This window comes from Sorex fumeus, unplaced genomic scaffold, assembly GCF_029834395.1.
Source record: "Sorex fumeus unplaced genomic scaffold, SorFum_2.1 ptg000008l, whole genome shotgun sequence".
Classification (NCBI taxonomy): Eukaryota; Metazoa; Chordata; class Mammalia; order Eulipotyphla; family Soricidae; genus Sorex; species Sorex fumeus.
The window spans coordinates 6,046,285-6,118,373 of NW_026606065.1; the positions used below are offsets into that span (position 1 = coordinate 6,046,285).

Genomic DNA, 72,089 nt, shown 5'->3' on the forward strand with positions numbered 1-72,089 from the left:
AGCTCCCCGTGGTATATTCGATATGCCAAAAACAGTAACAAGTCTCACAATGGAGACGTTACTGGTGCCCACTCGAGCAAATCCATGAACAATGGGAGGACAGTGCTCCAGTGCATTGCGCATATATATATATGTATATATATATATGTGTGTGTGTATACATGTATATATATGCACACAAGGCTCAATCTGCAACAACATGTTAGTAATCTTTAAACACCGGCTTAATGGCTCCAGGTGAGATAGTGAGATACAATAATTTTCACACACTTTCCTCTAAGGAAATCTTTTTGGATCATTTTTAGTGGATTAGTCATAACAAGCAACACAAAATAAATATTTAGGATCTGCCTTTGAGGCAGGCTTGGGTGCTGGTGGGAAATTTTGATATAATGGCAGTGGGAAGGTGTAATGGTGGTGGGATTGGTGTTGAAATATTGAATGTAATGATTTATTGTAAACTTTATAGAAATAAAATTTTTAAAAATCACGGTGAAACTCCACCTCATACAAATAAGGATGTGTTTTTTTTTTAATTTATGCTGTCACTAACGTATAGGAAGCATGTCCTCTATGCACTGCCTTTAATAATGTAAAATGGCACCACCTCTATGGAAAATGCTCAAAAATATTTTAAAAATAAAAAAAATATTATCAGTTTTTACTGGAGGGGAGGGGGTGGTAAACAACTAAAATATCAGTGCTCTTTAAAACATGGACTAATTTCTTACTCATATCACAAACAAAGCTCAGAGGAAAGCTAAGCTCATTTTGAAGTTGTGGGAACACAGATGGATTGGGGGACTCTTGTCTTTAAAAGTGAGTTTTGGTTCATAGCAGCAGGAAAAGGAATGAGTATGTTAATATGTATATAGCACTGTAGCACTGTCCTCCCGTTGTTCATAGATTTGCTCGAGCGGGCACCAGTAATGTCTCCATTGTGCGACTTGTTGTTACTGTGTTTGGCATATCGAACACACCATGGGGAGCTTGCCAGACTCTGCCGTGTGGGCGGGATACTCTCAGTACCTTTCCGGGCTCTCCGAGAGGGACAGAAACATCGAACCCAGGTCGGCTGCGTGCAAGGCAAATGCCCTACCCGCTGTGTGTCGCTCCAGCCCAATAAACTTTAAAAATTGTGTTCAGCATAACAGCGCAAGTCACACTAGACAAGGAGTTTCAAAATATCAAATACTCATTTCTAGTTGAAGGCAGAGGTGGGAGGTGGGATGGGAAAAGTCGTATACTCATGTAATGGAATATTATTCAGCGTTGAAAATAAAGAACATCTGGCAACATGGAACAACATAGATGGAATTGAGTATACCACATGAAGTAAAAGAGGTTGTCACAAAAAGACAAATGTTATCAGTGGAGTGTATAAGGCAATAAAATTAATGAAATCAGAAAATAGAATGGTGGTTGCTAGGGGCTAAAAAGAGGAAGAAAGGATAAGTTGTTAATGGGTGTAGAGTCTCAGTTCCGCAACATGAAAAAGTTCTGGTACATTTATTTAAAGGGTACAGTGCTGATAGCCAATTCCATGTGGTTTTAAAAAAGCACACACTTTCTTTCGAGTTTTATTAGAAATACTAGGATATGTGCTCTATTTGCTGGAAAAAGAAGAGAAAGTTCAGAGGCACTTCACAGTCACATTTATGTGAGCATGTCTCATACTACAAAATTGTACATTTAATAATGGCTAAAACGTCAAGTTTTCAGTGGCGTGATTTTTGCCACAATAAAAAAAATCTGGTGCTCAGTAAAAATAAATGTTATTTTAGTTCACATTTAGAGGAAGCGAGTTTTACATAGCTATTCATAAAACTATTCAGCTTAGGGAAGAGCAAGTGTAATCCTATCCTAGACTCATAAAGTAAAGGTAAAATGACTAATTATTATAACAGTATCCTTTACCTGGCATAAAACATTTTCACAGTCCTTCTTGCATACAAAATGCAATCACATTCACTCCTTTTCCAGGAATAATAATTCAAAAGTCACAGTCATGGTATCATACTGAAAACCCAGGGCCCTGAGTTAGCATAGTTTTCTTTACACTATAAGGATATGATGCAGAAGTAGCCACTCTATTAGGTCATAGGTGTGTATCTTCTCTTCTTTCAGAGACCCACCGCAGCTCCCCCAAACACACATATACACACACACTCAAACACACACCATCACCACCACCAACAACAACAACAATAATAGCCACACACATGCTTCTGGAATATTTTATTGAAAGTCATAGAAAATTATAAAAATTAGAAACATGGCATTCACTGGCATGTTACGATTCTGATATTAAATTGAACAGAAGTTTTGGGAGCCCTACGCTGAACTTGGTAATGTTTCCTGGTGAGTTCCACAGAGAATTCTTTGGAGGGCTCCCCTATCTGTGAATCTCCAAGTTCCTTGCATTCTTCCACTGGGAGGACGCTCCTTTATCTCTTCCCTTCCCTTCCCTTCCCTTCCCTTCCCTTCCCTTCCCTTCCCTTCCCTTCCCTTCCCTTCCCTTCCCTTCCCTTCCTTTCCTTTCCCTTCTTTTCTTTACCTTTTTACAGCTGAAGTTAAATTTTTAACTGGATGGTGACTTTGGGTGCCTCAGATGACAAAGCCTGGTGAGAGGTCCAGAAACATCTCTGGAACTTTCGAGATCATTTATGAGTCCCTGGATCACAGCCAGTTAATGAGAACATTTGCTGCCAGGGGCAGTTCATGGGCGGGACTGCCAGGGTTCTGGAATAACAGGAAGATGGAGGGAGGTAGCGCATCCCTGACTCTGCCAGAGCTCAGAGATTTCAGTCATAAAATATGCATACTTGTTGTTACTGTGTCCAGATCAATTTCTGGACACAGTAACAACAAGTCTCACAATGGAGATGTTACTGGGCCCGCTCGAGCAAATCGATGAACAATGGGAAGACAGTGCTACCTACAGTGATAGTGCAATTTCTGGATGAGAATAGTCAGAGCAATGGAGTCCAGCTGTGAGCATGATGGAGATTGTGGAGTGTGGAGGTTTTTGGTTGTCAGTTCTCTGTTTGGAAGAGGGTGGGCTCATTAGCCCTCCCCGCCACCTCCCGGGGTGCCCCAGATCACTCAGCCTCGAGTGGAAGAACTCTCCCTTTCCAATGCCCTTTTTGAACTTATGAAAACAGGCCCTGAGGAATCTGTGTCTTAGATGTGGAGCAGCTGTCTTCGTCTATTTTTCTCTCTCTAATTCCTGTCTCTAGCTTGTAGGAAGCCCACTGGTTACTTAAGGATCAAATAGCCACAATCATTAACTTCATGTTTGAGCATCTTTCTGCAGTAAAGCTGTCTTACAAACTTCAACTTATTTACTTCTCACCTGCTCCAGTGTCTCTTTCTAGATATAATGCTTTGCCATAAGTCTGTACTCTTGGCCCCTGTGGCTATCTCTCCATCTTTCTCTCTCCCCCATGCTCTCCTCTCTGCTCCCTCCTTCTCTAATTATAGGGTCTTTGAGCCTAGCGGTGATAAAAATATCTTTGCTCTGAATCATTTGAAGTTATTTTGAGTCCTTTGGCCCAACTAAAAGGAATTTTGAGACCCCCATATCCTACCAGTATTCAATGATCCGTTCTACTTAAAATGATTTCAATAAATGTTTTTGCTCAATGTATTATCTTTGACTGTCAAAACTACTGAGAAGTAGTTGTCTTTTCAAAACTTGTGAGTTCTTTAGTCTGTAGATTCTGTAGTCTCTTCTATTTATCTTTACAAACTGACCAATTCTTCTCTGGACATACCACTTTCTCTAATATCTGATTTAATGCAGTTAATAACAACTAATTAAATAGTAGTAATTATATTTTAAACCTCTTCTCTAAAATTGAATGTGCTTCTCTTTACAATAGCTAGAATCTGGAAAAAACCTGAGGGCCCCAGAACAGATGACTGGTTAAAGAAACTTTGGTACATTTACACAATGGAGTACTATGTAGCTGTTAGAAAAGATGAAGTTATGAAATTTACATACAAGTGGTACTACATGGAAAGTATCATGTTAAGCGAAATTAGTCAGAAAGAGCAGAATAGACACAGAAAACTGCATTTATCTGGGGAACATAAAGCAACAAAACGGGAGACTAACACCCAGGAATGGCTGAGATTAGTACCAGGAATTTTGCTCCATGACTTGAAGGCCAGCCACACGTGTAGGTGAAAAGGAAGCTCAGATAGAGAAGAGAGCACCAAATAAAGGGTGTTGTGAGGACCCTCCCAGCGTGGAAGAAGCATGCTAAAAGTAGTCTATAGACCAAACATGATTGCCACTCAATGCCTCTCTTGCAAAACACAGTACCCAAAAGAAGATAGAGAGAACAGGGGGGAATGCCCTGCCACAGAGGCAGGGTGGGACGGGGGGATGGGGAGTGGGAGGGATGCTGGGACCCGTGGTGGTGGAGGATGGGCGCTGGTGGAGGGGTGGGTACTTGAACATTGTATAACTGAAACCCAAGCGCAAAAGTTTATAAGTCTGTAACTGTACCTCATGGTGTTTCACTAATAAAAAATAAATAAATAAAAATAAATAAATAAATTTAAAAACTAAATAAATAAATGAGTTTAGTTAATAAAAAAATTGAATGTGCTTTCATTCACTTTTGGCAACACTAGCATATTTTCCACCACCAGAATACATGCATTTCTATTTCTATGGTCGTTAGTAATTGTTTATTATTTCTGGCCAGTTATTAAAACAAAGCTACATATTTTAAGGTTAATTTTATTATTAAAGTAACACCACATTCTAAGGTTCTATGTGATTTCATAATATGACAGGTAATCCTGTGGTAGTAAAAATTTTCCCCAAATCAATAGTTTAAGTAAAATATTTGTCCCCCATATCCATCAGATGCTTCTTCACTAGTTACACAGGGACACACATAATTTCCTTCTCAACATCTGCTTCCATAATTATAGCTTCAGGGAGAAAAGCAGATACCCCTTAAATCTGAAAATATGTGGGACGGGACTAATAGCTCTTTGCCTCTGGTTTTAATTATAGAGAATAAAACCCACTGTAATATTGAAAGGTAGTGACACATTCAAAGATTCAATGGCTGATGGTACAGTTGGGAAGACTAATAACGCAGACAGACTCTTCAGAAATATATCCCAAACTCACATGCTGGACCAGACCATCAAAGAAGCTACTCCTCTTCTGCAATCAAAAATCCACTAGCGCCTCCTCCAGATGGAACCCGGGTGACCATGAGCCTCTACAAGCATAGCTCGAGTATGTGGGAACCAGGACTTTTACTCCAAACCACGCAATCACTTATGCAGCCACGCGACATCTCCCTATGTACAAAGTGATCAATGGAAAGTAAATCATCCAACGTTTCTCCCTGAAAATGAGGCTTAACTCTTATACAAACTACAACACCCAATAGGAGAGAGAGAACAAAAGGGAATGCCCTGCCACAGAGACAGGGTGGGTTGGGGGGCGGGGAGGAATACTGGGATCCGTGGTGGTGGGAAATGGTCACTGGTGGAGGGATGGGTATTCAAAATTAATTAATTAATTAATTAAAAATCCACTAACAAGGCCAAAGAAATAGTACAGGGATTATGTTGCTTTCCTTGCCCATGTTGACCCCAGTTTGATCCCTGCTAAACCACAGAGCACTACCACCAGAAGTGGTCCCTGAGTACAGAGTCTTGAGCACCATCAGGTTGTAGCCCAAACTCACCCCCCCAAAGTAAAACAAACAAACAAACAAACAAACAAATCCACTAGAGAAATTGGGGAGGTAGCATAGGAGTCAAATGCATTGCGTGCACATGACCCTCATTTTATTCTTCGAATGGGTACAGGAACAGCACTGTATCCCTGGAACTATCTGGTCTGATTGACTGATTGTCCCTGGGAATGGCTTTTGGGTCCCTGAGCACACTTCTCTCACCAACTCCAGCAAAAAAAAAAAAGACAGTTTCTCGAATCTATGAAAATAAAATTATTTCAGTGAGAAAGCCACCATCACATAAACATGGCATGTGGGATCTTTGTTAAAATTGTCGCAAGAAAGTACAGACAGCAAAAATGGCCGCTGTGGTGAAGTGTGGCTTCCTCTGAGTCTCATTTCCCAAATTTCACATCAATGCATCTAAATGACCACATTCAAACCACACCTAGCACCCTTGCCACAAGAGGCCGTGGGGCATGGATGTGGTGTCTACTGTATAGGGAAGCGCATGAATGAGGACAGAACTGAGCGGCAGCATACCTATCCTTTAACACACGGCAGCATGTCATAGAGTAGGGACGAGATACTGCAAGAACAATAATACTTTATCATTTTAATCACTCTCTACTTTAACTTTAAGATGTTTAAGAGCTCATAATCAGAAATTCGTGAAAAGCCGAAATGCTCCTGTGCTCTCTTTTTTAATTTATGGGCAATAAATATTCATCAAAGAAATGTGCTAATTAGTATGATGCGGGCCCATGTGTATTCCCATAGTTTATCAGGTTTAGCCTTCACATTCATTCTTTGAAGTAGTATGACTTAAGGGTATTCAGCAGCATGTCGCGGATACCCACCTTTAGTGATCCAATCATGCATGAAGTAAATTTTCATGCATGAAGTAAAAAAAGTAAATTTTTACATACCAATATGTAGGCTGTAGTGGGAAAATGCAGCATCAGTACAGACACTTAAATGCCTGTCTTTCTGCTCTTTAATCCTTACTTTGTAGTTCTCATCTTCATAGATGTAAGACAATTGTTCTACTTCCAGACTTTTCTAGTAACTTCCAAGATAAAAGAAAAGCAAAGGTAGAATGAAAATGACGGGCTGGTCCCCCTGTTCTGGTAGTGGTTACAATGTTACCTTACGCTTTCCACGCATCTCATCACCAGAATTGCAGCGCATTTCAGCCTCTCTCCACAGGGGAATTAGAAAACTAAGTTTTCATTTCAATTTGTCCAGACCAACTGGAAAATCCAGAATTCTATTATTAAGTAGTAACAGGAATATTTGGTGGGTAACGAGCAACATTTGCCACATATAAACATTGTTTTTATTTTGGAACAAGGAACCAGGATTCAAAGAGGTTAAGTAATATGACCAAAACTCAATAACTAGGGATTTTAATTCTAACATTATGACTGCAAATTCAGAGTTTGTGACAACCATTTTTGAAATAGAGTAAATGGGACTATTCAGAAAAGAAAAATAAACGCATGGCTAAAGATTTTGGAAAGCGGAAGTGGTAAAAGTAATGAGGAAGGGAGGGATAGATTGATATTTGCTGTACAGTTTTGTGTTTAAACAATAACAATGAAATGCTACTTTTAAAAGCCTTAACAGTTACACCATATTTTTCAGGCTAGCTTTCCATGCTGTGCAAAACATTTACTGCATTGCAGCTAGAATTTATTCTGGCCTGACAAAATTAATTGGATTTCTTCTAGTAACTCTTACCTAGTGCTTGAGAACTACAATAGTTATTAGTGAAGCTGATCTGGAAATCATTTTCAGTTGCTATCTGGTGTTTTCCATACTGACTCATTTCCCCAAAAGTTGAAAATCTTTTCTTTCATTGAGAAAAAAAAATGCTCTTATCTGTTCTAGAATGCTGGTTAGGAAGTTTAAAAAAAAATTCCCTAGGATTCTGAGATTTGAAGGAAATGCAGAAAACTTCAGCCAAGATCCCCAGCTTTGAGGGCACAGTGGGTTCACAGTTGCAATGGCAGCTGTTAGAAAAATAACTTGGAATAACAATCTAAGAGTTCTGCACCAACCTCTACTTTGTGTTTGGCATCTTGCTGTTGAGGCTTTTCCCCTAAAGACATGGCATATCCTTACTTTGTTGAGGACCTTCCCAAAGATCTTGAGGATTCCCCTTCCTTAACTTTTGACTGCTTGAACTTGGCTGCTTCGGGCACCAGACATGCTCGATCTAGTAGGAAGGAGTGACTTAACAAATGCAGCCCAATCCTTGGTTCTAGCCACTGAGCATGGCTAATTCACCCTTAAATAGTCCTTCGGGAACTACAAATAGCAAATTAATTACACTCCTGTGAGTTTAAGCAACAACAACAGGAACAAGGAGAGATAAATAACACAGAGATCGAACCTAAAAGGGATTAAGGGAAGGAGTGGTGAGTACAGCATATTTGGAGTAAAGAATCAGCTCACAGATTAAATTTGATTGAAGGCCAAGAAAAACAAAACATGGGTTCCACTTGCAAAATCACAGAATGCCCCCTCACTGTCAATGCAACTACCAGGCATGCTAGTACAATTACTGAAATAATGAAGTTTTTGTAAAAGATGTGACTTGATTGACTGTAGCAAGTTAGGTTTCCTTTAAGTATATGAAGACAGGAATTTAGTCTTGCCAATGGCTCGAGGATCTACCTAGAGTGCTCATCTGGGAAGATGGGAGGAGGCACTCTTCTGGGTATTTAGTTTTTAACCACCTTTCAAAGTCCTTGCCAAGAAGAGAAAGAAGAATGTGTAATAAGTGGGTAACACCAAACAAAACTGAAGAGATGGAGTACACGCACAAGGTGAAGGAAGTTTGTGTGTTGGTGGGAGGTTACTCAGAAATCAATTGTTTTGGGAGTGTGTGCAGAAATTAACCAAATTTTATAGATATGCATCTTTAGCATTTAAGTATGAGTATTCTTTAAATATTGGTTAAGAGCTACTCTAGTATTCTCAAACCCTAGGCTAAGAAGCACATGAAAACTCATTTGAAATGCATATTGCTAGGTCCAGACTTAAAAGATAGTTATTCAGCCAGGAAGTTGGGCTGGAGTCTGGAAATCTGCATTATTATCAGGCAGCTTCAATAATTTGAGATTTGTAGGTTTTTTTTTTAATTGAGTCACCATGAGATACACAGTTACAAAGCTGCTTATAATAAGATCTGTAGTTACAATTGCTGTGAAAGCTAAGGATGGTTTCCTCAAACAGTTAGCGTCAAATAAAATTAGAGATTAGACTGATACAAACACGAAGAAAAGTATTCTATCCTTACCTTTATTTGTTGTTTATAATACTCCTGAGTTCCTGCACCTTTAACCTATTTACTGGAGGAAAGTAATTAACTCCAATTACAGAGTTATTAGAAGAAACAGTATGTGGGTTTTAGATCTGACTTCTTCAGAAAATCGCTGCTACTTGGTATGAATGCCCATCTCCCTGAAATAAATGAGGGGTGCAAGTGATTTGCAAGTTATTGCAAGGAATCCTGGCCTTTCAAAAGTTCCTTTCAAACTTCAAAGATTACACACTCTCCTTAAAGATAAACTGATAGATTCCCAAAGATTAACAGAAGACAATAGGATTATGCTGTAGTTTTAAAGTTCTTGACCAAGAGATATCCTAAAAATACAAGGTAGCATGAACACACTATATATTATATGTGTGATTATGTGAGAGTGTCTGGGAAATGGAAATACTGAGTGTGGATTGCACTCAGGTATTTTCCATAATCTGCCTTTCTTTCTCTTTCTGTCTCTGTCTTCCACACCCCAAACCTCTCCTAGTTACCATCCTATCACCATTATTCGTTTTTTGCCCTGATGCTTAAGAAACGCTTGGATAAGTGCAAGATTTTGACACTCTCAATCCGAGTGAGTACGAGAAAGGAGAAATTTATTCACTAGCTATTTTTCTCAAATATAAATTCCCCTTAATTATCTATTGCCTGCTTTGGATAAATTAGTTTATACATGCTGTGAAGGCTGTATTGGGTCACATAACTGAAGTGGGGTTCCTGAAAAATCTTACAAAATTGTTAAAAATAATTTTTATGATTTATCATTAGTCATATTTGGGTCTCCCAAAGAAAGAACTATGCTTTTCTTTTAAAGAGTATCACATTTCACTCAAATGAGAGAAAGAATCCGGAGTTCCGACCTCCGTCAACGATCAAGAATCAGGGACGCTGTCTCGTTTGCCAAGGTGTCAAAAATCAGATGGGCTGGTCACGTAATGAGATTTAGAGACGACTGCTGGACTAGAGCCATTACCGACTGGATCCCACAGAACGTCAAAAGACCGCGTGGCCGCCCACCTACCAGATGGTCAGACTTCTTCATCAAGATCCTGAACGATCAGTTTGAGGCTCTTTGTGTTCCTAGAACAAACAGATGCCATTGGGCTACACTAGCACACGACAGGGACAAATGGAGATGTTACTGATGCCAGCCGAGCAAATCGATGATTAACGGGAAGTCAAGTGATCAAGTGATCATTAGTCATTGTTTGATTTCTATACCTGTTATATACACCAATGTACCTTGGGTCATACAAACATGTCTCAGGGGAGAAGGGCTCCCGAGTGGGCAAGGTTTAAGAAGCACTGCTATAGAGGACTATATTGGTTTTGGGGGGGAGGGTGGGCTTTTGGGGTCACAGCCGGCAAAGCACAGGGGTTACTCCTGGCTCATGTACTCAGGAATTACTCCTGGCGGTGTTCAGGGCACCATATGGGATGCTAGGAATCTAACCCGGGTCGGTTGTGTGCAAGGCAAATGCCCTACCCACTGTGCTATCGATACTGTTTTAAAAGCAGTACTTGCCAAGGAAGAGAAGCACTCAACTGATGACACTGACCATCTTATTAGCTGAGCCTCTTCACTGTGTTTTGCATGTGGCACATTCCTGCGTGTTCAGGTGCCCGGAATCTTGAGTTCCAACCCCCCACCACATCATTCTCTTTGCCTTAAGGTGCTTCACACCCTACCTCTTGACTTATATTGCAACTGACAGTATCAGTAAACCTCCCTGCTCTCCTGTACTGTTTAGGCAAATGCAATCCATTCCAAAAGAACAAGACTGATGCTATAATAACATGTAACAATTACATAAATATTTTCCTTGAAACAAACTTGAAACAAACTCTGAGGTTCAAATGACCCAGTTACCTACCCACAATATTCTTTCATTTAATCAGCTATTTATTTTCGAATAGTTTTAGATGTATAGAAACACTTCCAGAGACTGTGTGAAGTAAGGCAGATACTAACTATGTACAACCATAGACTTCCCATCAAGCTTCTTCTTTTTTTTCCACCTCAATTGTATGGAAAACTTTTTTCTTGTCAATAGAACATTGTATTTCATGCATTTCAGAAGCACTTTTTCACAGCTGTTAAAACTGTCCCAGAGTTTTGAAATCCCTCACCATCATCTATTGGATCTACTCCACCCTTCCTATCAATCAAGTTTCTTTAACCACTGACAAGTGGCAAGCTTCATTTTCATTGATACCTCTTTATTATAAAATATTCTCAATTTTATTTGTAGTTGATAGTTAATTACTTAATAGTTACTTAATAGTTAATAATTCAAACTCAGATAATAAAATTATCTGATAACACGATAACAAAATTATTAGTGTAGTAAAAATATTCTCAATTTTATTTGATGTTGATAGTTAATTACTTAATAGTTACTTAATAGTTAATAGTTCAAACTCAGATAATAGTTAATAGTTCAAACTCAGTACATCAGGATCCTCCATGAGCTGTATTACGGACCACCAGGACCTCACCATTCTACAAGGAAGTGATCATCCATGTCAAGAGAGGGGTTCTGCAGGGTAATATCATTTAGCCAAAATTCTTCAGTGCCACCCTTGAGAACGTCATGCGACAACTGGAATGGGAAGGAATGGGAGTGAAGATAGATGGTCGGCAACTACACCACCTCCACTTCGCTGATGACATAGTTCTAATAACACCAAACAGAAGCCAAGCAGCACAAATGCTGGCCAACTTCGACCGTGAGTGCGGAAAGGTCCGACTACAGCTGAATGTAGTCCAAGACAATGTTTATGAAAAACAGACTAGTCCCTGACATTCCACTTGCTCTCAACAGAACAAATATCTTCCAGTGCAGCAGCTATGTGTACCTGGGTTGAGAACTCAACATGAGGAACGACTTGGCACCAGAACTGTACAGGATGAGGAGAGAGGCATGAAACGCTTTCAAGAGCATCGAAGTTGTTAAGAGAAGAAAAAACCTTCGGCTCTGGGCACATCTTTTCAACACCACCATTCTTCCTGCACTAATATACATCTCAGAGACCTGGACCCTACGAACACAGGATGAGAATGCTATTCGGATCACCCAAAGAGGAATGGAAAGAGCTATGCTTGAGTATCACGTTTCACTCAAGTGAGAGAAGGAATCTGGAGTTCCGAGAACCATCAACAATTGAGAATTAGGGATGCTGTCTCTTTTGCCAAGCGTCAAAAATCAGATGGGCTGGACACGTAATGTGATTTGGAGACAACCGCTGGACTAGAGCTGTTACCAGCTGGATTCCAAGGCACCTCAGAGACTTAACATTGTCAAAATGGCAACACTACCGAAAGCATTGTATAAATTCAATGCAATCCCTATAAGGATACCCATGACATTCTTCAAAAAAATGGAGCAAACACTCCTGAAATTTATATGGAACAATAAGCCCCCACGAATAGCTAAAGCAGTTCTTGGGAAAAAGAAAATGGGAGGAATCAACCTCCCGAACTTCAAACTGTACTACAAAGCAGTAATAATTAAAACAGCATGGTACTGGAACAAAGGCAGAACTGCAGACCAATGGAACAGGGTTGAATACACTGACATCTCCCCTCAATCATATGATCATCTAATCTTTGATAAAGGTGCAAGTAATGTGAAGTGGAGTAAGGAAAGTCTCTTTAACAAATTGTGCTGGCATCACTAGACGGCTACATGCAAAAAAGTGGGCTCAGAACTCTGCCTAACACCATGTACAAAAGTAAGATCAAAATGGATTAAAGACCTCAACATCAGACCAGAAACCATAAGGTACATTGAAGACAAAGTTGGCAAAACCCTCCATGACATTGAAGCTAATGGTATCTTCAAAGATGCCATGCCACTGGCCGAGCAAGTGAAAACAGAGATAGATAAATGGGACTATCTTAAACTAAGAAGCTTCTGCACCTCCAAAGAAACAGTGACCAAAATACAAAGACAGTCTACAGAATGGGAAAGGATATTTGCCAAATACACATCTGACAAGGGGTTGATATCCAGGATATACAAAATACTGGTTAAACTCCACAAGAAGAAAACATCCAACCCCATCCAAAAATGGGGCAATGAAATGAACAGAAACTTTCTCAAAGAAGAAATCCAAATGGCAAAAAAAGCACATGAGAAAATGTTCTACATCATTAATTATCAGGGAGATGCAGATCAAAACCACAATGAGATACCATCTCACACCTCAGAGACTGGCCCACATCCAAAAGAACAAAAGCAACCGATGCTGGCGCAGATGTGGTGAGAAAGGGACACTGTTTCACTGTTGGTGGGAATGTCGACTGGTTCAGCCTTTCTGGAAAACAGTATGAACGATTCTGAAAAAATTAGAAATTGAGCTCCCATTTGACTCAGCAATACCACTCCTGGGAATATATCCCAGAAAGGCAAAAACGTATAGTCGAAGTGATATCTGCACTTGTTTGTTCATTGCAGCACTCTACAATAGCCAGAACCTGGAAGAAACCTGAATGCCCAAGAACAGATGACTGGTTAAAGAAACTTTGGTACATCTACACAATGAAGTACTATGTTGCTGTTAGAAAAGATGAAGGCATAAAATTTATATACAAGTGGTACAACATGGAAAGTATCATGCTAAGTGAAATGAGTCAGAAAGAGAGGGATAGACATAGAAAGATTGCATTCATCTGGGGGATATAAAGTAACAAAGTATGAGATTAATACCCAAGAATAGCTGAGATCAGCACCAGGAGGATTACTCCATAACTTAGAGGCCAGCCGGGTATCCTAGAGGAAAGGGCAGTTCAGATAGGGAAGGGAGCACCAAATAAAGGATGTTGGGAGGATCCTCCCAGGAGGGGAGATGCATGTAGAAAGTAGACTATGGACTGAACATGTTTGCCACTCAATGCCTCTTTTGCAAACCACAACACTCAAAAGGAGAGAGAGAGCACAAGGGATTGCCCTGCCACAGAGACAGGGGGGATGGGGGGATGGGGGTGGGAGGGATATTATCCATGGTGGTGGAAAATGGGCACTGGTGGAGGGATGAGTATTTGATCATTGTATAATCAAAACCCAAGCACAAAAAATTGTAAATCTACAACTGTACCTCATGGTGTTTCACTAAAAATAAAAAAAAAAAATTTAAAAAAAAAGAACACCTGACCGCCTACCTACCTATGAGATGGTCAGATTTCTTCATCAAGAACCTGAACAAACAGTTTGATGCTCTTTGTGTTCCTGAAGTGAGCAGACACCACTGGGCTACATTAACATGTGACAGGGTTGAATGGAGACGTTAAGGGTGCCTACTTGAGCAAATCGAGGAACAACGGAATGACAAGTGATGACAAGTGACAAGTGATAAGTTAATTACTTAAAGTTGAAATATAGCAACTAAAGAAATCAAATTTGCAAGTTACTTTTCATCACAGAAGGTGGAGAATCATCTTAGCCCTGTCTTTACTGGGACATTATTTTAGCTATAGAAACACAAACTACCCAAAAAGATTTCAAGAGCTATCCGACATCCTTATCACAGATATTTGCTGAAAATGCCTTTACTGGGGTTGGAAATACAGCCAAGAGGTAGAGCACATGCTAAGCTCTACCCAAGCGCAGCGTAGGCCACACACAGCAATGCAGCCCAAACACCAAACCTATCAGGTCCGCACTGCACCACAGCACTGGGTATTGCCGCCAATAAAAAAAAAAAATCCTCCAATGGCTTTTATCTTACTCCATCAAAATAATTTGCAAATTTTTCTTATCTGATTTTGCAACTTGGGTCTCTTCTAAGATATCCTCATTATCATATATACATAAATACAAAAGTAATCAATCTTTAAGTTTTTTAATCCAGCTCTATAGCAAAGAACCGGTTTTATTTCAATTCTGATTGTATTATGATTTCCTAAGTTCCTGAAAACCAAAAGAAATCTGTCAAATACAACTGTGATGATGCCAAAGGTTAAATAGGTACTTATTAGAAAAGGGTCTCTTGGTGCTGGGGAGATATTACCGTGAGTAGGGCGCTCACCTTGCCTGTGGTTAATGGGGTTTAAATCCCCAGGGCCCCTTACTGTCCCCTGAGCGCCATCAGGAGTCATTCCTGTGTTCAGAACCGGGAGTAATCTCTGAGCATTGCTAGGTGTGTGTGGCCCAAAAACAAAAGGAAGGAAGGAGGGGAGGAAAGAAGAAAGGAAGAGGGAAATGGTCTTACTGAGATAAATTGATAAATAATAATGTTGAAATAGTAAAAGATCGAAATACATGAAATATGTAAATTCCTTCTGTTCCTAAAGACAGTTTTTAAAAATTATTGGCAATTTCTGGAGCTTTTCTAGATATCGAGAATTTTTTAAATTAATTTTTAAAAATTGAGAACCAGAAATTTCTTGTTGACATTGTTGCATACATTACTGACATTCACAATGTGACGACGTGACAAAAGTTGAAATTGTGAAAAGTGAAACTTCAATGCATTTTCTCATGATGTGACCTTCTGTCTTCCAATGTGATTATGATTGCCCAATTTTGCAGTAAACTATATTCACTAATATGGTCTTTTACATTTTACTTCTTCCACGCAGCATTTGGGTTTTGATATTCATTTGTGTAGAAGTCCTGTGTTCCTTTTCATAGCTGAGTAATAGTCCAGTATATGCATTTACATCTTGCTTACCCAGTCACTATAACTTTTCTTCTTATATCTGCTAAAATGATCATACTGATCGTTCCTTTATCTTATTAGTAAGTTTAATTTCATGTATTTCCAGATGTTAAAACAACTTCGTAAAAGGCGCTAATCATAATGTAATCGTTCTTTTAAGCATTGGCTTTGGTTTATTAAAGGTTTTTCCAGATACATGTGACATGTTTATCAGGTCCGTACTGTCTTCTTTTAAGGTATTTCACTGGCTTAGGGATCAAAATGAAACTACCTAATAAAATTAATTTGACGGCATTTCAACGATGTCCTTTTTAATGCCTTGCAATATTTTTGAGAAATGGTGCATGACAGGTATCAATTAAACGTTTAAAATATATATAATAATGTTTTGACCTTTAAAAAAAAACATAATATATATTCACCTCCAACTCCATTTTTATGTTGCAGAATCAGTGATGATGCGTATTCATGCATTTTGGGAAATCAACAGCTAAACAATCTTAGGGATCATCATCACTAGACAGAAGGGAAACCGAGACCCTCCGAGATTGCCAGACTTTTCCAGAGCAGGATGAATGCCTTCCTACTCTTTCCATCACATAATCTTCATAACAAACCGTTAGGGGTGGGAAACCTAGCACCCTGCCGCCTGTATTAGAAAATAACTGAAACCCAAGCACAAAGATGTGTAAGTCTACAACTGTACCTCATGGTGTTTCAACTAATAAAAATTTTTTAAAAATCAAATTAAAAAAAATAAAAATCTAATCTTTACACTTGGAAAAAAAAAAGAAAGGAAAAGAAAAAAAGAAAATCAACGGTGCCCCTCCGTTTCCTCCGGGAGAGAGCTGTTCCCACTGATAAGATCCAAAGAGGGAGCAGCAAAACAATACAACTCCAGGACCCAGCGATTGGGAGTGGGGGGTGGGGGTGCGTCGTTGAACTGCGCATGCTCAGTCGCCAGGCAGATTTCCCTTCGCTGTTCCGCCGCCCGAGTGGAAACCACAACAGCGCGGCCCGGCGCGCGGGGGTGGGCGTGTCCTCGTGGAATTCCCGGCGCGGCGGCAGCCAATGGGGCCTCGCGGCCGGCGACGGGGCGCGCTTATTGGTGGAGCGAGCGGGGAGCGAGCGGGGAGCCCGGGAGGGAGCCGCGGAGGCGCAGGTCCCCGAGGCCGAGCCCAGCGCCCGTGCAAGCTGCAGCGGCGGCGCAGCCCGCGGTGGGGCCAGCCCGTCCAGCTCGTGGCCTTACCCGTTTTTTTTAAAAAATTATTATTATTTGAATAATAGCCACGAACATAGTCATTATGCCGAAGAGAAAGGTAAGAACCTCGCCGGAACGATTTCCGAGGCCTTCGAGTTGTGCTCGGGGCGAATCTGGTCTTGGAACCTGGTTTGTGCGCGCAGCCAACTGCGGGCTTGGTGGGTGTCTTGGCTGCTCCGCGCTGGTTTCCGGATGCCTGTTGCGGGCGTCCTTCTCGGACTGTTACTTTGTAGCGAGGACTCTCGGTCTGTATCTCTGTCTCTGTCTCTCTCTCTCTGCGCTTTCTATTCCTCCCTGCTCTGCTGCTCCGGGGGAGCGGGGGGGGCGGAGTTTTTCTTTGCAAACTGCCGGCGTGTGATCGGTGTGGTCAAGTTGCCTGGCAGGGGGCTGGAGGGCGGGGGAACTAGCCAATGCATGCATTTAAAAAAGGACGGAAAACATGAAATGGGACCGGGGTGCGAGGGTGCTCTGGACGGCCGCCAGGGCTCCGATTGCGCCCAGGAAAAGCTACATTTCAAAAAGTGCACTCAGCCCCCCACCCACCCCGCGCGCGCCTTCGCTGCAGGCCAGTGTGCGCTGGCTGGCCCGGGGTCGGGGGGGGGGAGTCCCCTCCGGGTGGGACCCAGCGCAGGGCCAGGAGAAGGGAATCGTCGCGCCCAGCTCTCTCCCGCCGGGATCCCCCGCAGGCCGGCGTGGCACGAGCCCCCTTGGCCGTCCCGACCACTTTGGGGCTCAGACCTTGGTCCGGCCCGGGAGGGCGCGGTGGGCGCGCTCCCGCTGCCCCTCCGAGGCCTGGAGGGAAGCGGGTCCTGCTGGTGCCCTTTTTCCTCCTCCGCTAGGCACCGGGACCCCAGGAGTCGGGCACGAGGATGCAGCCCCCCTGCGGAGTGGGGCTGCCACTTGTCATTGCTCCAGGGTGGGAAGGGGATGGGCGTCCCGTTAGCTGCTCCTCAAAGGATTTGCTGCTGGTGGGCTTGGTGCTAGAACAGTCTTTGCCTAACCCTCAACTCTTTAATAACTCTGTAAATCACGGTTCTTTAATGGTTTTTTAAAAAATAATAATGAATTTTAAAAATTTATTAAAAGATGATTTTCACCCTCCCAGCACCGTCCGCCCCGGTTTTTTTTTCTGCTGTGCCAGCCAGAGTGGCTCTTATGTCTGACCTCGGATTACAAATCACAGCCTGTTTCAGCAGTGGAAGACTGTGAATGGGTGCATTATTTCAAAATACTTAAGTTTCTAAAAGACACTTTTTCCCTTTTAATTTGCCACTGCTAAGAATTTGGTGGGAATCTGTCTCCCCTAATTTAAAAAAAAAAAGAAGAATTAAAAGGGTTTTGAAGGAGGAGGGACTTAAAATTTTATGGTGTATAGATTATATGCACTTATGCTGTGGGAAGAATTTGACTTCTGTTCTTAGCTCATTTAATCGTAAGAGAATTACATCTCACCAACCAATAGGCAGTTCAGTCCAGGCTTTTAAAAAGTTGAAAAAATAAAGCGACCCTCATAGTGGGTGGTTCGAAAAGAACTCAGAAAATCAGAATTGACACCCTTATTTAAAGCTTGATTTTTATGAAAGTATTGTTTTTCCACCCCTGTTGTACTAATACAAGGATGTAAAAAGAAACGATACCACTATTTGCAGCAACATTTTTGGCATTTAATTTGAGGTTTAACAATGAAGATGTGAATTTTAGATGTCAGAGTAACTAAATTATCAAGAAATGGTTTACAAAGGGATTTGGTGTCATTTCCATGCCTGCGAATTATTAACAAATTCAGGTAAAGAGTAGGTTATGTGTGTGCAAACGCTTGGTATGTAATGGACCGTAATTTAGTAGATTCCTTGCTGTTGTTGGATGGACCAAAACTGGTGAAATCACGATAGTTTCCCTCACTGCCCACCTCTCTTAAGGAGATAGGAGGGAAGAAAAGAATGGTAGAGGAATTGGCCTTTGATGATCATTTCCCTGGAATAAATGAATAATGAGTAAGTACACACGAATAAGCTATTCAGGCAGCTGAGGACTAGAGCAGACCCAAATAAGGTATCTGAGTGCCTTTGCTCTTCAGAGATGAGCCTCTTCTTCTTGGTTCCACCATGGGAATTCATTCATTCATGCTTTCGTTCACAATGATCTGATTTGTTTCTTGAATAGGAGTAGCCACAGATTAAACATGACTCTGTGGCCGTCCCATTCACTCCTAGTACAAATCTTAAAACTGCTTCATAAAATCCTGGAACCTACTGAAGATTACATTAGAATCCGTGTCAGGTAAAGCCTCCCTAAATGGGGGGTGGGGAGGAGGAGGAAATTAAAAGAATTGTTAATTTGCATAGCTCTTCTAAAGCTGGGCCAGATGCCATTTAGGTATTCCCCAGATATTTTTCTTGACAAAAGTATTGGCTGAACTACATTCAAATAAATTTTAAGTCCTCCACAATTTTGGCCAATGCTGGCCTCTTCTTTTTTCTCTTTCCCCAGAAATCTAGAAATGTTTTCTAATGCGCACCCCTTGTGTATTAAAGCAAGAAGTGGCACTAATGAAGTAAGTGGGAAAACTTGGATGCTTAGCAATTTATTACTGTGGGAACATACAGTTTGCTCTCATGGAGCTTATATTTAATTCAGTGATAAGAGTAGCGGTAAAAACAATTGAATGACATTAAGCTTGAGTGTATGGACAGTATGTGTAATATAGACTCTTAAAGCTATAATGTACTTCAAGATTCCCTAGAGTAGAAAGCTGGATGCCAAGCAAATTATTGACTGTTTTTCAAAGTGATTGTACGACTGTTGCATGAGACTTCCAGTTTCTCCACATCTTTACTCAGGCCAGGAATTTTGTTTATTGGCAGTGCAGTAAATTTTGACTTACGTGGACATAATAATGAGTGATGATGCATGTCTTTTCATGCGCATACTAGTTTATCTCTCTGTGACATCTGTATATCTTAGTTGAAAGATACTCATATTCACGTTCATATCATAATTGGAATGTCTTGTTATTGAGCTGTGAAAGTTCTTTATATATTCTGGATAGAAGTCCTATATCAGACATCTGATTTGTAGATATTTTCTTTGAATCTGTGACTTAAAAATTTTTACCTAATTTCTTTGAAAAAGTTTTTTATTTTTGTAAAGTCTGTCTCATCTTTTATAGTTATGTATAAATCAGAGTCACAATATTTTCTCTTTCAAGTTTTGTACACTTAGTTCTTATTTTAGTTCTTTGATCCAATTTGAATTCATTTTTTGTGAAATTGGTTTAAATGCATTTTTTGTGTGTGGATATCCAGTTATCTAAACACCAGTTATTAAAAAGAACATCCTTTCTCCAGTGAATTATCTGGAACTGAGCAGAAATCACTTCATAATAATTGTAAAGACTTATTTCTAGGTTCTGAGTTATGTTCTGTTATCTACTTGTCTACTCTAATGCCAGACCCATGTTACTTTGATTACTATAGTAATACTTTTATTTGAGATTTGAAATTTGTTTCCGCCAGCCCTTTACCTTTTATTATTTTGCAAAATTTGTTTCCTGTTACAGTCTTTACATGTTCACGTAAATTTTAGAATCAGTTTAAGTTTCTGCAAAAATACCTGTGATTATTTTCATAGGAATTCGATTAAATACATAAATCAATTAATGCATATAATTGCCTTCTTAGACATATTGAGTTTTCTATTGAGTTTTCTAGTCTGATTATGACAGGATCTGACATGTTCTATGTATATATAAATGCCTACTAAAATTAATTGAGTTAATATTCATGTGGAACCTATATTTGAATAAAGACTGCTACATTTTTCAGGGTCAGACATTTTGTTCATTCACTCTCTTCTTATTAAATATTTGAGCATCAACCTTTACCCATCACCTTGGGAAATTAAATGGAAGATTATTGTTTTTTAATTAATTCTATATGCCAAACACAGTAATAACAAAGTCTCACAATGGTGACGTTACTGGGCCCGCTCGAGAAAATCTATGAACAGCGGGAGGACAGAGACAGTGACAATTCTTTTGGAAATGATTTAATGAATGTCCTTATATTTAAGATCTTTCACTAACACAGCATACGTAACAGACATATGTAAGTATTTATCATTTATGGCAAGAAGTGAGAGTCCCAAGATGAGCTATGAGCATTCAGAGGTTCGAGTAAGCAGCTTGTCCAGAGAAAAAACTCAGGGAACGAAGAGAAAGTTGTTTGTTTAAAAGTATTGAGGAGGGCTCGAGGAAGATACTGCAGTGAGTAAGATGCTTGCCTTGCATATGGCTGATGGGGTTTGATCATTGGCCCCTCATATGATCCTTAAGCCCCTCCAGGAATGATCCCTGGGCAGAGTCAGAAGTAAGCCCTGAACATTGCCACTGTGCTCCATACCCCCTCAAAAAAATTAAAGAATTTTTTTTAGTTTTGAAGAGTTTAGGGAGGCTTCCAGTCATCACTCGGGGAATCTGCGGGGGGCGGGGGGGGGGTCACTGCAGCCAGAGCCAATGTGACGGTCTGATGATGAGGTGCTCTCTGACCCTGTAATCCTAAGTGACCACCAGAACCGCCCCAGTGGTGCCTTGGGAAAGGTATATTTTGCTTTGTTGTCACCTCAGTAAGATCAGTGCTACTCTTTGTATTGAGGTGGTCTGTCACTGGTCTTTGCTGAAGTCCCATCTTGATGAATTAACTGTGTCTTTTTGTTTGTTGTTTTTATGGGGGGGACTAGTGAGCAAAGGAGAAAGCTCAGGGCTTTTTCCTGTCTGTGCCCTCAGGGATTACTCCTAGGTGTGCTCCAGAGGACCAAATGCAGGAATCACTGGAGTCTGGAATCAACAGTGTGAAATGCAAATGCCTTACCCGCCCCCCACTATCCTTACAGCCCAGTGAAGTTCTTTTTGTGAAGTATGAAGATGTGAAAGTTAGTTGACATCAGATTTTATGCGGTAGGTTCACTCACTCTTCCATAAAGCTTCGGTGACTTCTGGGCCCCTTTGCCTGTGCTTCTAGCTACCTTGAGTTTCACAGGTGATTGACTCTGTTTCTAAACTGGCATCAGTTTTTTGATCAATTGTCTAATTAAATTAACTAATGATCCTTCTGTTTCAGCTTGATCATGAACTCTTTGATGCCTTTGTTTTCTCTCCCATGACACCTAACACTGGCACTGTCATTTGTTAAACAAGGAAGTGCATGAATGAATTTTTTTCAAGGAAAGAAACTAGAAAGTTGAATTATTTCATCTGTTGAGGATAGTCCAGCATAGTCCTTCTGTCATTTTTAATTTATACTATATGATTGGGCTGGAGTGCAAGCACAGCAAATAGGGCATTTGCCTTGCGCACAGCCAGCCCAGCCGAGCTGGGTTCGATTCCTCTGCCCCTCTCGGAGAGCCTGGCAAGCTACCGAGAGTATCTCGCCCGCCCGGCAAAGCCTGGAAAGCTATTCGTGACGCATTTGATATGCCAAACACAGTAACGATTGTCACAATGGAGACGTTACTGGGCCCACTCGAGCAAATCGATAAACAATGGGAGGACAGTGACAGTGAACTCTATGATTTGGGGCAAATCACTTAATAAATTCCTTTAAAAGGAATAAGTTACTTAATAAATTCTACTATTACTTGAGTAAGGAGAGGCTGCTAAAATTTCAGGGCTGGAACGAATTGAGATGTGCCCACTCGAGTGAATCGATGAACAACAGGATGACAGTGATACAGTGATACAGTGAATAAATCTGAATTCCTAAATCTGTACAACAGATCTCCTAATCTATAAAACTTGGATAAAAAAATACTTTTTACCTTCAGTTGGAAACTTATGGGGGGTGGTGTTCGAAAAGAGCACTATGGCAGTGGTGGAGAGAATCAGATACTGGTGGAGAGTGGGATTCTAGAATATTTATGTATGACACTTTGTCATTAATAGTATTGTAAACACAGTGACTAAAATAAAATTTGAATATGCATATACATGTATTATGTGTATGTTTTCTACCTCGCTTGATTTCTGGGACAATTAAATGAGATGATGAATGCAAAGTACTTAGTAGATTGTCCAACATGATTTGGGGGGTAAGAGGGAGGACCTCCCAAGCCTTGTGCAGCAGTCAACCCCTGTACTGTTCCTCCAACCTGTTTTTGTATTTATTTTTTAGGCTGGCATGACTCAAAAGAGTCAGTGGATCTGCTAATATTTTTAATGATTAAGAGAACTATGGTGTAATAATAGTTTTGTAGTAAGCACCAAGGTTCCATTTTGCCATAGCAGAGTGAGCTGATCTCACCCTCCATATCTAATTAACTGCAATTATCAGAGCGAATGTTTAACAACCAAAAAAAAAAGTGGTTTTGAAAGAACATAAGCTTTAATCTGGTGTATTTTCACAGGTGTGCTTTTCTCACAGAAAAGAAAATGTCTGAAAATATCTCCACATAGCATTAAAATTCCCCCTTGTAAATCAGTTATCATGTTATCCTCTTTTCCTATATTTTCCCCCTATAACACTGCTTTTGTTCACACCAGAGTTAAATATATTCCACTTTCCTGCAGGGCGCAATTTGAAAATGGTGACTGAAATAAACACCATTTAAGCTGTCTGCTTTCACGGTACCTAGTATATTAAAATATGATGTTAGTCTCCGGAGTCGTTTAAAAATCAGTGTTGAAGATAACAAACCAAATAAAAATATTGAATTCCTTTTTTATGGGCGGCTTATTTACTGTGTACATTTCATTGTGCTCTTAGAAATCAGATCACATATTGGTTTCTGGTCAGGGTGTTTATTGAGCTCTATGTTTTTATGTCGGCGGACATGTCCAGAAACTATTTTAGGAATATTTACATAAGTCCAAGGCGTTTGCATATTTGACCACATAAAGTAAGTGTTTTGCATATTTAAAAGTGTAGAATTGAAGTCAGGTAAAGAGCTCAAAAGACTGAATGCATGCATGCAGGAAGCCTAAGCTCCCCAGACACTTCTTGTCTCCTGAACACTGCCTAGATTGACCCCTGAGCACTGTGCTTTATCTCCATTGGGCACCTAATTTATTGATAGCACAGAGCCGAGAGTACTCCAAGGACCTTTATGTGTGGACCCCAGCAACCCAAAAGCAAAGAAAATAAACAGGAATTAGAAGAATACAGAATGGTATAGGCTTCACAGTTGGTTCTGAACTTCAATGTTTTAACATTAAAGTTTTATCAAGTAATTTAATATGTAAATTTATTATTAATTTTTTCATTGTTGCCGTTTATTGACTCCTTGACTGTACTAGATGTCTGTGCTTTATGTCCACTGGGCACCTAATTAAAAAATCAATGAAGTTACTGGAAATGAACTTGGGAAATACTACAGTGCCGTCATGTATTATTTCATATCTCACAGAAGTTCCATCAAGCTAGCCTCGTCTTGCAGATTAAGTTATTGATAGCCAAATAAATTATATTTAGGTGGCTTTCTATAACTTTGGTGTCATTCAGAGAGCTTTGGTTTTGTAAACTGAATCTATCCAACCACCCAGTAAGGTGTGTATTCTTCATGAACACATTTAACACAAACCTTGGTGTTCAGGGTGGTCCAGGAGGGAGTTTATTCACGACAGTCTGGAACAAGCCTGTCCTCTTATCCACTGATGTCTCTGGCCTTTTTTCTGCATAGTGAGATTTTTGGAATTTAGTGAGATTAAGGATTCACTTTCTTAGGATCACTCAGCTATATAAAATGTTAGAACCAGGATTTTAACTCACCCTTCTCTGATTCAAGAATTTTTCTTTTAGCCATTATATGACGGTACTTCCCATAAATTATTGTTTTACTACCTTCGCGTATTTTTACTTAAAACCAAGGTGCATGGTGAATGAAGCAACAGAGCCGAGAGTTATCTGTTGTGCGTTTGTATATTTGTCCTTATTAATATAGAGGTCCTTATTAATATAGAAAGTTACCCAGCATGTTGCTATTATCTGTGATCAGGCCCTCAGGCCAGCCTTTGCTTCCTGTAAAGACACATTTTCATGAGGCCTTCAGGTACTTCAGGAACTAATGAATTATAGTATTGCAAGCAGATTAGACACGCACAAGCAATTTTCTCACCCAAATATTGGTATCTTTGAGTACTGCAGCATCAGACTGTATTTTTTTTCTAACTCCACTCTGAGCCCTGAATTAGCTATTTTCATGATATATAAGCGGGTAGGGCGTCTGTCTTGCACGCGGACGACCAGGGTTCGATTCCTCCGCCCCTCTCAGAGAGTCCAGCAAGCTACCGAGAGTATCTCGCCCACTCAGCAAAGCCTGGCAAGCTACCCGTGATGTATTCGAAATGCCAAAAACAGTAGCAACAAGTCTCACAATTTGTTGTGAGACGTTACTGGTGCCCGCTCAAGCAAATCGATGAACAATGGGAGGACAGTGCTATTGTCTTTGTTCATTATAAAATAGTAAAGATACTCTCCTGTGATCAGGAATACATAAGTATACAGGCATAGACCATATTGAAAGATTATATTATTGAGCAGTGATTACCTAGGCATGAGTTTTTTAAATGAGTGTTTTGCTTTTTTAACTTTTTAGCTTAGAAAATCTATTGGACCTAAGTATTGACTGGCTTTTTTTTTTTTAATTTTTATTAGTGAGACACCATGAGGTACAGTTGTAGACTTACACATTTTTGTGCTTGGGTTTCAATTATACAATGATCAAATACCCATCCCTCCACCAGTGCCCATTTCCCACCACCAAGGATCCCAGTATCCCTCCCACCCCCTATGCCCCCATCCCTCCCTGCCCCTGTGACAGGGCATTCCCCCCTGTTTTCTCTCTCCTTTTGGGTGTTGTGGTTTGCAAAAGAGGCAGTGGGTGACAATCATGTTTGGGCGATAGTCTACTTTCAGCATGCTTCTCCCATCCTGGGAGGATCCTCCCAACACCCTTTATTTGGTGCTCCCTTCTCTATCTGAGCTGCCTTTTCTCCTAGCATGTGTGGCTGGCCTCCAAGCCATGGAGCGAACCTCCTGGTACTAATCCCGGCCACTCTTGGATGTTAGTCTCCTATTTTGTTACTTTATGTTCCCCAGATGAATGCAATCTTTCTGTCTATAGCTCTCTTTCTGACTCATTTTACTTAGCATGATACTTTCCATGTAGTACCACTTGTATGTAAATTTCATGACTTCATCTTTTCTAGCAGCTACATAGTACCCCATTGTGTAAATGTACCAAAGTTTCTTTAACCAATGACTGGCTTTTTTCAGTTTCAATATTCTGACTTACACATTGATTCATATTTAATCACAAAAATTATCTTTTAAGGAGTACAATGTGGTATTTTAAAATTAAGAGTTTTATTATTTTGGACCCCATACAAAGTGTAGACTCTACTAGTCTTTGCTGGAGGAAGGTCACTTGACTGATTTGACCCTCTGCTCTTCATCCTAGCACTGTAGCACTGTTGTTCATCAATTTGCTCGAGCGGGCCCAGTAACATCACATCACACAATGTGAGTCTTGTTGTTACTGTGTTTGGCATATCGAATACGTCATGGGTAGCTTGCCAGGCTTTGCTGCGTGGGCGAGATACTCTCGGTAGCTTGCTGGGCAATCTGAGAGGGGTGGAAGAATCGAACCCGGGTTGGCTGGGCCAGCCACGTGCAAGGCAAACGCTGTGCTATCACTCAAAATTAGAATATTAAAACTACCCCTCTAGTACTATTGATAATATCAAATACCACACAGTGTTCTTGTTGGGGGTGATGGTGGTGGCAAGGTCTTGCTCAAGAGGTACAGAGTTCCTCTCCGAGCAACTCAGCCAGCCTGGCCAGCTATTCATGCAAGGACCCAAGGGTTACCCAGGCCAGCCTGGAAGTGCCTGGAGGCCTCCAGGGTCACACCCAGCAGTTCTGAGGGTGTTCAGGGCTGTACTTAATGCTCAGGGGACCATATGGTGCCAAGGATGTAACCCACGTCAGCCCAATCAAGCTATGCTGACCTGGACCATATCTTCTGATCCCTCACAAGGAAGAAAAAAATGTATTCCTTGGAGAAAAAAAATGTATTCCTTTATAAAAGAACATTGAAAAACATAAACTGCTATAAAAATAGACTGATTTGAAGGTTTGGGCTTCATCTTTAGTCTTAATAGATAAGGATCACCTATCTTTGTTATTGTTGAAATATTGAAAGCAATACATTTATGGTCAGCTTGGCATATAGTTTGTAATAGGACATTGTTTATAGTTATTTCAAGAACTTGCTGATATTCAGGGACTAAGAAATATGTTATATGCTCCTTAGCTCTGTCTACAGATAATTTAGGGGTGTGGGATTGGGGCCACACCCTGTTGTTTCAGAGGTCTGGTTCTGGCTCTGTTCTCATGGGTTCTGGGGCACCATGTGTCAGGGATTGACCAAGAGCCTTCTACATGCAAAGTATATCCTCCAGCCTATTAAACTATTTGTCTGGCCCTACAAATTAAAATATTTCCCAGACTAACTCTTTAGCTCTTCAAGTGTCTTAGATATACCCTGAGTCTGAAATCAGGAAACAAGTGCAGTCTCTCCGTGGTGCAGTGGTGGGGGAGATGCTGTCCAGCTTACCAGTGTCAGAATTCCACCAAGACTGATGGATTGTTCACAGTAGCCAAAATCTGGAAACAAACCAAGTGTCCAAGAACAGACAATTGTTTAAAGAAACTACAGTACATCTGCACAACGGAATAGTATACAGCTGTTAAAAAATGAAGTCATGAAATCTGCATATAAATGACCTATAAATTCGCTTATAGATAACTCACGTGGAGAGTTTCATGTTGAGTGAAATGAGTCAGAAGGAGAGGAACAGACATAGAATGATTGCGTTCATTTGTGGGATATAAAAAACCATCGTATGAGACTAACCTTCACCCAAGGACAATAGAAACAAGGGCCAGGAGGTTTGATCCATGGCTGGAAGCCTGCCTCAGAGGGCTGGGGGAGAGGGCAGTTGGAATAGAGAAGGGATTACTATCACAATAATGGTTGGAAAGGATCGCTCTGGATAGGAGATGTGTGCTGACCAAACAAGATGGCCTCTCAATATCTGTATAGAAACCAGAATGCCCAAAAGTAGAGAGAGAAAGAATGAAAGTGCCTACCATAGAGGCAGGCTGGGATAGAGAGAGTGGTAGGAGGGATACTGGGGATTGTGGGAATTGTACACTGGTGAAGGGATGAGTGTTGGAACATTGACTGAAACTAGATCATGAAAGCTTTGTAACTGTGTATCTCACGGTGACTCAGTAAAAATAAAATGAAATTAAAAGGTTACTAGTAATCTTGCTGGTCATCTGAGTAGTTTTGGGCAAGTCCCAGAACGATTCTGATCACAATTCCTCCTTTATAAAATGGGGTTCCATGTATTTTACCAACTACATAAGATTGTAATAAAGATAAAATGAATCAGAGCACAGTTGTTATTGTCTTCCCTCTAGGTCTCCTTCCCTTTACTTTTTTCCAAGACCTCAGTCCCTGTAATATTAACATGACAATTCTGTAGTGTGGTTATTAAGTATATGGGCAGCTGATTTAACACAAGTGTTAACTTTAGCCCCTTCTTAGTCTTAGCTTATGAAAACACTCAGACCCAAAGACATGAAATAATAGCCCGGCTGGAATTCAGACTTCTGACTTCTTCCAGGTACGTCTTAATTAATGCCATTCATATAAAAGCCACCACAAATGAAAAAGGCAAAGCAGATAAGAGATAATTCCATTTCAATTTTGCACATAGGTATGTGTAAAATAGATAAATTACTTAAGTTATATTAAAAATCTACCATAATAATTATGAATTAATCATAATTCATAATTATTGAATTATTATGTTCACTTCAATAAAATTTCACTGAATATACTTGAACATGGACTTCACTTTGTTATCTTTTATTCCAGAATGCAGTGTAAACTATTATCCCTGAAAGTACCCCTCAGAAAAGAGGATTTGTTAATTTATTTTAACTCATCCAGAGAATTTTATTTTATTTTATTTTTGTTTGTTTTGTTTTTGTTTTCATTTTTCTCTTTTTGGGTCACACCCAGCGATGCACAGGGATTACTTCGGACTCATGCACTCAGGAATTACTCCTGGTGGTGCTTAGGGGACCATGTGGGATGCTGGGAACCGAACCTGGGTCTGCTGCTTGCAGGGCAAATGCCCTACCCACTGTGCTATCGCTCCAGCCCCTATCCAAGAATTTTAAGGATTTCTTACTTGATCACTTTTATCTTAAGCAATGAAGTATTTTGGGGAGACAAGCTCCCCAGAAATGACCTTAATTTCCATGCAACTTGGTGTTCTAGAATTGAGAAAATCAGTAGGCACAAAGGAGTAAGTAGTGAACAATTTGACATCTTCTAGTTGTTTTTACTTAATTCCAAGTGCTGAATTGTTAAAGATTATTTTACAAAGCAGTATAATATTGGAGAATGCCAAACATGCTCCTGTAGAATAAATTAAAAGCAGTCTTGCTGGTCTTGTGGGAATATTTGAATTTAGGGAAACTACCTGTTCTTTTCAAAACCTCATGATTCTTCCTCCAGATGTGTTATTTGGAATTTTTCAGGGTAGTTTTCTTCTGCTAATCAGTTTTTCATTTGACTGCTTTATTTTCTCAATGTTGGGTAAAAAATACAAATTAATTTTGAAATTCGAACAAAGAAGTATTAATTAAAAATAATAACAAAAATTGGTCAGCAGAGAAAAGTCACCTCATCTTCCTTTATTGCGTGGGAGAGATAGTACAGTGGGTAAGGCACTTGCCTTGCACTTCACTGACTCAGGTTCAATCTCAGCCGCTCTTAAGGTCGCCCCTAGGTGCAGAGCCAGGAGTAAGCTATTAGCACTACCGGGTATGGCCCCAGGCCCCAAAACAAAGCAAAAGCATTCCTCAGATTGAAAGAAGTGATTTCTTAGTTTCCTTTAGTGTTAGAGCCACTCCAGGCCTTCATGCATTAGTACAGATAAACAGGAGATGAAACTTGGTGTTTTCTATAACTGCTGGCAAAAGATGTCTTGAAATTCTTAGCTAACAAGCTAAATTGTCAAAGAATAGTCTTCATCACTTAAAATAGCCTTTCATTACCAAATGAAATATAAATATAAAACCCAGCTCCCGAAAGCAAGCGGCCGCATTTGCGGTCGCAGGACATCTTATTATCTCATTCTTACTTTGAACAACCTGGCAGGCTACCGAATGTAACCTGCCCACACGGCATAGTCTGGCAAACTCCCCATGGCGTACCCACTATGCCAAATATCAGTAACGATGATGGGTTTCATTCTCCTAACCCTGAAAGAGCCTTGTATGTGGCACTTTTTAAAATCTCTGGGCTAGGACGAAGGAGACATTGCTGGGGTCTGCTCGAGGCAATCAACGAACAACAGGATGATCGTGATTACCAAATGATCTCACCTATATATGACATTTGGGATAAAAGGACGAGGGAATGCAAGATATAAAGGGGTGATACCTAGATTACTTTTAATTGTAGAGATAGGAATGATAGAGAAGGTCAAGGGAGGAAAAAAATAGAAGTGGGGTAGTAAGAGGTTTGTGGGAGGGAATGAGCCGGGATCAGGGGCCTCTGCCTGTGCGTGGTGTAGTGGTATGGTATACGTGTCAAAACCATAAAGCCCAAAACACGGGAATCACGAGAACAAAACTACAACCAAACTTAAAATGTGCCTGGTAAGGAGGCAGGGCTGGAGCGATAGCACAGCAGTAGGGTGTTTGCCTTACAAGTGGCCAACATGGCTGACCTGAGTTCGATTCCTCCACCCCTCTCGGAGAGCCCGGCAAGCTACCGAGAGTATCGTGCCTGCACAGCAGAGCCTGGCAAGCTACCCGTGTCGATATGCCAAACACAGTAACAAGTCTCATGATGGAGACGTTACTGGGCCTGCTCGAACAAATCGATGAACAACCGGAGGATCGTGATCCGTGACTGTGAAGGAGGCAGGCTGGAGTAAAATTCTTAAGGGCCCACACTAGCAGTAATGACTTTTCAGAACTTCAGTGTTAGGTCCGGCAGTGGCTGCTGTGAATTTTCGCCCTCTCTGTTTCCTAGAAGTGTGGCTAAAAAGCATATCACCAAGGGCCACCAGGGGCCACTGAGGCCTCCTACCACATCCTCATATATCTTTTTTGGTAACAATGTCCACAAGAAACTTTTGAGAGGTGATAGGATTTTTTTGTATTGAATCACTGTGAGATAGACCCTTACAAAGCTGTTCACTATTGGATTTCAGTCACACAGTGTTCCAATCCCCATCCCTCCACCTGTGTACATTTCCCTAGACTAGTGTCCCCAGGTTCCCTCCCATCACCCCCACCCCCACCCCCTGCCTGCCTGTTTCTATCTATGACACTATGGCAGGCTCTCTCTCTCTCTCTCTCTCTCTCTCTCTCTCTCTCTCTCTCTCTCTCTCTCTCTTCCCCTCCCTACCCTCTCTCTCTCCCCCTCCCTACCCTGAGCATTGTGGTTGGCAATATTGATACCAAAATTTTATCAAGAATATTCCTTTAACTCTCAGATCTTGTCCAGCGTGATCATTCCCTGCTATTATTGTCATACTGGTCACTTCTCTGTCTTACCTACCCCTAGCCCTGCACACACTTATGGTTAGTTCCAATCATTGACCAGTGCTCCTAGCCCTTGTTTTCCCTGGCCATGGATATTACTCTTCTACTATATGTTATTTTTATGGGACTGGAGCGATAGCACAGCGGGTAGGACGTTTGCCTTGCACGCAGCTGACCTGGGTTCAATTCTTCCATCCCTCTCGGAGATCCTGGCAAGCTACGGAGAGTATCCCGCCCACACAGCAGAGCCTAGCAAGCTCCCCATGGCACATTCGATATGCCAAAAATAGTAACAACAAGTCTCACAATAGAGATGTTACTGATGCCCGCTCCAGCAAATCGGTGAACAATGCGAGGACAGTGCTACAGTTCAGTGCAACCAAAAATGAATGTAGTCATTTGCGATAGGATTTGTATGTGTGTGTTACCTGATACCTTGCTGCATTTGGGGAAAGAAAATTGGACTCGTGGCTCCCACAGTACTGCTTTTTTTTTTTTACGGCAATAATGACTATTTATTGAAAGAGAAACCCACCATTTGGATAAGTTTTTCTTTTGATTCCTTTTGTGCTCCAAAAAGTTCACTATTCTTTTCTTGGTTAACCATTATCATGAACTGGGTGTGTGTCCTATTTTGTCTACAATTTTATGGTTTTATAATGTCTATGTCTTTAATATAGGTTTGTGTATGGCAATTTATAAAATGGAAAAATATATCTTTTTCCTTTCTTCAATCACTTTCTATAATTATGAATGAATATATGTATATTCTTATACTTGTATATTTAGACTGTATCCAAAGACTTATCCTATAGTTTCTAATGATGTGTTTTCTTTGGTTTTGTTCTGTGGTTCCCTGCCTTTTATTAGCAAAGTTTGCTTTATTCCACTCCTCCGGGTTAGGAAGCTTATTATGTTTTCATAATATTTTTAATATTAAATTTATTGTTTTCATAATATTTTAATGACCACCTTTAAATTTTATTTTAAAAACCTGAAATTGTTCATCCTCTAGAACAAAACCAGAACCTTAATATGCTTTAATTTCTGATCTGTACATGCTACTTTCAACTTATTAAAGTGTCATTTTCTAGACTATACTGTCCAGTGTGACTGGTTGCATGCATCTGTCAAGCACTTTTTTGAAATTAGGTGAATAATTTTATTTTAATTCATATAAATTTAAAAGCTAGCATAAGATTTAGTTTTGGAGAAGTTTATTTTGGGGGAGTTGGGGGGAGTCACACCTGGCATTGCTCAGGGATTACTCCTGGCTCTGTGCTCAGTAATTATTCCTGGCGGTACTTGAGGGAACATATGGGATGCTGGGATTGAGCCCAGGTTGGCCGTGTGCAAGGCAAAGGCCCTGTCTGCTTTACTATCTCTCCGACCCCTTTTGGAGAACTTTTTAAGTAATGTTTATAAAAACTTGACTATGTGAGTTTATTACCTTTCATAAATTTTTAATAAAGAACAGATATGCCTGGTGAAAATTTAGCATTGAAAATAAGCTATATTTAAAACATTTAGAATGGAGATGTGTTGTATATTTAAAATACATGCCAGATTTTGAAAAATCTGTACAAAAAAGATTTTGAAACATTACAGACTTAAATGATAGAATTTTAACTATGCTTGGTTAAATTAAATATTAATTTTGCTTGATCACTTGATATCCCGTATTCATCAATTTGCTCGAGCAGGTGCCAGTAACGTCTTCATTCATCCATGTTGCGTGCTAGCGTAGCCCAATGGCATCTGCTCGTTCTAGGAACACGAAGAGCCTCAAACTGATCGTTCAGGGTCTTGACGAAGAAGTCTTACCATCTCATAGGTGGGCGGCCACGCTATCTTTTGACGTCCCATGGAATCCTGTCAGTAATGGCGCTAGTCCAGCGGTCATCTCTAAATCTCATTATGTGTCCAGCCCATCTGATTTTCGATGCCTTGGCAAATGAGACAGTGTCCCTGATTCTTGAGTGTTAACGGAGGTCGTAACTTCGGATTCTTTTTTTCATTTGAGTGAAGCGTCATACTCCAAGCATAGCTCTTTCGATTCCTCTTTGGGAGACCTGAAGAGTGTTCTCAAACTCTTTTTGTAGGGCCCAGGTCTCTGAGGCGTATGTTAAAGCAGGAAGAACAGTGGAATCGAAGAGATGTGCACAGAGCTGGAGGTTCTTCGTCCTCTTAGTTCTTTCTTCAACACTCTTGAAAGCATTCCAAGCCACTCTCTTCCTCCTGCGCAACTCAGGTGCCAGGTCATTCATCATGTTGACTTCTCGACCTAGGTACATGTAACTGTTGCATTCGGAGATGGTCATTCCGTTGAGAGTGAATGGAACGTCAGGAACAAGACTGTTTCTCATGAACATTGCCTTCGTGAGATTCAGCTGTAATCCGACCTTTCCACACTCACGGTCAAAGTTGATCAGCATTTGTGCCGCTTGGCTGATGTTTGGTGTTACTAGAACGATGTCATCAGCAAAGTGGAGGTGGTGTAGTTGCCGACCATCTATCTTTACTCCCATTCCTTCCCATTCCAGTTGTCGCATGATGTTCTCGAGGGTGGCACTGAAGAGTTTCGGTTAAATAGTATCACCCTGCCGAACCCCTCTCTTGACATCGATGATATTAATTTCACTTTCATCGATTCATCAATTTGCTCGAGCGGGCCCAGTAACGTCTCCATTGGAGACTTTGTTGTTACTGTGTTTGGCATATCGAATAAAAAAAATTTAATGGGGCTATTAAACAATTAAGAATGCATGTTAGCATTCCTATAGGACAGCACTGGCCTAGAGTTTCTATTACAACTTTAAACACAAAAATATAGGTATGATTTGCAGATTATAGTTTATCTTTGACACTTCTATTTTGTATGGTTTTTCATATACATATAATTTTTTCATTGTTCTTGCTGTTGGGTTTAATACTTTCATAATATATCCATGTGAAAGGAAAGATTTTATTGGTGGTAAACTGTTACTTTTTATTTGTTTTCTGAAATAACTGTTTTGCCTTCACGTGTGAATAGTGTCTAGATATAGAATTCTAGGTGACGGGTTTTCTCAGTCCTCAAAAAATAATCTTCCACCCATTAGATCCCCAGAACCACATATGGACCTCTGATCAATGCCAGGGGCTCACTTTCAAGCACAGAGCTAGTAGTCACCCCCACACACTGCTATATGGGACCCCAAAACACAAATAAAGTATTGTTATGCATCTTTTATTTTGGTAGTGGCTGGTTAGAAGTAATATTTTGTGAATTGTTTCTAAGATTTTGTCACATTTCCATAATGATCTGTAGTTGTATTATCAGTGTGTCTCGTTATATGTGTTTGCTTGTTTTGTTTCCATTTATTCATTCATTAGTGCAAATGTTCATCTGCAGACTCATGACTTCAATGTGGGGAAATTTCCAGTCCTTGTGTCTTTGCCTTCCTACTCATACCCCTGTTTTATGCTTCTGAAATGTCCCATAGATCATGTCGGCCTTCTCAGTTTGCCACTGTGTCTCCTGACCAACCTCTCTTTCCATGTTCTTTCCTTTATTGTTCTTTGTTGCATTGTAGGCTAATGCCTCAGGTATCTGTAACAGTTTTCAAATCCTTCCACTGTCCTTGGTTGAGTTTATACTTCCAGGGTATTTTTTCCTATCCCAGTTATCTTTCTTTTATTTTCTATTGCATATAATATGATAAATCAAGAGACTCGTTCACTAAATATTTACATCTCTTGCAGCATCACACCTGTATAACAGTTCTGATATACTCTGCAGCATCTGAAATGCTCGGTATAATTCTCAGCTTAATCCACCATTTATGTCACATATCTTTATCCTGTATCATTCAGGGATGGAGTCTCAGCCCCAAGGTCACACAATTTATGGGTAGAGAGCCAAGATTTTGGCTAGTGATGTGACTTGTATTCATGCCACACTGAACACTGCCAATCCTCAAATATTGATACCAAGACAAAGATGTGTTAGGTTGTTCCTAGCTATAAATTTCCAAATTTCTGTTTTTTAGTATTTTGCAACTTATCCAAAATTTTATATGTTTAATATTTATTCAGGATTCAGAGATGCTCTTTGGATTATAGTACCTGTCACCTTCCACTATTAAAAAATGTGCTGGAAATAATATCATTACATTAGTTTTAAATTCCTTAATGTCATTTACATACACAATAGTCAAGTTCTGTTGCTTTAAATGCTTAGTTCCAATTAGAGAATATCCCCATTGAAGTCTTGGAATCAAGCATGTGTCCCACAGCTTGAATGAGAGTCCAACATTCCTAGGTATGAAGCATAACCAGAATGGTTGAGTTTGTAGCTGTGAAACTGAACAGAGCTGAGCTGAGTGGCCCATCTTGGGATTGACTTCAGATGCTCAGACTTTCTAAGATTTTGATGTTTCTACCTCAGCTGCAGATAAAACACAAACTCTATGAACCAGAAAGTCCTGTGCAAACAACTGGAGAACAGATAAGGGGTTGGTTTCCCTGCATGAGAGAGAATGCTCACACAAGCATAGTTGGTTAGACTGGGAAACAGCTGTGACCATCACAGCATGGGGAATTCTAGAGACAATAAACTGCCTGAAGGTGAAGTGAAGGTTTGCTGTGTCTTTTGTCTTGAAAGAAGGTGTTTGCCTTTGATAGCTTCATGATGTATAAGTATGTTTTACATACTATTTTCTAATCTCTGTTGAAGTTATGTTGGAGGTATCCACATAACTTAACTACTCTTTTCTTTGTTTGGAGGGCCACATCCGGCAGTGCTTAGGGATTATTCTTAGTTCTGTGCTCAGGGATCACTCCTGGCAGGCACAGGGGACCATATAGGGTGATGGGGATTAAACTTGGGTCAGCTATGTGCAATGCCTGTGTGCAAGTGCCCTACCACTATACTATCGCTCCAGTCCCACCAAATGACTTTTCATGACATTGTATTAACAGTTATAATTCACTTAAACATTTATTTTTTTCTATTGATCTGCTGTGAATTGTCATTCTACATTAGAAGTAGTGCAGATGAAACAGTATTTTTACAAAACATTTTCTTCTATAAGTTCTGGTTCCAAAAGTGGACTTACGTGGTCATGGTCATTATATGTTTAAACTTACATGTCTTTTTCATATTGTCAATGGTTTTTTGAAAATATTCTACCAATTGAGTGTCTTCTGCCGAACTAAACTGTGTTTTATGAGCTACATTTTTCTCATTCCACCAGATAAGGCATTGCCGCCTCCCTGTTTCATTCTGCTAAACTAACCATTGTACCAAGTACTGGTTTGTTGTTTCTGTAATTTTTTTTGTATTTTTTTTTTAATCTTGAGAGAGCGCTAGTCATCTTTTCTTCTCATTTGTGACAGAGATTGGGTACTCACCTTTCAGCTTTACATAGTTTAAAAATATTTTAACTAGTTTGAGGAATTGAGTTGCCTTAATGTTCTTCACGAAATCTGTAGCCAATAAAATACATTGGGATATGTGTTGTGCAGTAGAAATATAACTGTATTTCTCCACAGTTTGCAACCTGTAAGGGAGTCAGCTTGGAGCTATCACAAGCAGGGACAGGTGTTGCCCCAGGGGTGGATCAAAGTTGGAAATAAATTCACTGTAGTGTTGGGAGTGTCCTTGGCTCTCCTACAAGAGACGGGGAGAGATACTGGAAGACTAGTAACTCCTGATGAATTTAGCAGGTCATAGCAAGGAGTGGGCTGGAAATAAAAACTAGGAAAGTGTGGGATGAAAATATGCTTCCGTGGTTGACCTGGACTTTCCTGGTGTCCTGCCCAGATCTTAGAGAAGCAGAATGACGAACAATGTAATGAATCTCTGGCACTCCTGTCCCTCACTGCTGGGTCTTATTCTGCGTTAGCCATTTTTGGACTCATGGAAGTTCAATGGAAATTTCTTTTCAGTGAATGCATATTGAGAACAGGTCTTGTCAGCTCTTGTGCCTATTTTAAAACGTGAGTATTTATGCAGACTTGAGTGTGCGCGTGCGTGTGTGTGTGTATGTGCGTGTGAATCATATCCTCTTACAGATTTTCTTTTTCCTTGAAAAATATCTGTTGATTTATGTGGTCCAGAAAATTTAAAAAGCTCTTTTAAAAATATCCCTCTAATGTGTTTTTTTTCCCCCATTTGAATGTAATTCACTGTTTCTCATTCTCTTTCCAGTCTCTGGAGAATACAGAGGGAAAAGATGGATCCAAAGTAACTAAACAGGAGGTATGTCTATCTTTGACATCCTGCTTTTAATTATTTTCACAGGATTGTTCTCTTTTTTTCCTTTTGTCTTCTGGATCTGAATGAATACTTTTCTAAACATGGTTGTTGAGACTATGTGAACTAGAGATAAACATATCACTGTCTGGTCTTCTCGGGCCTATATATATATACTTCAATTGAGTTCACTGTTGAGGCATTTTCCACAGGCTGTGTTGTTGTTGTTTTTTTTTCCATCTACCTGTTAGTTCTGCTGTCTGTTAGAGTGGGAACTTGGAGTTTCTTCTGGGCAGAGTGTGATAGCAGTTATCTACAAAGAACAAAGTGTGATTTTTCACTGTGGGTAAATTAAATTGTGTTAATATAATAACTTTCAGTTCTTAAGAGTGAATGGGTCACCCGATGGCCACTCCTGTCAACACTTGGCCAACCAGACTGGACATATCACGGGGCTGGAGTGATAGCCCAGCGAGTAGGGCGTTTGCCTTGCACACAACTGACCCGGGTTCAATTCCCAGCATCCCATATGGTCCCCTGAGAAATGCCAGGAGTAAGTCGTGAGTGCATGAGCCAGGAGTAACCTCTGTGCATCGCCGGGTGTGACCCAAAAACAAAAACAAAAACAAAAAGAAAACAACCAGACTGGACATATCAGTTCTTGAGCCCTGTGATGTAGAGAGGTCAGGGACCAGAAGGGCACCTCTGTTTCATCAGGGATTCAATACACGCCATGTATCCTTGCACTCTCTCTTGTAAATATTTATTAGGTTCTGAATATTTTCGTAAAAGGACTCATTACTAAAGTAAAACTGTGGCAGAATACACACATTTTGGAATACTGAAGGTTTAAAAAAAACAGTGGAAACACTTGGAGGCCTGGGAAAATAAATTGGACAATTATTCAAAGAAACTCTATATTAATACAGAGAAATCTCCCAGAAGCTAAGAACTGGGAAGAAATGTTTTTATTCAATCCTCTATGATAGTACCATGAAGGATCTTCTATAAGTAGCTGATCACAGGCTTCTCAAAGGAGATCAACTGAAAGGCAGGAATGAGGTGGTGACTGTGATCACAGATATTATCTTTTGCAGAGCGCTTTAGTGCATGAGAAAAAACTGAAACGTCATCTCTTGAATTATAAGTGGTCATGAAAGATAAAAACAGTGTCTGGTCACTGATTGTTTGAATTGGGAGATTCATATTGTGGTTAATAGTTTATTGTGGTCTACAGTTACAGAGTAGTCTGTAAGGATAGCAGAACCCCTACAAGATTTTTCATAACATAGATTTTATTTATTTATTTTTGGTTTGGGGCATATCGAATACTCTCGGTAGCTTGCCGGGCTCTCCGAGAGGGGCAGAGGAATCGAACTCGGGTCGGCCATGTTGGCTGCGTGCAAGGCAGACGCCCTATTCAATATGCCAGACACAGTAACAACAAAGTCTCCAATGGAGACGTTACTGGGTCCGCTCGAGCAAATCGATGATCAACGGGAGGGCCTTTTGGTTTGGGGATAACACCCGTTTGTACTTAGAGATCACTCCTGACAGGCCTCAGGGAACTGTGTGTGGTGCCGGAGATTGAACTCAGGTTGGCCACATGCAAGTCAAGTACTGTCTCTCCAATCCCTTCCACCAGATTTGGATGAGGACATTCTTTTTGCTGAATGGAGTATCATTAGCAGAATCTATATTAAGGAAACAATTTAAAAGAAAAACAAACTACTTTAACCAAATGTGTCTCTCCCCCAATCCTTTCATTTACTCAGTATTTCTAACAGAACTTGGGAAGTAAAACACGTGATACAAAGTTAAGTCATAAATAAATGCTGAAACTAACCCAAAATAGGTGCTTGAATGTTATCAAAAAAAGGAAAAATATTTTATAGGACAGTGGAATAGAGAATAATAAATTTTTAGATTTGGGCACATAATGCTGTGGAGTTTGTATTTAGGGACTGTCATTTAAATTGATCTGTAAGTCAAAAAATCTAGAAATCATCGCATGTACGGTATATACCTTGAGTAGCGAAAGAGGCTTTGCAGTCCTACTGCATCAGAGTGGGCAGTGTTACATGTATGCAGACGCGCGCGCGCCCGCACACACACACACACTCACTCACGGGGTGCTGTAACAATTAAGTGGCATAGTAGTGGTGCGATTAGGAGGACACTTTATTTTTCTTTAATGAAGGTAAATTTGAGTCGAAGTGATAGTATAGCAGGTACGTTGCCTGCCTTGCATGCAGCCAACCTGGATTCAATCCCTGTCATCACATACAGCACCCTGAGCTCCTCTAAGAATGATCCCTGGGTGCAGAGCCAGGAGTAAGCCCTGAGCACTGCAGAGAATGACTCAAAAATCAAGAAAGGAAAGAAGGAAAGGAGGGAAGGAAGGAGAGGGAAGATTTCAGGAAAGCACTAAGTAATTATTTTTTTTCCCCCTGGAAAGAGGGCAGTAGGGCAAATAAATTTCGGGAACTTCTACTCTAAAAACAGGGAAATTGTTTAGAATATGTGGTTAAAATATGTAAAATGTTTTTCTTAAACAGTCCTCTATCCATATTATTTTAGCCCCAGAATGTTTGTTACTTATTTTTATTTCTATTTTTAATATTTTGTTACATATATGGGTCGGAGTGATAGCATAGCGGGTAGGGCGTTTGCCTTGCACCCAGCTGACCTGGGTTCAATTCCTCCACCCCTCTCGGAGAGCCCGGCAAGCTACTGAGAGTATTCCTCCCTCCCCACCCATGGCAGAGCCTGGCAAGCTCCCCGTGGCATATTCGATATGCCCAAAACAGTAACAACAAGTCTCACAATGGTGAGTCTCATAATGGTGCCCACTCTGGAAAATCGATGAACAACAGGAGGACAGTGCTACGGTACTATTACATATATAAATTTCCCACTGAATTAAGAGTTGCATCACTCATTACACACAGCCTTGATTCTTGTTATATGTCAGTTATAAAAGGAGTCCTTTTTCTGAAAATCCTCTTTTGCTATCTAATATTTACAGATTATAATACTTGGACATACCAAAATAATGTGATAGTCGTTTCACTTGGAAATTCACAGAGTACTTTCACATACATTTTATATTATTTTCAGGGTAGCCCTAAAATTTAGGCAGAGAAGATTCATTCTTTAACAGACATATGTTGTATATTTCTCTTGCATCAAAGACTGATCTAAGTTCTGCAGACTTAACACTGAGAAAAACAAAACAAAAAAGACAGAAGTCTTTGCCTTGGTGGAGAAGGAAGGGAAAAGAGAGAGAGAGAGAGAGAGAAAGAGTAAAATAAGACCAATGGGTATTTGTTATGAAGAAGGCATGGAAAGATAAAAGATAAAAGTGAACACCAAAGGAGTGTTGTGATTTGTTTTTTAATATAACAGGGAGCTGTTAATATTATCCCTATTTTTTCTAGAGCAGAATTTTTAGGAACATTCATTACTTTTTGTGGATATTGCTGCTTACAAATTGAAAAACCAGGAAAATTATCTGATTCAAACTCATCTTTCCACCTGCCGTTTTGTGGTAATCATAGAGAACTGTTCATTCAGAAGAGCTAATATATATCTTTCCTTTTCAGTGTTTCAAAGAAAGCCATTTCTGCTTATCTCCTTATTTTTAGGGGGGAATTATAAGCAACTTAATGTTTGAGTGCTCGGAGGCACATGGTCAGGCTGTTAAGAAGCCTAAGAAAAATACAAACATGTTTTCAGATTCCAGTGGCATGGGCCCTACCTATGTTTCAGACAGTATGTCTTCAGCACACTACAGCCATTCAATCTGAATCTAGGTATTTCACTGTGCTCAGAAATGCGCCAGGACAAGGACAGAGGTGCACATTGTTTCCAGGTCTTTCTCCTCTCTCCCCCACCAGGTTCAGCACTGGGGACTACAGTGCAGTCCTTGGAAAGCTCTGGGTTCGATCCCCAGCACCACATAAAAACATTTTTAAAATAAAAGCCTACCCACTCCCGAGAATCATTCCATTGGCTACATTTTCTAAGTTTTCACACTTAATCAACACATGGAGAGAAATCCTTAGCTATTTTTTTCTTTTTCATAGTCATCTAACCAAGCAGCCTGAGTCTCAAATGAATTCTTCAGATTCGAGGAAAAAATAGCACTCTCATCTATTTTAGATCTAGTAAATATAGTCCAATCAGTTTATAGATTTTGAAGGCTGTGAAATCTGAAGAACTTTCCAGGAGGTCTGCACACTTGCATGTTAGTACTGCTGATGGTGAGTGAAAGTTTTATCCCAGCCTCTACTGTTTGTAGTGAGGACGAAAATCTCTCGTAGTAGTTATCAGAAAGAAATAACTTAAGTGAATCCCTCCTTTTCTCTATATAAAGTATAGAAAAAACAACTGGTAAATTTTAGGCAGGAAGTTATAAAATGATTTCATAATATAGCATGTGATATTTTAAGACTGGTTAGAGAGACAAACTGTTTTTGCATGAATTTTCTAGACTTTGTATTTAAAACTCTTGTGTGAGACCTTTCTTAAAAGGGAGAAAGTCCTTTGGATCAGAGTAGCTTTCAGGTCCTCCAGAGCAGCGCTTGTGGAATGCCTCTCTGGAAACTCCAGAGGGTTGCCATCACTTTGCCCTTCAGTATTTTGGGGTACTCACACGGAGAGGGGAAAAACAAATGCATAGGAATTGTTCACATGGAAATTTTCACGTGACTTGACCTTGCTCCAAGTAGAGTTTTCTCAAGACCTTGACTTGAGATATAGGGAGGCAATAAGTTGTGCTCAATTTATTGATCATAGTTGGGTTCTTTGCCAGCCCCCAAACCAGAGAGTAGCAGAATAGTGACCTTGCCTGCCCCCAAATCCAAGTTTACAGTTTCTGTGTATTGCTGGGACTGATTTTCATTTTGTTCACTTTAGCATTTACTGGGGACTTCTGGTAGATCAGAGCTACAGAAATGTCCCAGAAGATGATCCTGGACAGAGGAGGTGAGGCCAACATGGCATACACAAGCTGCCACAGAGGAGAGAGATTCCGATAAGGCCCTTGACCCATCTATACCATCTATAGCTAAATGTCACCACTTCCTTTGGGGCAGGGGGTCCCTTTCTAAGAGCATCCTTCTACCAGTGTCACTTTCCATACAGAAAGGCATGGGCAGTTCATAATTCCATGTGGAACCTTCAGAGCCAGGTTGAGGCAATCGGCACATGTGCCTTTGCTCTTCAGTGCTAAGAGGATATGTTGAGGGACCAAGCTACCCACTGGTTACCAGGTTAAATTAATTGATACTATGGCCTTTTGTTCAGTGATACCCAATTCATGTAATCAGCTGTCCTGATGAAGGAACCACAGGATTGGGGTTCTACTTCCCAGTGACTTGTGGACGCCTTGGATGTGCCCATGATAATCCAAGCAGTGGCTATGATGCTTCCTGGGGAGCATCTTAGACCCACACCACCACTCAGACCAGGTGCTGAGCTGCACAGCGTTTGCACTTGACGATATCCTAGCCACCACTTTCCTTGCACAGTCTCCTAGTCTGGGCATACTCTGGTAGTAGACCTTGAGGTCTGATCTATTCTTGAGACCCAGGGTTAAAATTATTCATGAAGGCTCTAGCTCTTCGTTTATGCCTATAATTTAAAGAAGATGAGTATATCTCACTGTGGCTATTTTAACGTAAAACGTTCTCAGATAATGAAGATGACAAGAGATATTTCTTCCAGATTGATCTGACCAGCTAATCTAGGTTGCCCCTTTGAAATTTGTTTCAAGAACACCCATGATTCCTTGCAATCATGGCAGAGAGTTCTGACATATGGAGAGGCCATTTTTGCTGACCCTCTTAACAGTTATTTGAGACAGTTAAGCTGTTGTATGAGGTTAAGTCTCCATAGAGAAACTTTAGAGGAAACTTGACTTCATTTATTCATCAAATATTCTTCAGGAGCTACTGTATTTTTAGAACACCTTTCTGTTAGTGGTAGAGCTGTGAATAAAATTGACTAAAATTTGGAGTATTTACTTATGGAACACTTTTAAAGAAAAGTAATTGTACTTTTAGAATAGGAAATCCCTGGGAGAGAGTTATTTTTGCTGCTGGTAAATAGGATATCAGTTCTATGTGCTTATTTCTGAATGCCTGAAACCATTCTGATATATATATGTGTGTGTATATATATATACATGTATATATATTGCTTTTGGGGTCGTACCCAGTGATGCTTAGGGGTTACTCCTGGCTCTTCACTCAGGAATTATTCCTGGCGGTGCTTGGGGGATCATATGGGATGCCGGAGATCAAATCCGGCCAGCTGCATGCAAGGCAAATGCCCTACCCGCTGTACCATCGCTCCGGCCCCTAAGATATATTTGCAGTCATGAACACCATTAAGTTGTACCATCCTTGAAGAAAAAAAAATCCTGAAAAATATCAGTCTAAATCCAGTTTCTCTCTAAATCTTATGCACTTTAAAATGAAAAGATGAATAAACTTTTTACTCTGTTTAAAACTTTAAGCATCTAATAGATAAATGAGTATTTTTATCTGACTTTGGTATGAAGTTTTTCTTAACTGTCTTAAGATTTGTAGTCTAGACTGGAATGTAACTCAGCAGTAGAGCTCTTGCTTTACATGTGTGATGAAGACTTGGTTTCAATCTCCATCACCACCACACCACACACACACACACACAGAGAGAGAGAGAGAGAGAGAGAGAGAGAGAGAGGAAGAGAGATTGATTTTTGTCATTCTCCTTTCTAACATAATCACAAGACAACAAAATCCCAGTAATTGGGTTTTAAACAAGTTTTGTATTAACCTAAAAGTTTTATTTTTATTTTTTAAGGAACAAAAGTTAGACTGAAATGACTTAGAGATATCATGGTGTTCCTGCTATCAGTTTTATCACAAAAATAGAATATGATTTAGGCCAACTAAGTTCATCTTCCTTTTCTTTACTTCCTTGCCATGGCCTTAATTAAGTGAGGCTGTTTCTTTGAGCAGTGTGATAATCATCTTGAGAAACTCTTTTTGAAGAGTTTAAACTCTTTTTTAAAGAATTGTCCAGTATTAAAGTGTCCAGGGCATTTGGCATCTGGAGAGAAAAATGGGAGGCATACAGATGTTTTCCCATTAAATAAGGCTATTAAGAATACATTGTCTAAAGTCAACTTTACTACATAGAGTGACAAAAGAAATTTATTTTTCTGCTTTCTTTGTAGCCTACCAGACGGTCTGCCAGATTGTCATCGGTGAGTACTGCTTGAGAATCCCCTTTGGTTTTAGTACTTACTGCTACCTGCTCCCTCTGTCCAGAGTAAGGCAGCAAAAGGAAAATTAAAGTGATGTTTCCATTGAGTTTTTTTCTGTCCGTTTTTGGAAACTACCTGGACGACCACAATTTCTAACAAATTTGACTAGAGTTGCAAAGCAGATTATTTACTTGATCATATATGTCAGTGAACAACAGAGACCCTCCCCATTACCAAGAATAGAAATATCAGAAACTTGTTTGATACTGTCAGCTCTGAAACAAGAGTATGTAAAGCAAAACTCTGACCTTTGATTGTGTACATTATGTGCTCAAGTAGACAAGAGTTTCCCATCTTTCTTCATAATTCATGCTGCAATCAGTGTTGTGCAAGTTGTCTGACACTATACCACGGGGTCTTTGAAAAAGAGCTTCCTGTTTTGCCTCTTGGAGTCTCCCGGTAGGATCCAGGCCCATGTAAGAATCTCGGCAATAAGGGTTCTCTTGCTATTCCTTCCACTCACTGCTCATCCCTTCTGCCTGGCCCCAGTACCAGTTCTCATTCTGCCACAAGAGGCCACCCTGGCTCTCTGGCAGATTTGGTCTGTACTTCGTTCTCAGTCAACACCTACCAACGCATGGGGTAGCCAAAATGAGTCTTAGAAACCCTGCAAGTTCAGAGTATGTCCAAGGCTGCACTTGATCATAGCTAAAAGGCAGAGAAGCGATGCATACTTAGGGTTGAATTGGTTGAGCCAGTGTTTGTGAGTTCCAAGCTTAGGAGGTTTGGGGAGATTAAGAACTGGAAGGTGCAATTGTGGGTTCTTGGGTAATCCAGACTCTTCCCAAACCTCTCACAGGTGTGTGGCAGCCTGCTCAGCAGTAATAGTCACCATAGTTCAGAAGTGATGTTTCTGAAGTTTTTTAGATAATCTGCAGATTATCTGAAAGCACTGGGTAGGGGAAGGAGGGACTGTTAGAAGAGTGGCCCTTGCCAGCCAAATAAAACCCAATTTTTTTTGTAGGAGTACTGCTATTTATTCAGCCACTAATTAGCTGATTGAATTGGGCATGAACTCCACCTTAATTTTTTTTTATATTTATTTCTTGAATCACTGTGGGAAAAGTTACTAAGCTTTCAGGTTTAAGTCTCGGTCATACAATGATCAGACACCTTTCCCTTCACCAGTACTCATTTTTCACCACCAAGAACCCCAGTATACCCCTCTCCCACCCCTCCAAGTGCTTGTGAGGCAGATAATTTCTACTTAACTCTTCTCTACATTGATCACATTCGTTATTTCCACAAAAGATGCACCATTATTGTTTAGAATTTCCCCCCCAAAAAAATCAGAATTGCTGAAAAGGCATTGTGAAATATTTTGTTTTCTATAGCATATAATGTCACGCGGCCACGATTTTGGATTTCTGCAAAGAGCCAGATAATTACGAGATTGGATAAAACCCAATTTTAACAAGGTTTCTCTCTCTCTTTTTTTTTTTTTTACCCTGAGCCCCTGAAACCAGCACTACAGTGTTTCCCCTGAGGTCATGGCCTTCGGGGTTGACTCTGACATACTCAAAGGCCAGTGGAGCTACACACTCTGAACCCTCATCATTTTACATCTTTCAGAACAGCTTGAATGCTGGACCTGGGGACGGGTCTGTCTTTCAGAAAACACCCTAAGGGAAATGGTTGCATGCAAATGAGACGCTAAGCAAAGTGAATATTATTTTTTTTTATAATAATCAAAGCCCAAAATAAAACTATTCAAATTTTGAAGATTTGGAGCCTTGTAAACAGCTCAGGAAAGCAGATTTAGAGTGGCAAGATTAAGAAAGACATTTGTTAGTTTTCAAACTCAATCTTCTTTCTTTATCTGAAGGTCATTTCTAAGTAACCAATCTTCCAGAATTGGGCTCTCTGCAATTTCGCGTTATGAAGCGTCAGGGAGGAACATGTATTTTTCTCCACAGGAGGAGACCCTGGCTCGTGTCTTCAAAAGCCATTCCCCCTAATTCTAGAAAAGATATACCCATCCTTTCCTAACTCAAAGGATTCTTTTCCCTAAAATAGCCACAGAGAATCCGAGCCTTGGTTGTCTTTGCTACCAGCCAGGGCTGCAGACCGGCTGTGCTCACAAGGCTGGAGATAAGAGACCTAGAGGTGAGGAAGAAAAGGTTGCTAGTGCGCCCTTTGGCCAAGACCTGCCTGTGCGAATATTTAAGAAACACAGTATGAGACTGTGACCTCAGGACAGTAGAAATGAGAGCCAGGAGGACTGCCTCAGAGTTGGAAACTTGTCACAAGTGAGGGGACAGGGTGCAAGGTAGTTTGGATAGAGAAGGGAAAATGATCACTCTGCCAAGAATTGAGTGCTGAAAGTAGGTAAAGGGATATTCATGACGACCTTATATTGCCTATATGAGGGAGAAGGAGAGAGAGAGAGGAATGTGTCTGCCTTAGAGGCAGGCTGGTTTGGCGGGGGTGGGGGGTGGAAGCAGGGAAATTGGGGACATTGCTGGTGGGAAAATGTACACTGGTGAAGTGAGGGATGGTGAAACATGGTACGACTGAAACCCAATCATGGACAACTTTGTAACTGTTTATCTCACAGTGATTAAATAACAAAAAAAAATTTTAAGGAAAAAATAACTATGGGAGTCACTAGTGGCAGTTCACATTATAGTTGAGTTCTTATTAAAAAGAAAACGCAAGGGACTGGAGCAATAGCACAGCGGGTAGGGCGTTTGCCTTGCACGCAGCTGACCCAGGTTTGATTCCCAGTATCCCATATGGTCCCCTGAACACCGCCAGGAGTAATTCCTGAGTGCAGAGCCAGGAGTAAGCCCTGTGCATTGCCAGGTGTGACCAAAAAAGCCAAAAAAAAAAGAAAACTCAAGTGGCAAATGAGCCCAGAGTCTGGCTGGAGGGACATTCTTGTCCCCTTGAACTAGTATTGGAGAGGATAGAAATAGGAATGAAGCTTCGCTACAGAACTTAAACTCTACGTCAGAGGGGAAAGGATTTGGAAATTATATTGAAAGTCTTAATGGGCCGGAGGGCTCATTAGTTGACAAGTTCTGCCTGTGATGCTGCTGCCATTTCTTGGCCTGTCGGAAAGTCCCATGTGACTGAATTTATCGAGTCATTTGGCCACAGGTCTGAGTCATTCCTCTCCGTGTTGTATTGAGATCAAAGGAAGTACAGAGAGACGTCGAGATTGAAGATTAAACCTGTTCCCAGAGAGCAATCCTGGACCAGTGAACAATGCAGAGTCTTTTAACTTTCGCCCGCTGTTCACTTGAGAACCCAAGATGAAAATAGTCCTGAAATACAGAGATCTTTAGGATCTTACCTGGCCCTGAAAATATATTTTAAGTGAACAAATCATAGTCAAAATGGACTCTTACCTATTGATGTCTTTTTGTGTCCCTTGGGGTTCTGAGGAGTATCTTTTTCAATATTTGCCTAACTTAATGTTTACAGAAACCTGCTCCACCAAAATCTGAACCTAAACCAAGAAAAACACCTACTAAGGTAAGAAATGCTACCTCCCAAAACCTTGGCTGTTGCTGATTGATTTTTAAAATGCATAATGCTGACTCCATAGCCAAAAGGAAGTCAAGGAGAGATCATGTCATGATGCAGGCTGAACGCACTGACCTGAAAATTGTTACCGCTGCCTTTGCTTTTCTGTCACAACTTCAAGCTCAGTTTGATGCTTGACCCAAGAGTGTATTTTCTGTGTGGTCAGAGGAAGAGAGAAAATGTTGCTCAGAGTATCCTCACGCCCTAGGGGGATTTCATAACTACTGCTTAGTGCGCTAGAAGTCTGGGTGCTGACAACACTGCAGGCAGAAGGGCCTTGGCAACTCAGACGATGAGTGAATAATCACGTAACAACAACTGGTAGCAGACATTAATACTAGCAAACTTTTTTTTTTCTTTTTGGGTCACACCAGGCGATGCACAGGGGTTACTCCTGGCTCGTGCACTCAGAAATTACTCCTGGCGGTGCTCAGGGTACCATATGGGATGCTGGGAATCGAACCCGAGTTGGCCGCGTGCAAGGCAAACACTTTACCCACTGTGCCATCACTCCAGCCCCAATACTAGCAAACTTTTAATGGCCCTTTCGTCTACCATGCCAGATGCTCTTCTGCTCTTCTGATTCCTTTACTCCTAACTCTCACATCAACCGGACAGAGGAAGACAAATACCTGTTTTGCAGATGAGAAAACTGAAGTATAGAATTATCGAGAAACTTGTCCCAGAGGCTTTTTTTTTTCACAGCACACACACACAGCACACCATCTGTTCTTGTGCGTTGTTTGAAAGTGTGTCTTGGGGTGTGATTCTGAAGCAGAACTCCTTTCTGTGACTTGGTGTCAGACTCGGGGTTGTCATTTTCCAATAGTCCCTAGTTTGGGAGTCACTCAGACCCCGTGTTCCTACACAAAGTTATTTTGCATGCTGGGTTCTTCCCTGACTTCTGCTTCATCCTTTAAGCCCTGCCATTTTATCCCTCCAACCCTATAGTCAAACCACGTCTCACTTCACTGTGACCGAAAACAAACCATGAGGGACTCGATCATGATTCCGCAGAGGGAAAGTCCAGTGTGCTTTTTAAGCAGCCCGTCATGGAGATTCCACGGAAACCAAAAGTCCCATTCCCCCCCCCGAAAGCCCGAAAGTGGTCGTATTGGGCTTCTCCTTTATGTTGGCACAGAGCTTGGCTGACAGTAACTAACAGCGCCCCAGTCGTAACTGCTGTTTCCCTGTGCTTTGCTCCTCTCCTAGAAAGAACCTGGAACAAAGGTTAATAAAGGTGCTAAAGGGAAGAAGGAGGAAAAGCAGGAAGCTGGAAAGGAAGGTACTGCACCCTCTGAAAATGGTGAAACTAAAGCTGAAGAGGTACTTTCCATAAACGCCTCCCACTGATGGAGTCAGTGTCTCTAAAGGAATTCCTCAATCTTCCAGCCAGTGATAGCACATTCATATTGTCTTTTTTTTTTTTTTTTGCCTGTAATGTTATTGCAGATCCACCTCTCTCGGTCAACTGTTAATGTCTCTGCCTCCAGAAGTACCACACCCAGCACTCTGTCAGGAAAGGGACAGATTGAAACAGGGAGCGTTAAGGGTACAGTAGAAAATTCTGCGTGTTCGAAGTGACTAGAAGCAGATACAGTTGTGTGGTGCTTTTACTTTAAACAGTGGGAACTGGCACGGTAAAGCTTCCGTGGAGGTTTGTAAGACAAAAAGCAGTAAATGCAGCTAAGTGCCTAACGTAGTACAGCCTTGTCTGTTTGACGCCCAAAGTCAAAATGCATTTTGCAGAAGAGATGCCAAAAGCAGATGTTCCAAAGTGTCTGTGTTGGTGGGGTGGACTTTCCTTTGGCCTAAAAATGAAGTGTTAATAGTAACTGTCTCTCCCTCCCCCCTCTCCCTTTTCCTTTTTACAGGCACAGAAAACTGAGTACATAGATAACAAGGGAGAATGAATTGCCATGAAATAATGGGGTTGATTTTATGTACCTCTTGGGACAACTTTTAGAAGCTATTTTTACCAAGTATTTTGTAAATGCTAATTTTTTTAGGACTCTGCTGGTTGGCATTCAAAGATATATAAGGATGGACATTTTACCTTCTGATAGCCATGCATTTTGGAGTTTTCATCATCTTCAAGTGAAATAAATACCAGTTTAATATTGGAAGCTGTGTGTAAAATTGGTTCAGCATTCCATGCACTTGCTTTAAAAATTTAGCCCTGTGTATACCGTGGTGTTTTTATTGTGCATATATGAATTTTTCACTGTTTTTCTAGAGCAATAATTCCTTGGTGTTTTTGTACCTAGGTTTTATGTGGTTTTAATGAAACATGGATCGTTATGGTCACCTGTTGACTGTGGTTTAAAATAAAAGGTTTTTCTTGCCTGCAGAGTGTCTGCCTCCTAGAAGTGTCTTTACTAAATACAGACAGTGTTTGATTGTACTGTTTCGGAGGAAGTAAAGAATTTTTGTTGAGTTGGATAGATAGTATAGGGATTAAGGCACTTGCCTTGCACGTGACCAACCCAGGTTCAAAACCCAGTATTGCATGTGGTTCCCGAGCACTGCCAGGAATGATCCCTGAGCACATCCAAGAGAAAAGTCTGAGCAACCCTTTTCCCACCCGACAAAGGGCTGGAGTTCATGCTTCTCATACAGAAGACCTGCTTTTAATCTTTGGTTCTCCACTAGGAGTGCCCTAGGTGCAGAGAGCCAGAAGTAGCCCCTAAGAACCTCCTGCACTGCACTGTCCTCCCATTGTTCATCGATTTGCTTGAGGGGGCACCAGTAAATGTCTCCATGGTGAGACTTATTGTTACTGTTTTTGGCATATCGAATACGCCACAGGGAGCTTGCCAGGCTCTGCTGTGCTGGTGGGATACTCTTGGTAGCTTGCTGGGCTCTCAGAGAGGGATGGAGGAATCGAACCTGGGTCGGCCACATGCAAGGCAAATGCCCTACCTGCTGTGCTATCGCTCCAGCCCATAAGAAGCCCCAAACAAGCAAATAGTCAAAGTTCTTTTTTTACCTTGTTCTCCCTTACTACTTTCCTGTGTTCCAAAGGCAATCACTATTTACTAGCTTTCATGGCTATTGTGTATACACGTACATGATTTTTTAAAGAAAAGAATCATACTGTTTATTTTACTTTATTAATTTAATCAATATACTATAATTGGAAATAGAGACTATTTCTAATATTGCATTGCTACCTATGGTACTGCAGTAAACACTTCTAGACATAAAACTTTGCCTATTTAAACATATTTTTCACTAATTTTCTGGAAGTGAGTATTTGTCTCAAGGGAATGCACATTTGACATTTTAACTATTGCCAAAAGATATACCTAACCACTTCCTTCAACAGTATGTAAATAGCAATCTCTTCTGACCTTTGCCAGCACTTAATGTCTCAATATTTTAATTTTAAGTGTAACATTGTTAGTAAAATTAAAACTAAGCTTTTTCTATGTTTAATAGTCATTTACATTTTTTCTGTGAATTTTTCTCTAATAGGAAGCGCATATTTTGTTGTTGTTGTTTTGTCTACTTTTTTATCATGAGATACTTTTACAGACTTTCATGATTACATTTCAGTCAGACAATGTTCGAGTACCCATCCCTCCACCAGTGCCTATTCTCCACCCTCCCCCCCACTGTTCCAAGTTTCCCTCCCCTCAGCCCCTCCCCCTTCCCACCTCCTGCCTCTGTGGCAGACACAATCCCTCTTACTCTCTCTGTCTTTTGGGGTCTTATGGTTTGCAATACAGGTAACATGCAGCCATCATGTTTGGTCCATAGTCTAGTTTCAACATGCATCTACTATACCTGGGCAATCCCGCCAACCATCATTTATTTAGTGCTCCTCTCTCCATCCCAGCTACCTTTTCCCCCAATGCATGAGATCAGCTATCCAGCCATGGGGCAGTTCTCCTGACCCTTATTTTAACTGCCCTTAAACGTTAGTCTCCTGTTATGTTACTTTATATCCACAAATGAGTGCAGTTCTTTTATGTCTGTCCCTCTCTTTCTGACTCATTTCACTTAGCATGATACTTTCCATGTTGATCCACTTCTATGCAAATTTATGGCTTCATTTTTTTCTAACAGCTGCATAGTATTGCATTGTGTAGATATGCCAAATTTTCTTTAACCAGTCGTCTGTTCTCGAGCACTCAGGTTTTTTCCAGATTCTAGCTATTGTAAATAGTGCTGCAATAAACATACAAGTGCATATATCATTTCTATTGTAGGGAGCGCATGTGTTTTAAATATTATTTATGATGATTGCATTTGCGGCCACGCAACATCTTATTATCTCATTCTTGCTTTGGACAACCTGGCAGGCTACCGAATGTAACCTGCCCACACGGCAAACTCCCCCTGGCATACCCAATATGCCAAATACCAGTAACAATGATGGGTCTCATTCTCCTAACCCTGAAAGAGCCTTGAATGTGGCACTTTTAGAATCTCAGGGCTAAGACGAAGGAGACGTTACTGGTGCCTGCTCGAGGCAATCGGTCAACAACAGAATGATCGTGATTGTGATCGTGATGATGATTGTTGATGCCATTACATTTATTTCAATCACACAAAGAATGTTAAAAAAAATTGTGGCTTGGAGTTGGAGAGAGTACAGAGTACAGCAGGTAAGGTACTTGCCTTGCAAGCAGGCAACCCTGGTTTGATCCCTAGCACTTCATAGGGTCCCCTAAACCCTTACCAGGAGCACAGAGCCAGGAGTAAGCCCTGAATACCACTATGTGTGGTACAAAAACAACAACAAAACAAAAGGTGGCTTATCTTTGAAGAATGCTCCAGAATAGAGAGCAACCCGAATGACCTAAGTGACCTAGATTGGTTCACCAGATCTTGAAGAGTTCATGGATTCAGTGCCTGAAAACAAATCGAGATTTAGGAATATACATTATTGCCCAGTTGTCAGTTTAACTACATTGGAAAGGTGTCCCCTGCAAACCTTCTGATAAACGTAATAGCCCTGTGAATCTACAGTGACTCTGGGGCAATTGGTGCTCCGTAGTTGAGAGAAGCATTGCTCATCAGTTCTCTTTGAAATTCTTTGTGGTCCTAAAATTCTTCCTGGAGGCTGCTCTTGGATTTTAGGGAAAGTAACATTGGGCTTTAAGAGACAAGTGGTTCTGAAATTTACTTTTAAGCTTCTATCAAGAGAAGATTAAACCTAATTCAAGATCCATTCATCAGAAAAAAAAATCAAAAAATATATATAGGTTATCTGCTCTATAAAATGCCACATGTACATTTACAAAATACAGCTGTTTTTTTGTCCAGAAATTTTAGAGGACTTCACTTTTGGCTTCAAATTGTCAATTCCAGCAAGTGTTTGGGAAGGGCACCTCAACTTGTAATGATCACATACGCTAGTCTGCCTCTTCTTTGAATGTTTTTTGATTCATTATGAATTCCAAACTATTTTTTCCCTATTTGTCCAGAAATTGAGTGGAAGTCAGTGTCAGAAAATTTTAATGATGTAGATAATAATAATAACCACAATTTAGTAATTTCCTATAATAAACACTTTTATAAATTATTCTTGTCCATAGTCAGATGTGTTATCCATTGTACCATGGGTCCCTTTTTATAAATTAATTTGGATAAAATTTATAAATTTTATTAATATAGTATTCCTAGATTCTAAATCAAGCTAAATTTTTTAGTGCCAAAAAGAGGTCCAGGACACTTTGTGCTTGTATTATCTCTCACTCTTGGAAAAAGATGAAATCTAAGTTTTAAAATGATACTTACATAAAAATATCATAATTTTGAATTAGGATAGGTAGTAGTTTCTAAGAGATGTTACCATAAGAGATGTTACCAAAAGCACAGCAAGAAAAAACTGAACATCAAAACTTAAAAGTTCAAGAGGCGAGCCACAGAATCAGATAAAATAGTTTTATATTATATGTCTGAAGATTAGATTGAGGTTAGATTATATATCTAGGATTAGATTGTATAAGGAGATCTTGGAACTCAATAATAAATAACTTCCTAAAATATTTAATGTTCGAACCAGGATATCTCAAAGGACTGGGAGACACACTTTGCATGCAAGTACCCTGCGTTCGACCTGCATCTGAGTGTGCCCCTCCAAATACTGCAGGTGTTGCCTGACAGCAAATAAATTGAATGCACGACGAATTTTGGTAGACATTTCTCTAAATGCATGTTCATAGCCAAGATGCAAATTAGTGTATGTGAAACATCATTGCTCATTAGAAAAATGAAAATCAAAACCATAGTAAGAAATAACTTTACATACAATGCAATAGCTACTAGAAAATGGAAAGTGTTTGTAATTTGTGCAACTTGGATGGAACTGGAGGATGGAACATGCTTAGAGAAATAAATCAGAGGCAGAAGGACAACTAAGGGTGATCTCAGTCATCTGTGGTATAAAGAGAAACAAATCAAGGGTATGAGCAATAAGCGATCAATAATAAACCTTGGGTACTGGAATTCAGATCTGAGAGGTTTGGGGGACATAGGTCGAGGGGCTCAAGCACAGGGTGGTGCTAAGGAAGGGAACAGTCTGCACCATAACCATAACTGTTAATCCACAAATAATGGGGGGGATGGCTGAGGGGGAACGAAGGTCAGATGGAAGTTGAGATAGGGGTGGGGGGTGGGTCACGGACACTTAGGTCGAGTTGGTGTGCAGCAGCTGTGTGTACATCAATACCAGAAACTTGAACACTACTGTAACCCTGCTCACTGTGATCAAATAAAAAGAAAATAGAACATGGACTGGGAGATAGATAGGACAGCAGTTGGGTGTGTATCTGGATACTGCCAACCCAGGCACAATTTCTGGCACCACGTGGTCCCCGGGCACTGCTGGGTGCAGCCCTGGAGGCTTCCAGACCACCAAGGTGTCTGGGATATCATCGAAAGTACAGGGTCGAGAACTATAACATTAGCCAAGAATTGCTGGTTCGCCCCTAGACCTCAGAGCACCACTTGGAAAGTCAAATATAAGGGGTGGGAATATAGCAAGTGTGGGAGAGGAAGAAACTGGAACCTTTATTCACCACAAGTAGGATGATAATTTGGTATATTCTCTTAGGGGAGGAAATGTCTTCTGGAAGCCCCCTCAGAATCTTATATTTGCCATAGAACCTATCAATTCCACTTTTATTTTTGTTTTGGGGAGCATCACCCAGTGATGCTCAGGGATTACTCTGTCTCTGCACTCAGGAATCACTCTTAGTGGGTTCAGGAGACCGTATGGGGTGCCAGGAATCGAACCAGGGTCAGCAGCATGAAAGGCATGTGCTCTGCCCTCTGTACTCTCATTCCAGTTTCCACTCATCAATTCCACTTTCATGTATATGCTATAGACAAAGGAAAGCATGTCCATATAAAAACTTGTACAGAGATTTTCATCGTATTAATAACCAAAATGCAAAGATGATTCGGATGCCAATTAACTGATGAGTGGATAAAAGAGTACATTTGCACAATAAAATATTTATTATTCACTCATGGAAAGAAACAAAGCACTGATACCACATAAATTTCCCTTGATAATAACATCACATTAATGGAAGACAGCATACACAGAAAACACATGATTCCTATAGGAAAACACATAATTCCTATATGAAATACAACATGGGAAAATTTTCTTTGGTTGAAAGGACAATTGTGGTTGTCAGGAGTTGAGGAGAGAAAGAGTAGGGAATGACGGTTATATGGAGTTTCTTTGAGGGGATGATGAAAGTGTCCTGGAATGGTGGTGATGGTTACTCAACCTTTTGAATTATGTTAAAAACTCACAACACTTTTGTAAATGACATTTATGAGTCTACTGAAAGCATAGGACTTAAAATGATGAGGCCTGAGATTAAATCTCCGCACTATTTTTCACTAACTATATGAAGCTAGACAGTTCATTTAACTTCTGCCTCTCAGTTTTCTTTTTCTTAAAATAGAGATAATATGGGTTGACCAAGCTGTTAGGATTGAATGAGAGCCACTGTAAAACCACCTAGTGCAGTATCTACAATACTATCCCTTTTCCATAAATGCCAATTGAGTTAAAATTGCTTGTATACAAATAGACCTTGAAGACATGCTCTGATGAGTATGTGTCATGTGTGTATCACAGACTCTCAGCCTAGGTCAGTGAGACTCCTTTGATGAGTGCAAAAGGAAGAATTGTGCTTCGTTTACATTAAAAGGCAATGTTATATAACAAGTTTGTATCTTTTGAAAACAAACTACCTATACTACCTGTATTCAAATCATGTTTTGTTAGCATCAATGACCATGAGAAGTTGCTTGATCTTTATTCTATATATCTTAGAATTCCCATCTGTTAGAAATTAAATAAAATCCTTCTTTATAGGATTTTATAAATGTTAGATGATACAAGTGTTTATGAATTAGTAATCACAATATGGAGTAACATATAGTTACTCAACCTCTTATTACATATAACAGACCTAATAGGTATGAAAGAACCAAAATCATGACTGACCACTACTATCTGGCTTCCAATTAAGCTATTGGCTGGCAGAGCTCTATCATGTAAGTCACAGTGTGAGCTAAAGTTTTTTAAAAAAGCCAGTATGATAACTTTTTATCTGTTTTTTTTGGGGGGGGTCATACCTGGCTGTGCTTGGGAAGCATATTCAGTCACTGGGATTAAACTGAGGTGCAGTCACTGGGATTAAATTGAGGTACACCATGTGTAAAGCAAGTACCCTAACCCCTCTACTATCTCTCTGGCATCAACCAATAGCATAAACTTTAAGAACTTTTTCTCCCAGTTTGTTTAAACATCAGGGTTTACAAATTGTCCATGATGCATTTGTTATACTGAATGGTATTTCAACACCAATTTAACCACCACTATGACCTTCACATTGTTTCCATTTTCCAACCATCCCTCAAGCCTGCCCATGTAGTTGGCTCACAGTAATTCATTATATGTTGTTTGTTACCATGAAATGGTTAATGGGATGATTAAAAAATTACTTCAGTAAAAGAAAAGTTGTGAAGATTGTTGTATCTTATCATGGGAGCATTAAGTCCTTGCCTGAGGGTTTACTACGTTGTTGTTGCTAGTTGAGCCTTCTGTGTTAATGTTTTTTTAGTTCAGCTTCTTGGCTTCTATGTTCAATTACCATCCAACCTAGTGCGCTCCTACTGGGATGTTACTATCATAGAGTTTGGAGGTGTCACTCCAGAAAATCTAGAATATTTAACTGGCTGTGAGCTTACATGGTGACAGTGGTAAAACATTGATTGATAAGGCTGCTGGGACATCCAGAAGTATAGGGACTCACCCCAACTCTGAGAAGGCCTGAAGTTTTTAGACAAAAAAAAAAACCTGGTCTACCTGAAAGTTTGGCAGTTGGCACCTCTGTAGAGCTCAGTTGTGAGATGGTGGAGTCTGCCCATAGATATAGCAGCAGCTGTTTGGATGTGCATGAGTGGCTGGGGCTTTGGCAGGACAGGAACTTGGCCTGTCTCCCTCCCCAGATCATCCCGGAGGTCTCAGCTGGGGTCCTACATATCCGAAAAATTTTTCGCAGCTAGCTGATCTCTTTTGAGATTTAATTATGAGTCTCTGGAGCAGGACCGGTAGATGAGCTTACATGGCGGTGACGGTGGAGTGTGGGTGTGACTCAACTGCGAGAACTTTTTCTGTGGTTGTGGTATTGTTCTTGCGAGAACTTGTTCAGTCTGTATATTCTAAGTTTAGGCCCAACTCCACTTTTCTTTAAATAAAACTACACTAAGATTTGTGTTATCTTTCTAGATCAACATTGTTCATATTTTCCCTCCAGTTGTCCTTCAAATGTACGACAACACCATTACTTGTTGCATCCTCTCAGATCTGCCCCAGTTTCTCTCACTCCTCCTTATAATTATGGTCATAGGTCATAGGGCACTTTAACCACAATACTGGTTAAACTCCACAAGAAGAAAACATCCAACCCCATCCAAAAATGGGGCAATGAAATGAACAGAAACTTTCTCAAAGAAGAAATCCGAATGGCAAAAAGGCACATGAGAAAATGCTCTACATCATTAATCATCAGGGAGATGCAGATCAAAACCACAATGAGATACCATCTCACACCTCAGAGACTGGCCCACATTCAAAAGAACAAAAGCAACCGATGCTGGCGCGGATGTGGCGAGAAAGGGACACTCCTTCACTGTTGGTGGGAATGTCCACTGGTTCAGCCCTTCTGGAAAACAGTATGGACGATTCTCAAAAAATTAGAAATTGAGCTCCCATTTGACCCAGCAATACCACTCCTGGGAATATATCCCAGAGAGGCAAAAATGTATAGTCGAAGTGACATCTGCACTTGTTTGTTCATTGCAGCACTCTTTACAATAGCCAGAAACTGGAAGAAACCTGAATGCCCAAGAACAGATGACTGGTTAAAGAAACTTTGGTACATCTACACAATGGAGTACTATGTAGCTGTTAGAAAAGATGAAGTCATGAAATTTACATACAAGTGGTACAATATGGAAAGTATCATGCTAAGCGAAATGAGTCAGAAAGAGAGGGATAGACATAGAAAGATTGCATTCATCTGGGGGATATAAAGTAACAAAGTATGAGATTAATACCCAAGAATAGCTGAGATCAGCACCAGGAGGATTACTCCATAACTTAGAGGCCAGCCGGGTATCCTAGAGGAAAGGGCAGTTCAGATAGAGAAGGGAGCACCAAATAAAGGATGTTTGGAGGATCCTCCCAGGAGGGGAGATGCATGTCGAAAGTAGACTATGGACTGAACATGTTTGCCACTCAATGCCTCTTTTGCAGACCACAACACCCAAAAGGAGAGAGAGAACACAGGGGATTGCCCTGCCACAGAGACAAGGGGGATGGGGGGATGGGGGTGGGAGGGATATTATCCATGGTGGTGGAAAATGGGCACTGGTGGAGGGATGGGTATCTGATCATTGTATAATTGAAACCAAAGCACAAAAAATTGTAAATCTACAACTGTAAAAAAAAATAAAATAAAATAAAGGGAAAAAAACATTTTTTGTAGAGATACTGTGCTTTACAATAGTATTAATGATTATTAGTGCATGCATCATTCCAGTGCAACACCCATCACCAGAGAACATACTCCCTCCCACCAAGGTCCCAAAGGCCTTTCCCTTTCAAGCTGTCCCCCCAGCCGCAAAAATAGTTCTATGAACCTCAGTTTTATTGTCTTTGGCCTTTTGCTGCTACCTTTCTGTGTATCTTTAAGCAAGCCCCACATATAAGAGATCAATCTGTATCTATCCCATTCCTTTCCTTCTGACTTCGTTCATCATGATACCCTCTCCGTCCATCATGAAAAATTGCATGACTCTGTCCAGTTTTAGGCATCAGTGTATTCCATTATGTACATATACCACAACTTCTTGATCCATTCATCTCTAGTGGGGCATTAGGGTTCTTCTTTGTATCTTGGCTATTTTACTAAGCAATAGATTATGCAATAAGCAGGTATGCATATTTTCTTTTCCTTTTTCTTTTTTGCTTTTGAAGTCTCACCTGGCGATGCACAGAGGTTACTCCAAGTGCCCTACCCACTGTGCTGTCACTCCAGCCCCATGCATATATTTTTTGAATTAATATTTTTGTATTTGGGGGTGTAGATGCCCACAAGTGCTATCACTGGGTCATATGGAAATTCTGCCCCCTACGTTTTTGAGAGACCTCCATATTGCTTTCCATAGAAGTTGAACCAGATAACATTCCTACCAACCACTTTTTAAGAGAGAATTCATCTCATCAAGTTAGATGATTGAGAAATCAGAGCAGATAACTTCAAAATATTTATGTTAGCTTGAATTACACGAAATGCCTATTCTTCCTTTCAAGTATTCAAAAACAGTAATTCCATGTGGTTCAACCTACAATTTTCTCTATTTTCTGAAACCCTTCTGCAAACTTGACTAGGCTTTCTTATGTGCATTCCTCCTGATTTCTCATAAGTATATTTCTTGGGAAAAAAAGAGCACGTTAGTATTGCGCCAAAGTCTGTGTTCCGGGTTCATCTATTCATCCAAAATATACTGAACATCCAAATGCTGGACGTTTGCAAAGTGTTGAAATACAGTGGTAATAAGGTCACTGTTCCAGCTCTTAAGACGCTTGAAGTCTAGTGAGAAGGAAGCCAACATAAATATTAATTTGGGAAAATAAATATTTTCAAACCATTACTAAATACTAAACTCTTCATGGTAAACTGTAAAATTCCCCACTCTCAGGCTGTGAAAACCCCTCTCGCGGAGCTGTGTAAACTCCTTTGCTCGGGGATTACACATTAATTAAAGGATGTTTGAGGGCTCTCCGGGCGGTTCTCTCTTGCCACCCGTGTTCGGTGCTCTCAAACTGCTTCTTCACCTGGGACGGCTGATGCCTTGAACGGATGAAGGAAGAACCAGGATCGAATTGGTTGCTGATTCGTTGCCGTTTATTAAATCTCTCATCTCTCCCAGCTCTCTCTAACCCTCTCTCTCACTTGCTCTGCAACTCTCTCTGTGACTCCTCTCCAATCTCCTCAGCCACTCTTACTCTGAGCTCTCAGCCCTCTCTCTAACTTGGTGTCTCTCGCAATCTCCTGTCGTCTTCTGTCTCTGACTCTCTTTAACCGTCTGTCTTTCTTCCCGCTGTAGCCATCTCCTCTATCTCTCCTTCCCCTCTCTAGCCCTGCAGCAACCTTCTTTTTCTTCTCTCACCACTCCTCCCCATCCACGCCTCCCCACGGGAAGCGCAACCGAACTGTTTTTCTAGTCTTCCCAACCACCTGCAGCCCATGAGTGCAAAACAACCCTTACGGTGTGTTTCTCCTCTCCTTAGAACTGCAACTTGATTGACATCTTTAATTCTCCTTCCTATTATTTACCATTCTGTGTGGACACAGGAATCGACACTTTTAGGCTTATAGGGTGACTCTCCTGGGAACATCTCAGCACAGACTCAGACTACAGTGCTCAGACCAGATCAATCATTCCTAACCGCAGCAGGATACATATCTAGTCATAACTTTTGGATCGTGGCAAAATTTGTTCATGACCAAGCTGTTAACTTATAGTTAAGCATTATGGCACTTTGACCAGGCCCATTTCGATACCAGGGTAGCTCACCACTTGCCCTGGGTCCATCTGGTCCTTCACTGGGACCCTGCTTTGTGGGGTCTAGGAAGCTAGGGTAACTGAGGCTTAAGTCAAGAGATCAGATGTCCAGGAGGTAATACTATCTGGAGTCAATCAAGTCCTAAACCATTGGCTTATCTTTTTAACTGTCTTCCTGTATCCATACAAAAAGCAATTGCTCTGAAATAACTAACCATGCAAAGGACTTAAAGAAGAAGAGAAAGACAATATTTACAAGTTAAAATCTGATCAGGAGACAAAGGTCATTGACAGGGTGGGGGCCAATCAACAAACACAAGCTCCCAGCAGCTAAGGAGGAAGGGCAAACCAATGTTATCCTACAGTAGACTTTTCACATAATTCCCCTCACAGATTCATTCTGAGAACAGTCACCAACAAAGCCACGGAAAATAACTTATTCATTCACATTTTTTATAATTGAACCACCATGCGATACAGTTACAAAGCTTTCATGTTTGAGATTCAGCCATACAGTGATCAAAAACCCATCCCTCCACCGATATAAACTTTCCACCACCAATGTCTCCATTACCCCCATTACCCCCATCCCAGTCCTCATCCTGCCTCTATGGCCGACAATTTCTTCGATACTCTCTCTCTACTTTTGGGCATTTATATTTTGTTCAAATTTTCCCACCACCCTTCAAGCCTGCCTTCCAGGGGCAGATGCTAGATCACTTATTTTCCGTTGTTCATTTAGCATGGGCTGGAGCGATAGCACAGCTGTAGGACGTTCGCCTTGCACACAACCAGCCTGGCCAGTCAGGTTCGATTCCTCCACCCCTACCCCGACAAGCTACGGAGAGTATCTTGCCCACACGGCGAAGCCTGGCAAGCTACCAGTGGCATATTCAATATGCCAAACACAGTAACAACAAGTCCCCCAAAAATGGAGACGTTACTGGGCCCACTCGAGCAAATCGATGAACAATGGGAGGACAGTGTTTGGTTTTGGTTTAGTCATTTTGCATATCATGAGTGGTCACATGGCCACGAAAACGGCCATGTGCTTCTGAAACTAAGATTGTAAATGGTTGGGTTCCAGAGACATCTCTGTAGGGAGCTAATTCATTTTTGGACTCAATTGGGAGTTTCTGGACCTGGGCTGTTGGTGCACCAAGATGCCACCCGGAGGTGGGTTGTGGGCGTGGCATCAGGAATGGACAGGAGGGGAGAGGGGGAGGGGCAGGAAAGGAGCTGCCCAGCTCTGCTACCGTCTTGTAGGCTTGGAGACTTAGTTCTGGAACCCACATAGCTGGACCTTGCTTGTTTTCACTCACATTCTGAAAGTTTTATTCACATGGTTGCCATAGGATACTTATAAAAATAACTCTTTTGCCTTGCCATAATTGATATTCAGCTTAACTTTTAATACATAATTGATCCTGATCCACTTCTTCCAGCTCTTGTACTGATATCTTCTAGTAGTAGGTGATTCCAACCTATCACACAAATGTCTGTGGAATTTGAACTATTCAACAAATAGAATTTTCAGGAAGAGGAGGCTAGAGGGATGGTGGCTTCAGGCCAAAAGTCTCAGAACTGAGACTGATCCCATTAGATCTGATGTAGTTTTTTTTTGGGGGGGGTGGGGGAGAAACACTCCCTTTTTCCTATGAAATTGTTGAGCACTTTTATTAGGAAACTCTAAATCAGGATATTTCATTCTTTCATTTAAAGAATTCTTTCGTTTCATTTCATTCTTACATCCACTGGCGCTGAAGACCTGCACCCAGGTTAGTGCAGACAGGCAATGAGGGATGTGGATTCGATCCCAGTGTGCTCAAGAGACCTTGCAGTACCTGAGATTAAATCCAGTCATCCTGCATGCAGCATGCACACTCCAGCCCCAGTGAGCCATCTCCACAGTCTCTGCATCTATTTTTTGACAGGATTTTATTCAAGAAATTAATTAGTAAAGAATGGCACTTTAAAAAGAAAACTGGTTTATTCAGCTTAAACCTGGTCCTGTGAGTCTCATTTAACTGGGGACTGCCAAGCAGCTGCAGTGTTCCGAGAGCTTTGCTAAAGATACAGTGGAAACCCCGAGGAGACATGTCATTTTGAGCTTTGTTCTCAGAAAATAAGCACTTCTGGATTTCTTTTTTTGTGGGTAGTGCAGGGGAGATGGGGAGCAAGTTGAGTATTGACTCAGCAAACCTGTGACAGAGGGAAATTCTCCCTTAGTCAACCACTGGAGAATGTCTACTATGCTTCATGGTGGATAGAAAATGAAAAACAGAAACTTAACCAGTCTGCCTTGTTGTTTTTTCTCTTAGCATTTTCCTTGACACATATATATGCAGGCATGCAGGTCCCAGGGCTGAGGTCTCCAAGCCTACTCGGATTGGGACTGGGTCTTCTCCAGCCAGACCCCCCATCTTTCAGTAGGTAGGTGTCACACCCACCAGCTGCCACCAGCACCAGGTTGGTCCCATCAATGACCAAGATGCAGAGACTACAAAACCCAGCTCCCAGAAGCACGTGGCCGCAAATGCGGCCACACGATATCTTACTATCTTATTTTTCCTTTGGAGAACCTACCAGAAGTATCCTGCCCGCACGGCAGAGTCTGGCAAACTTCCCGTGTCGTATTCAATATGCCAAATACCAGTAACAATGATGGGCCTCATTCTCCTAATCCTGAAAGAGCATTGAAATGACTCTTTTAAAATCTCAGGGCTAGGAAGAAGGAGACGTTCCTGGTGCCTGCTTGAGGAAATCGACGAACAACAGGATGACTGTGATCCTGATATATGATAATATACGTATTATCTCATTCTGCTTGGTACTGAAAAAAAAGTTTCTTTATGTATTTCCTCAGTGGAATTGGGCCTCTCTGGAAGCAAGTTTTTCATCCTTATATTCCCCAAGGCAGCCTTTCTAAGTCACAGTTGTATGACTCCCTGTCAGCCCCCACTCTTTTGGCATCCCCAAGAGGCCACAGATAAAAACTGCATAAATGGAGGGCTATGGCATGAGACTACAGGGCCAACTGGTAGGTTTGGGGTGGGAGTGAGGGGTAGGGGGTGGGTAGGTGACAGGTTAGGAGAGGGCCAGAGTCAGAAAAGGAAAAGTTGAGAAATGCTACTCTAAAGCGCTTACCTATAGCCTGGTACAAAGTGCTTAATCAATAAATGGCCACTAAAATGTTTCCATGGGGGCTGGAGCAATAGCACAGCGGGTAGGGTGTTTGCCTTGCACGTGGCCAACCAGGGTTCGATTCCCAGCATCCCCTATGGTCCCCCAGGCACTTCCAGGAGTGATTCCTGAGTGCAGAGCCGGAGTAACCCCTGAGCATCCACTGTGGGTGTGACCCAAAAAGCAAAAAAACAAAAAATAAAATGTTTCCATGGACTAGATTAAAAGTCTGAGTTATTGCTCTCCTGACTTTCAAGTAACCTCTCAAGGAGGCAAAACTAAAACTCAGAAAACAAGACCAAAAAAAAAGACTTCACGTTATCAAAGTCAAATGTATGCATTCAGACTTAAGAAGTTCTAAGGGAGCAGCTGTGGGAAGAGTTAATGGGCAACATCAAAATTGCCATTTTATTCCCCGAGCTGTAGGAGGCAGAGAGCGTCAGGGCCTGTCACACAGGCTGGGTCTTTCCAAAGGCAGGTACGTGTGCAACAAAATAAACCCGGAGCATGTGCATTTCCCCAACTTGTCTTTTGCGTAGATGAGCAAATTGAGTCACTATACTCGTTCCGTTTCTTCTGTAAACTATTGTTGAATTTAATTAATGACTTAGAATATTCCCTTAAGAAAAGGGACTTTTTGTTTGTGGGGGCACACCCAGAAGTACTTGGGGGCTGTCACTGTCACTGTCCTCCCGTTGTTCATCGATTTGCTCGAGCGGGCCCAGTAACGTCTCCATTGGAGAGTTTGTTGTTACTGTGTCTGGCATATCGAATACGTCAGGGGGAGCTTGCCAGGCTCTGCCGTGAGGGAGAGATACTCTCGGTACCTTGCCGGGCTCTCCGAGAGGGGCAGAGGAATCGAACTCGGGTCGGCCATGTTGGCTGCGTGCAAGGCAAATGCCCTACCCGCTGTGCTATCGCTCCAGCCCTATCGCTGAGCTATCGCTCCAGCTACTCTTGGCAATATTTAGAGAACTGTTTGGACCAGGGACTGAAGCCTGGCCTTCTGCCTGAAAATCAGTGCTCCAGATTGGTGAGCTATTGCTCTGGCTCGTAGAATCATTTCTGAAGCAATGGGTAACAGTAATTCTCTCCTGATGGTAGTGTGGGAACTGGGAGCTGTACAAACCACTCTCCTGGCTATCACCTCACTCTTGCAGTTACCTTCAAAGGCTCATCCTCTGAGCCCATGGAAAACAATTTGAAGACAAATCAGGGCACCTCTGAGGCCTGAGTGGAAGGTGGGAACACGAAGAAATGTTACACACGTGCATGTGGGAGCGTGATATGGAAGACCAGGAATGTGCTATGAGTTTCAGTCAGTCACCAAAAGCTTGGCTGGTCTCCTCAGTGTTTATAGATTTGATTCAGCAAGAAACACAGCACAGCACCAGATTCTTCCACAGTGAGAGACAGAGGAGCCTGGTGTCCAAGGAAGAGGACACTAGAAACTATCTACATTTTTTGGTTTATTCATATTTTCCCCTTTAACTAGAATCTATGTATTATCTGCCTATAAGAGAATTATTAGTTTCTAAGGTCTAATGTGGTATTACAATTAGTTTTAATAAATCTGTGCTGAAGTTATTTGGGATGCATTTTTAAGCAGTAACATAGTTTCAAATATTTCATATATATCAATATAATTTTTATGTTTATGCACCCATTTGCACATCTATCTACCCAGATGCAACAAATTTATCAATATGTTAATAATTAGATCTAGCAGTAGTGATATAGATATTATATTCCTCTGATTTCCTTTCCTGTGTTTGCATATTTTCATAATGAAATGTTGGAAGATGTTTATATTTGGTTACCTTTGATCTTATCTCCTGTCCCCCCACCCCACTCCCAACTCCCACAGATTGTTGCTCAGGAGGTTGGTCCCAGCAGTTCTCTGGGGACCAGTGCCAGGGATCAACCCCGGCTTCCTACAAGCAAAGCATGTGCTTAACCCCTTAAGCTCTCTCTTCAGCCCCAGAGATGGACTTTTGATTATTATTATTATTGCTTTGGAGGCCACAGTCCTCATTTCTAACAAAATGGTCAATTCAAGATATTCTCAAAATCAATTCCAGTTTGAATAACATAAAGTATAGTCATTCGCCTAAGCATTTTTGTTAAATATTTACCACTTGAACTATGAGCATTATTGACTTGTAGGCCAGTCCTGACCTCCTATTCTTTTTCACAGATAAGGAAACTGAAGAAAACATAACTAACTTGAATGAGGTTATGGAGTGAATAAGTAGAAAAATTAGAATTCAAATTCTGATATGCTGCACCAGTTTGAGCATCTTGCTGAGATGAAAATAAGCTTATGTCAGTAATATCTATATCTGTCTAAATGTATATAGCAATACATAATATATATTAAAATAATCCAGCTTATTCTCACAAGAAATAATAGAGTTTGAATCCATTCTCCTCTGAACACAGTGTATTAATAATAATGGACTAGTAAAGACTTTGAGGCATAGCAAGGTACTCTGCCCTGAAAGATTCAATGATGTATTACGTATTAAAGATTCAGATATTTAATACTATAGAATTTGTTTTCTAAAGCCTTAAGTAGACTAATTACTTTTATAAAGAAGTTGAAGCAGAATGGGTTTTCTCATAAACTTTTTCCTTATCCAAGTAACCGAACCTCTCTGACCATTCCAGTAATAAGAGGCTCGCTGTAAAATTTCAATGACATGGAAAAAATGTTTTAAAAGAGAGAGCAATCCCTCACCTCCCTCCACTAATTGACCGTTGACTATAATCCAAATTTAAATGGCATGTGCTTCAGAATTTTTAAATGAGGTGGTAAAATGTTCAATGCAGTAAAGTAATTATATTATGAAAGAAGATGTATCTAACAAGAAAAAAACTCCTATCTATTTTCCTTTTGCAGAATTCAAAGTACTCTTAGTATTAGTGTCCTGGCAAGTCACCAACTTCAAGATTTTTGCATACCCTCCCATAATTTTTTAAAACCGACTAGTTGAATGTATACTACACTCTCACCAAATAATCTCAAAAGCTTCTAGATAAAGCTATTATATAGGTGGAAGCAAAACATGTGAATGAGTCTCTGCTGTGGTCACCAAGAAGTTTGGCATTTGTTCGCTGTTCAGATATGTGCATTGATGTGTAAACGATGTCCTTACATAGGTTATGAGGATGCTATTCTTCTCTTGCCACCTCCAGAAAGCCTGGAGGTAAGTAATTCACTTGTGGTGATTGGGGTGGGGGTGGGGGATTAGGCATTGCCAAACCCTTGTAAGAACAGGAGAATCCAAGAGATGAAACCTCTGTGCTATTTTAGTTTGTTAACTGGAGCCAAATGGCCAAACTGGATTTTTAAGATGTCTTGGTTTGTGCTTGTCTCTGGAACTCCTTAAGTAACTTCTTGAACAATAACAAACTACACTTAGGAACATGGTAATTCTGTGTTGATATTATGCTCTACTCTGATCTCTAGGCATTTTCTCATCTTTTTTTGTCATAAAATACATGTGTGTATATATGTATATGTATATGCGTATATAGTTTCAAAACATAATTGTGTACTTTCCTTTAACCTGTGTACCATAAAAAGAATAAGGAGGTAGGGGGAACTCTACCAAAGAAAAATTGGGAACAGAGTTTATATGCATCCTCATCTCTAAAATAAGAATAATCAAAGTACTTATCTCATATTGCTCTGAGAACTAAATGTTTAATATGATTGAAGTGCTTTGAGCAGTGCCTGACTTAGAGAAAGCTATTCCACTGTATAATAAAAAAAAAATTTAAACATGAGCTAGAGAAACTTTGCGGACAAAACGGAATAAAGGGAGTGAATATCAGAAAACTTGCCTTACAAATCACTAAGTTCAATGAGGTAGTTTTGGAAGCAAAAACTTGAGGTAAAGTGGGAGAAACGTGCTTCCAGCAAGTCTTAATTCAGTGTGTTATCCCTCAGTTTATTTTCACTATATGAGTTTTTCTTCTATTTCTGCATACTTTGAAGTTTGCCTCAAGGGAAAGGTTGAATTGGAAATCTTTGTGACTAGAATCTTTGGCCTGGAAGGTCTGGCGCCTTCAACTGTTTCTCATGCCAAGCCTTTGAGATTCTGTTCTCGTTCCAAAAGCTGACAGGAGCTTCCTTGCAAGTTTTTCTGAAAGAAATGAATGAAATTAAACTCCAACAGATTTCAGCTTTTATAGACCCTTAACTAGCCTAATTATCTTGGTGAATTAGCAGTACTGAGGCCAGAATGCAGAGTGCAACTTGCCCGGCTCTGGGGGTGGAGACGCGTGAGCCCCTACAGATCAGGCAACAGGACCAGGCCCACAGCTTGTCAGCGACACGCAGGAAAGGCTGCAGTGAAACACGGCAGAAAAGCTGCTGCCATCTTTTGACTCATTCCACCACGGGGATGTGGGTTTTAATCTTTGAGCCATGCAGCATTTTACTGATACCCAGAAAAGGCTTTGTAATGCTAAAACTTGTGAGCATAAGAATAAGTATCATTGACACCTTTTGCAAACCACAGCACCCAAAAGGAGAGAGAAAACAAAAGGGAGTGCCCTGCCACAGAGGTAGGGTGGGATGGGGGGAGGGAGGGATACTGGGACTGGTGGTGGTGGAGAACGGGCAGTGGTGGAGGGATGGGTATTCGATCACTGTATAACTGAAACCCAAGCACAAAAATTTGTAAGTCTACAACTGTACCTCATGGCGTTTCACTAATAAAAGTTTAAGGAAAAAAAATTAAAAGTCAAAAATAAATAAATAAATAAATAAAAGAAAACAAAAACTTTAGAAAATGAAGAAAAGAGAGATAAATTTAAGGTGATTCTAAGTCATATTTTTCCATTGCCAGAGGGAGAAAAGAAATGACTAAAAATGGAAAAAGGCATTAAGCAATAACAGGAAGGGCTCAGGTCAAACACAAAGAATTTCTAGACTTTCTTACAACGTTTATACTCAACAGGATCAGACCCACCCACTTTGTATGACAAGTATTTGTTAACATCTTTCTTAATATCCTGAAATAGGCTCTTTGATAATATAGGATTCCTACAGGCATAATTTCAAAAACTCAGTATACTGCTCTGATTGTAAAGCAAAGAAAAGCTGAAAGGAAAAGGAAACCTATGATAAAGTATGTATTTTGACACATGAATGTTTGGGTGTAACTTCAATAAGAAAACAGAACAGAAAAGAAAAAGGTACAAAATAGGTTTCTTTGATTTAAACACAATAAGACTTTGAGTGAATTATCAACAACCTTCTTTTGTACCTTTGAGCCAGAGGAGAAATGTGCACGTGTGAAATCACTGGGGCGGATTCAAGTACTCCAAGTGACTTTGCTGATGCAGATGGGATTTCCTGAAATGGTGCACATTTCATTCAGTTCCAAACGAAGCACATGCTTACGATTGTGCAAAAAGTATTCGGAATGTTTGGTGTGGATATGTGAAGACCAAATTATATTCTCAACTTAGGAAGGAAAAATAGAACTGAAAACGGAACTGTTCACGAGCTGCTGAAAGGTGTCCGGCTTCCCTGGCTCATGCCTAAGAAAGACAAGGCATCGTCAGAAGACCCCTACCCACCTCTCTGCTTCCAGTCATCATGACAGATAATGACTCCACTCGTACCACAATATCCGCGGAGGGCCTTGTGCAGCCCTCATTAAGGAATTCTGAAATGCCACTCGACTATTAAATCAAAAAAAAATAAAATTCTGCTATTTGCACCAATATGAACAGACTCCATGTTATACTAGTGAAATAAGTCAGACGGAGAAATACGAACACTTTATTCACACATATGTGGTATCTAAGAACATAAAACAAGTGAGCTAACAAAAACAAAGTCAAACATAAGACTCTAAATACCAATAGTTACCAGAAAAGAATAGGATAGGGGAGTGGAGGGGAGTGTAATTGAGTAAGAAGGGTCTATTGCATGATGAGAGATAGGAACTAGAATTGTATTAGGCTGAAGAGATTATACAGTGGATCTGATGCTTGCCTTGAAGGCACCTGGCCTGAGTCTGACCACCGGAACCACATAGAAACCCTCAAGCCCCACCAGGAATCAGTCACTCCTGGAATAAGCCCTGAGCACAGCCACGTGTCATACAAATGCCAAAAAAAAAAGTAAAATAGAATAAAGAAACTAGAATTTTATCTTTGGTGGCAGCCATAAGGTAGTATATACAGATGTCAATCTAAAATGTTGTATACCTAAGGCCTACACAAATCACTAATATTACTTCAATTAGTGGGCTGGAATGATAGCACAGCAGGTAGGGTGTTTGCCTTGCATGCGGCTGACACAGCCGACCCGAGTTCTATTCCTCTGCCCCTCTCAGAGAGCCCAGCAAGCTACCGAGAGTATCTCGCCTACATGGCAAAGCCTGGCAAGCTAACCAATACTTATTCAATATGCCAACATTACTGAGTCCGCTCGAGCAAATCGATGAACAACGGGAGAGAGAGGGAGAGAGGGAGGGAGGAGTGAGGAGTGAGGAATGAAAATTAAAAGAGGGAGAGGGAGAGAGAGAGAGAGAGAGAGAGAGAGAGAGAGAGAGAGAGAGACTCTAGTCTAGAAGTCTAGAATTTGGTGAACTTCCCTGACGTCAAGAGGACTACAGTCTCAAGAATGGTTGGTTGGGACTGGAGCAACAGTACAGCAGGTAGGGCGTTTGCCTTGCACACAGCCAACCCGGATTCGATTCCCAGCATCCCATGTGGTCCCCTGAGCACCGCCAGGGGTAATTCCTGAGCGCAGAGCCAGGAGTAACCCCTGTGCATCTCCGGGTATGACCCAAAAAAAGAAAAAAAAAAAAGAATGGCTGGTGGATGCTCTGCTTGGAGTTATGATGGAACAGAAGGTTTGAGATCACAGAAAAATTCCTTCCTCCATGCTAACTTTTAAATTTGAATTTACTTTAGATTGTTTTATTAAATGTTTTAAAAGTCAAATAGTACATTAAAGTTACCCACAAAGCTTGTCCCCCACGGCATATACTTTCAGCTGTTTCCTCAGGCATTTTGCTTCCATAATTATATATAAATTCTTATCCCTTTCAGAGCTTGATTTTTTTTATTATAATATAC

At 40.7% G+C, this 72,089-nt stretch overlaps 1 protein-coding gene across 5 annotated transcripts; it reads left to right on the top strand.

The window, feature by feature from the left end:
* The first annotated feature begins 16,961 nt into the window (after nt 1-16,961).
* Nucleotides 16,962-51,036, top strand: HMGN3 (high mobility group nucleosomal binding domain 3). Of its 5 annotated transcripts, none has more exons than XM_056109726.1 (7): nt 16,962-17,027; nt 37,793-37,843; nt 45,066-45,095; nt 48,585-48,635; nt 49,899-50,012; nt 50,139-50,238; nt 50,561-51,036. In XM_056109726.1, the coding sequence occupies exons 1-7, from the start codon at nt 17,013-17,015 to the stop codon at nt 50,572-50,574; spliced, it is 375 nt and encodes a 124-aa protein (XP_055965701.1). In that variant the 5' UTR covers nt 16,962-17,012; the 3' UTR covers nt 50,575-51,036. The 5 variants fall into 5 exon arrangements, with proteins under 5 accessions (XP_055965701.1, XP_055965700.1, XP_055965699.1 ...); XM_056109725.1 differs by having other exon boundaries at nt 16,966-17,027; nt 50,139-50,231; nt 50,567-51,036; XM_056109727.1 differs by adding an exon at nt 42,033-42,102 and having other exon boundaries at nt 17,012-17,027; nt 50,139-51,036.
* Nucleotides 51,037-72,089: the final 21,053 nt, after the last annotated feature.

What these genes read in the sequence shown, in the direction of transcription:
- HMGN3 (XM_056109724.1), top strand. An exon ending in CAAGAAAAACACCTACTAAG is followed by an intron (nt 48,636 to 49,898) that starts GTAAGAAATGCT and finishes CTCCTCTCCTAG; the next exon opens with AAAGAACCTGGAACAAAGGT. An exon ending in GTGAAACTAAAGCTGAAGAG is followed by an intron (nt 50,013 to 50,138) that starts GTACTTTCCATA and finishes ATGTTATTGCAG; the next exon opens with ATCCACCTCTCTCGGTCAAC.